The sequence below is a fragment of the Pinus tabuliformis genome, chromosome 7, assembly GCF_031772625.1.
Source record: "Pinus tabuliformis cultivar Carrire ecotype Pingquan chromosome 7, CPIR1, whole genome shotgun sequence".
NCBI classification, from domain to species: domain Eukaryota; kingdom Viridiplantae; phylum Streptophyta; class Pinopsida; order Pinales; family Pinaceae; genus Pinus; species Pinus tabuliformis.
In genome coordinates this window covers 1607275275-1607347363 of record NC_142293.1, presented here as the reverse complement: position 1 = coordinate 1607347363, position 72089 = coordinate 1607275275, and the positions used below count along the sequence as shown (strand labels likewise).

Genomic DNA, 72089 nt, shown 5'->3' with positions numbered 1-72089 from the left:
GGTCACCCCAAAAGTGGCCTTAGGAAACTCCCCATACTTCCTTGTTTACGAACAGGAAGCCATCTTGCCTCCCAACGTTACCCTTCCCTCTCTACAACTCTCCCAAGCCTCAAGAGGGACCCCTTCAGCCTTACTTCAACAAAGGATCAACCAACTGATGAGGTTGGAGGAATTGAGAGATAAAGCCAGAAATAAATTCATAAATTACCTAATGATTGTGAAGAGATGGTTTGATCTCCATCTGGTAGGAGATAAATATTACCAAGTAGGAGAGCTAGTCTTGAAATGGGACAAGTTGAATGAGCCAAAAGGGAGACACACAAAATTCCAACACTTATAGTTGGGCCCATTCCAAGTTGTGGAAAAAATTGGTCAGGGAACTTATAGTTTGAAAACTTTACAGGGAGAAACTGAAAAACTCCCTGTTAATGGCCAACATCTAAAGAGATACTTCCAGTAGCCACCACATGGTGGTTATCTCCTAAATAGGTTAGATTTCATTTCATCTTTTTTGTTAGTTTAGTTATATTACCATCTTTTCTGTTCTTGTTTTTCTGCAAAGCTTATTTTCCTTCTATTTTGAATTTCAACCCTTTTGAGCCAATTGATTCCAGTTCTCCAATCTCATTTTTACCTTTTTCAGATTGCGCTGATCCACCACCTTTAGCTTTTGCACCCCTCATTAACCTGCTATTGAGTCTACTGATTCTAAATCCATCGTTACCTTGCAAATCAAACAAATTTTCAATCAGCCTTGAGAACTTGAAAATCAGCTGTGGAATTCAAACCAAAGCCACTCATTGGCATCTGTTGGGAACTAGGTAAGATCTGTTGATAACTTGGATATTTGGAGCATGTAGGGGCATCTTTATAAAACAAAAAATGTGTAATTACAACTGAATTGGCATGGAGGAACGCTGCATTTTTAAACAAATCCCACTCAGACCTAGCCTATACTTGCTTGTAAGGTTTGTAGTTATTCTCCATTGGTCCCATCCACCACACTAAATCCTCCAATACCTGTGAGCTACAAGTAAACCTCCTTTCATGGGCTAAGCTCACTGTCATATGCCCTGTGGCAAATCCAATTGTGCTCTACTCCTTATACCTGAATCTAGGAGTTATTTAAAAGAAAATGAAATGTGAAGTCCTTGTGCCAATCTGGAAGGACATGTTGTTTGGGAAGCAGTTTAGAGTATGGACTGTTGCTGGGCTTAGAGTACCAGTTGACACGGCAAGCCCAACCTCGCTTAAGCGGTTTAAAAATATGGCATGATCCATGACTGCACCCCATCCAATCATATGAAAATATAACACTGAAATTCTCATATAAAGTGCAGATGAACATATGTACATCAAGTTTGATGAGCAATAAAGAGCTGAGGTACACACCTAAACAGGTATTGACAGACCAGTGATGGCCCCTAAAGGATTTTGAAAGAAGAAAACAGGTAAAGGAAGGTCAATAAATCCCATAATATGACCATTGGAGAATGCCTGTCAAAACCTTATCAGTAAGAAGAAGCTATTTGTCTTTATCCCACCTGAAGCAAAAAAATGTTGAAGTGGAGCCCATGGTTGTTCATCTGTAAAGTTTGCATTTCAATTTTATCTTAACACCATGATGTTTTATTGATCCAAGGTTTATTTGGAAACAGAGATAACTAGTTCGCCCAGTTGTTCGCCATTTGTTGTGGCCATAACCACCACCCTATTAAAACATGATCTGGTAGCAAATTGATCTGATAATCACCCTATGAGTGACCTTAGTTAAGAATTATTAATTGGAGGTATTACAGACTCATGTGTTGGTGTGTCTAAGTTATTTAAGCAACGGATCGATCAGATTGCAAATACATAGACACTTAAAAATGGAAAACAACAGAGAAATACAGTAATCAAATACATGAACACAATAAATTAATAAGGAGTTCACCCTATCCTCCAGGGCTACATCTCTGGTCCAACTTCAGTGATGAACTTCTTTTTATTGTGTCTTGAAGTAAAGAATTACAATGAAGGAGCTCAATATGAGTCTCCTAAAACAAATTGGCTTGGCAGGGTGGTTTTTGGATTCCCCAAACCACTAGAGTACATAGATTCTTTTCTTTGCCATCTCTTTGACCTCTCTGGTCTGACAGATCCTCTTAGGGATGGCTTGAGTCTCTCAGGCTCTCTGGTGCTCGACGCTTCCTTTGGTTAGCTTGGCCCTCTGTCTTCTTTTTGCTTTTTTCCTTACTGGTTCTTCTCTTCTCTGTCTTCTGTCTTCGGTGTTCCATATTTCGGTTCTCGACTCCTACTCTTTGTCTGGTCTGTACATGGCTTTAAAGCCATTTGAGCTCATGGCGGTTCGGTTCCTCTTCCCCTCCGTCGATTCACCTGCTACAGCTTTGATTGGAGTTCCCTATTTTGGCATCATCATCGGGCTCTCAGGGATGGCCACTTGTCCTCCTATGAACTGCGCCCGCCCGCTTCGTTGGTTCAATTCTTTGGTTACATCGTGGAATGAGTCTTTCGCCACCTTGGCAGTCAAAGTGGACCTCAAGTTCTTCCAAAATCGTGGCTTAACCCTCCGTCAATTCTGTCTTCTCCATCGAGCATGATCTCAACCGTTAGATCTGGAGCTCCCAAATCTGATGCCATTCGCTCATCCCGCATGGTTAATTAGCTTTACCATTAGCGCACGATGAGCGACACTTTTCTCTCTCCTCCGCTGGCCATGCATCAGGCGCTGAGTGGAATCGCTCCTTTTCCATCAAAATTGCTTACCGCCCATGGGTGTCCCCGACCAATACCACTAGTTTCAGAGAAGGTCCCACCTTTAGCGCTTTAGCCTTTTGTCCCACAGTTTTCTGGCTCCCACATGATCGAGTGCTTAGGGCTTCTCCATTTTGAGGTTTTTCACCCAATGATGCACAATCAGTGCGCGCATCAGAAACTCCCTATATTTCCTGATTCGAGCCTCCCAGGGGCTAATTTTGCCTCCCGCACAATCTCCATGGGCCTCTGTTAGCGGGCTTTGACCGAGGTCCTCGTCATTCACGCTGGCTGCCACTGCCACTAGTTTAGAGGTGTTTTTGATCATTCTTTTAAATTTTTTGAAGTCTGTCCCGACCTGGTACAACTATGGTTCTGCTAATCATTCTTTATGGATCTAATTTGAGTCACAACCTTCCCACTTAAAAGCTTTTGGTCCACCAAAAGTTGGTTTTCTTTAAAGCATCGACTAAGTGAGGGTACTGCTGTCTCACTTGCCCAATCTCAATCCACTTTGCACTGCTTGAATTCGAACCTTTGATTCCAATTCTGAGGTACTCAACATCTCCTTTGTGCGTTGTCCTCACCTTCCTGTCCAAGACTGTGCCTTCCTGCAATTAATTCAGATATTCAGGTAGCAGGTCATCAATAGAAGGCAATTGACGTTTCTCTTTAGGATCCTCAATCATTGAAGGTTCAAACAATCTCAAGCAATGTACATTTACAACTGAGTAGATGTGCATGTAAGCTGGTAGGTCAAGGCAAAAATCATTTTCACCAATCTTCTCAAGTATCCTAAAAGGCTCATACCTGATAGGATTTAGCTTTTTACCTTCACTTTGCATCCTGTCCTTGCTGATATATAGCTAGACCCAGTCTCCAACTTGAAAACTATGCTCCATCCAATGCTTGTCATTCCTAGCCTTGTATTTAGCTTGGCTCTTTTCCAGCTGTTCCTGTACTGCTTGGTGGATCTCCTGGATCTGTTCAATGAGCATAGTTGCTTTGTCCACATCATTGTGTCCATCAACTGTGGGATCTTTACCAAAGACAAAATCCAAGGAAGACCTTGGTGTGAAACCAAAACAGGTTTCAAAAGGAGATCTCTATGTTGAAAAATGTTTTGCTCTGTTGTAAGCATGTTGCACATAACACAAATGTTCATCCCAAAGTTTAGGTTGTTTGTTGCAATATCCTTCGAGTAACTGGATCACTGTCCTATTAACCACTTCTATCTGGCCATCGGTTTATGGATGAAAAGTTGTGCTTTTCTTCAGTTGGGTGTCCATCATCTCCCACAGACTTGACCAAAACTTCCCCACAAATCGGGTGTCTCGATCAGATACAATAGAAGTAGGTAATCCAAAATGAACGCATACATGTTCAAAGAATAGTTTTGCAGTTTGTTCAATTGTAATATGTTTATTACAAGGTATCAAAATACACATTTTGCTGAACCTATCCACAACCACATACAGATAATCATGACCTTTTCTAGACTTAGGTAGTCCTCCAACAAAATCCATGGAAACACTTTCCCAAGGGTGAGAAGGAACTAGTAATGGAGTGTACAAGCCTAGTTTTCTATTGTTGGGCTTTCTTTTAGCACACATAGTACACCCCCTTACATATATAGAAACTATCTCATTCATTTTCGGCCAATAACAGAATCTTTATAGTTGTGCAATTGTTTTACTTACCCCAAAGTGACCTGATATCAGAGAAGTGTGTGCCTCTCTAATTATCTTTATTTTCTCTGTTTGTGGAATGCAGAGTTTCCCACAATGATACAAGAGTCGGTCCTTCACATGATAATCCAATTCTTCTACCTTTTTGCCTTGACTAAAAGTTTCATATACATCTTTAAAGTCTATATCTTGAGCATATTGTTCAGTGTAGCTTTCATGTAGTACAAAATTATGCTTAAGTATAGTAGATGCATTTATAATAGGTTTAGATAACATGTCTGTAACTTTGTTATGTATGCCCTTTTTATATCTGATGACTAAATGAAACTGTTGTAGAAAGCCCATCCACCTGTAATGTCTTGATTGCTGCAACTTAGTTTAGGAGTGTAGATATTGAAGTGGTTGATGATCAGTATGTATCACTGTCTCTTTGCCCATTAAATAATGTTTCCACTTTTTCACACTCTAAACTAATGCATACAATTCTTTATCATATGTAGGATAGTTAACTACTGCAGGATTAAAAGTCTCAGAATGATAACATATGGGTTTACCATACTATGTCCACATTGCTCCCAAGGCATAGTCACTCGCATCTGTTTGGATCTCGAATGGTCTTTGTATATGAGGCAGTGCTAGTACAGGTCTTGTACTAATCTTTTCTTTCAAGGTGTCGAAGGCTTTCTGATGTTTCCCTCCCCACTGAAACACCTTGTTCAATCTTGTCAAGGCATGTAAGGGAGCTGCAATTGAGGAAAAGTTAGAGATGAACTTCCTCCAATATTGTGCTGCTCCTAAGAAGCTTTTCAATTTTGTAGCAGAATTGGGTTTTAGCCAGTTTACAATGACTGCCACTTTAGAGGGATCTATTTTCAATTCACCACCCCCTACTATATGACCCAAATAATTTAGAGAGGTTTTGCCAAATTCACATTTGGAGAGTTTAACATAAATTTTTTCTCTTTTCAACATCTAATTTCTGCTTAACATTATTTAAGTGTTCCTCCACATTTTACTAAAAATAAGAATGTCATCCAGATACACAATAACGAAATCATCAAGAAAAGGTCTGAGTACATCATTCATTAATCTCATGAAAGTAGCAGGGGCATTGGTCAAGCCAAAAGGTATAACTAGCCATTCATACAATCCCTACTTTGTTTTGAAAGCAGTCTTCCATGCATCTTGCTCTGCAACTCTAACCTGATGGTATCCACTGTGCAATTCCAACTTGGTGAAATAAACAACTTCTTTCAATTGATCTAAAAGATCATCTATGCGAGGAAGGGGATAGCGATTTTTTATTGTTATCTTATTCAGTGCTCAGTAGTCAATGCACATTCTCCATGAGCCATCTTTCTTTCTCACCAAAATGATTGGTGACCCACATGGTTATGTGCTAGGCCTGATGAACCCCTTCTCCAGCAACTCCTACACTTGCTTCCTGATTTCAACATTCTCTAAAGTAGACAACCTGTACATTCCAATGTTAGGCAATGGAACATCTTGCTTCAAAATAATATCATGTACTATTTCCTTTTTGGGTGGCAGACCTTTAGGTTGTTGAAACAAAACATCATACTCTGAAACAATATTTTCTATATTAGCTTGCTTCTTAGCATTACAGCCATCAAATACATTGGTTTTATCAGGTTTCTTTTCCTTTACAGCCATTAGTAAGAATTGTTCGCATGAATTTATCATTCTTTTCAATTGCCCTGAGTTTATGAGAGTATAATTATTCTTGAGCTTGTGATCTCTTATAAAGTATTTGATTCCATCTTTAACAAGTGGATACTTGTTCTCAGCTCTATAGAAAATAGCTTTTCTATCATATAAGTAAGGACTCCCTAAAACAATTCCACATATATCCAAAGGAATTGTGTGTAACTCAACCTCATCTACAAATGCTAACCCAAAAGAAAACTTGAGTTTACACTATCTAGTCACTTGTAGTTGTGCTTTATCATTCAACCATCCTAATCGGTAGGGTTTCTTGTGAGTTGTAGTTGCTAATCCCAATTTCTTTACAATTTTTTTAGAAATCAAATTTACTTGTGAGCCACTATCAGACAAAGTATCAATCTTTTGATGTTTGATAACAACTCGAATATGGAAAATCTCATGTCTTTTTCTCTCATGTTCATCAATAACAGATTGAGCAGAATTACTAGTATATGCTTCAGAATTCTTACCTTTTATACCTGTGGCTACAATGATTGTTTCATCTCCTGAGTCTGACCCCAAATCTTTCTGAATAGCTACAACAGTCTTCTTCTTCTTGCCCTCGGACTTCTTAGGTCTCAGCTCTAGATGCAGAACCCAACAGTGCTCATCATCATGGCCATCCTTTTTATAGTGAGTGCATGAAGCTTTGCCTTTCTGTGCAGTGTTAGCCTTCCTTACTTTCCATTTCTGCTTTCTTTTCTCCTTGCTCTTGCTTGCAATGGGTTGGGATGGTCCCCCAACTTTTGGATTTCCATTCTTTCCTCTAGCTTCTAGATGAGTAGCTTGTACAGATACCTCATCTATACCAGTGGGATTGAACATGAGGATGGTATGCCTCATCTAGCTATGTAGACCACCAATGTACTTCAAAAGAGTCTCTGGTGAGTCTAATGAGATCCCTAGAATCAATGCTCTCTTTCCAAATTGTTGAGTGTACCCTTGCACACTTTGCCCTTTCAACTGCTGAAGAGTTTGCCAACTCATCATGGCTTGTTGCATGTAGGCCAATGGATAGAACTGCTTCTTTATTGCAGAAACAAAGTCAATCCAGACAGAGATAGTCTTACCATGTCTTTTCATGTCAGCTTGGGTTCTGCCTTCCCACCAAACCAAGGCAGTGCCTCCTAGGCATAGGCTTGCCAACTGAATTTTTCTCTTGTCTGAATCGATGTTCTGCACTCTGTAATACACATCAATTTGTCTAATCCAATTGTCCAACTTTTCAGTATTTAGCTCTCCATCATATATAGGCAAATCTAATTTAACATCTAGCTTGATCAAATATGCTTTCTTATTATGCACAGGGCTATTAGGAGGTGTGAGAAAGTTTTCCTCTTTCCCTTTTCCTTTTGAGTGGTCATGGGAATGAGACTCGTCTTCTTCTTTGTCTTGTTTAGAACCTGATGAATCTTCATCCTTATGCTTTCTAAAGTCCCTATACATCTCTTCTACCATAGACTTTATACCTAGGAAACTCTCTATGAATTGAGGGTCTGGCCCCACAAAACCTTCCTCTAACATTGTCTTCCGAGGATAGACTCTCCCAATTTCAGGATTAGTTTTGACCAAGTCTCCTTCTCCTAATTTGAGCTTTGATCTAATGAGCGTTCAATAGCTAAACCAACACAAGCTTGTCTAACCTCACAGCCTAAAGCTCTGATACCACTTGATCTAATAATCACCCTATGAGTGACCTCAGTTAAGAATTATTAATTGGAGGTATTACAGACTCATGTACTGGTGTGTCTAAGTTATCTAAGCAACAGATCGATCAGACTGCAAATACATAGACACTTAAAAATGGAAAACAACAGAAAAATACAGTAAGCAAATACAAGAACACAGAAATTAATAAGGATTTCACCCTATCCTCCAGGGATACATCTTTGGTCCAGCTTCAGTGGTGGCCTTCTTTTTATTGTGTCTTGAAGCAGAGAATTACAATGAAGGACCTCAATATGAGTCTCCTAAAACAGATTGTCTTAGCAGGGTGGTTTTTGGATTCCGCAAACCACTAGAGTATATAGACTCTTTTCTTTGCTAGCTCTTTGACCTCTCTGGTCTAACAGATCCTCTCAGGGATGGATTAAGTCTCTCAAGCTCTCTGGTGCTCGACGCTGCCTTTGGTCAGCTCAGCCCTCTGTCTTCTTTCTGCTTTTTTCCTTACTGGTTCTTCTCTTCTCTATCTTCTGTCTTTGGTGTTTTGTATTTTGGTTCCCGACTCATACTCTTTGTCTAGTCTGTACATGGCTTTAAACACTTTCAAGCTCATGGCGGTTTGGTTCCTCTTCCCCTCCATTGATTCGCCTGCTATATTTTTGCTTGGAGTTCCATGTTCGGGTGTCATCATCAGGCTCTCAGGGATGGCCACTTGTCCTCCTGCAAACTGTGCCAGCCTGCTTCGTCGGTTCAATTCTGCAGTTATGTCGTGGAATGATTCTTCCGCCACCTTGGCGGTCAAATCAGACTTCAAGTTCTTCTAAAACGTGGCTTAACCCTCTGTCAATTCCATCTTCTCCATCGGGCGCGATCTCGGCTGTTAGATCTAGAGCCCCCAAATTCGACGGCATTCGCTCGTCCCACGCGGTTTACTAGCTCGACCGTTAGCATGCGATGAGTGGTGGTTTTCTCTCTCCTCTACTGGCCACGCGTCGGGCACTAAGAGGAATTGCTCCTTTTCCATCAAAACTGCTTACCGCCCATGGGTGCCCCCAATCAATACCGTCAGTTTTGGAGCGGGTCTCACCTTTAGCTCTTTAGCCTTTTGTCCCACGATTTTCCGACTCCCACATGACCGTGTGCTCAGGGCTTCTCCATTTTGAGTTTTTTTGCCCAGCAATGCACGATTATCACATCAAAAACTCCCTCTGTTTCCCAATCAGGGCCTCCTAGGGGCTAATTTCGCCTCCCGCGTAGTATCCATGGGCCTTGGTTTGCGCACTTTAATCGAGGTCCTCATCGTTCCATGTTGGCTGCTAGTGCCACTAGTTTAGAGGTGCTTTTTATCGCTTTTTTAAATTCTTTGAAGTTTATCCTGACCTAGTACAACCATGGTTCTGTTAATCATTCTTTATGGATCCAATTCAGATCACAAATTTTGAATGGGTCCCATAGAAGTTTGATATTTCATCTTTCTGAATGATCTGTTTTATCCCAGGAATTTTAACTCTTCGTTGAGTAAAATTTTCAATCCCTAATGGCTAAGCCCCTTGAATAAATCTCTACAGCATGGTTCATTCATGACCCGGCCTAGCCCTTCATTCATTCCCTTCATCAAGACTTTTCAATCTTCATAAGCATTCACGGTACATTTATGCCCGCACATATAATCACCCCACCCTTAAATAATCGTTTGTGTGCTTAAACCACAAAATCTTCCATCGCATCTTTATTCCCATTGTAACTCCTTATAATGGGGATACTTCGCAAAATACACATAACATTCCTTTTCGCTTATCGCATTCAACATTGACGTGCAACGTGTACCATGAGGCACCGGACCCAATGACATTATAAACCATAGTTTATATATTGCAGGTTCGGAGTCCGTCGCATATCACAATCGGCCATGTCCATTGAATAAACATAAAGCGTAGTCCAATATGGCGGACCAGTCGATCCTATTAAACATTATATATATATATATTATTGGGTTCGTCCCCGCCCCATCATAAATCGCTATCGGCGAATTGTAGCGCTTATGCATAAGGTGTGACACCATATAGGGACCGATGATGGTTATAGATCCGATGCATAACTTTTGAAGTCCGCCTTAGGGTCCAACCGTGGTTTTCCCATGTTTTCCTATGTATTCGATGAAATGTTGTGGTCTGGGTTTTCAAAGGAAATCTGATAGGGGTGATGTTGCATATGATTTCCCGTTGAGATGTACGGTTGCGACTCAGTCGCAACACAACTTTGGTTGAGCCAGGGGCCGATTATTTCGCACTCGCTCCTTTTGATTTCATTATGCCTTATGCTTTTTAAAGTTTCAATGATGGTAAGAGTTGTTCTTGGGAGTTTCTATCATATGTTCATAATCATAAAGCTAATGTTAATCGTTTCTGTAGGTGAGGAGTAAAAGACGATTGAGCAGATCCGAAGATTTCAGGTATGTGGGTATGTTCTATTTTAAGAACCGGGCTTGGGCATTCTCGATTGGGATTCCACGCATAGCCTTTGTTTTCTAAAGGCAAAGATGTCCCAGGTTTCATCATGGGGGGATGACACACAGTCACCCCCTTTAATTAACATTTATCCATTTCCCAAGGAAATGAAGTGCCCCAGCAGATATACCTTTTACGTGTCAACGGTTACACTGACAGTTCTATCTCTGTATATTTTGATTTGTATACTGAAAAAACCAGGGGGAAGGGGGAAAGTGAAAGAGAAGACCGAAGGTCATCTCCAGAGGCATAAATATTACCTCCGTAGATGAGGGAGGGGCTTTTTGTTTGGAGAGAACAACTTTGATTTATTATGAATAAAGAAGACTGTTTGGTTCAAGAAGGAGCCTTTTGTTTCTGATTTATTTTCCTTTGCTTTTATGTGTTTTGAAACAGGGTGTTGTTGCTGGCATAAATACAAATGTGTTTTGCTTTTGTGCATATTGATAACAATACAGCTTGTGATTAACCTTAGTTGTTTGAATGTAATTCTTCATCATAGTTAACTCATGAGTAGTCCTTTATTTGAAACTATGTTAGACATCAGTTGCAAGCTTTATTTGTATGAAAAGGAATGTGTATTCTTGTATGAGTAATTGGATTGCAATTCAGATTTAATGTAGCCTTGTTCTTATGTGAACTAGTAATTGATTCATTTAGACTTGGAATTTATAGATGATGTTTAATCTCTTTTTGCTATGCTCCTACAGGATAGGTTAGGATAGTTAGGACTAGCTTAAGTAGTTTATATAGGATTTGATACATATAGGTTAGTTGTTTCTTTTTGTTGATTTAATTGAAGTCTTCCTCCCAGAAGCCATCCTTCAACACCTTTAATAGTTTACGAGATTCATTAAAACCCGTTGGAACTAGCCATTCCAAACAAAAGCATATCTAATTGCGGCCTATAATCGAGTTAGTTCCCCTTATTGGTATAGCGAATATTCGCCATGTCAATAGGCTGTTGAAGCCCATTGCCAAGAAGTGATCCATCCAAGATGAATCATTGTTCTTGCAAGATGTTTGTTTTTGAAGCATCTGTTTGAAGAATGACTGGTTTTATGACAGTGCTTACATGGATGAAGATCAAAACGATGATCTTTCGTATGGCCAACTTGGTCACAATGTTGGCATTTCACAATCTGTTGTTATTGTTGTGGAAGAGGGGCAGAAGCTAAAGGTGAACTGTCATTAACGAATCCAGCATTATTGAAACTAAATGGACATTGAGTAATCTGGAATATGGAATGACACGTCCTTCTCATATCCAAGACCTGTTCTGTGCTTGTTATGGACAAGCTCTTCCCAAGGACTGATGATTGGCTTGCGAAGTGTTCGCTAAATTTCTGATTCTGCACGCAATCCTGCTACTTCATTGGGCACTGGATCTAAGTTAGCTTGCTACTTATGGGAGTATATTTCAATGTTCTGAACAAAAATAGGTTCAGAACGATGAATCCATTGTTTTAATTCCTTTTGTTGAAGTTGAGATTCAAGCTCCAAAAATTCTATCTTCCCTTGTGCATTTTGCAAACAGGTTCTAATGTCAACGAGAGAAGCCTTGTTGATTCTTACTGTGTCATGATCAAAGGAATGTATCAAAGTTTTTAAGAACTCTAATACCTCACTAGTTTTGGTTATTTTATCCATGGTCAAAATTACACTTAAAACTTATCATAATTATGAACCTATAGAAAAGAACTAACACTCATTCGCATACAATGTCACTACAAAACATTTTGTAAATGTGCAACAAATAACCAGTGTGAAATAGCCCTTTAAAGCGGTCAATAATCCAAAAAGAATTGTTTTACACCAACAACAACTCTATCCATCCTACCCATTTTCTTCAATCTTAATACCTTAGGCTAGAAATTGCACAAAATTTGTTGGATTATCATTGCAGCTAACAACACTTTAAGTACTGACACACAAACTGTGCAATGAGTATGCCACTAAATTCAACACAGCCACTAAATTCAACACATCAACTAACCAGTGCATATGCCAGAATTTTAAATAATTGAGGGACATGCCAATGCATATAATAACTTCAATGAAAGATCAAAATTCTCCATGGGAATATAATATCGATGTGCAAATCCTACTCTCAAACTCCAAAATGCCGTCAGAATTTTGGGTCACAAAGCCTTGACTTAGCAACTCCTTCACCCTCATTTTGGTCGCAGTCCGCTACTTCTACTTAGGAATTGACTAGAAAATACTTGGCCTAGATACACACCAAGAAAATACATCGTGTAGATGTTTTTATTGCAGATTATTGTTTATGATGAGATGGCAGGATATGTTGGCAACTGCATCACTATGTCACACACTAGTAATCGCCCACCTTGCCCAAAATCTCTTCTCCATCGGCTTGTAATATCTTCATTACCACGCTTCTGCTCACACCTTGTCCAAACAGAGCCCCTTACACTAGATAAATCTGTTAACATTCTCAAGATTGAATCCGACCTACAAAATCTTATTCAAATCTTCAAGCAAGCATCAGAGCAGCCAAAGTTCCACCACCCGAGATCTCCATATGAAGGTACTGTGAAAAAATTAGCATTCGCCAAGAAGTTTGACGCCATTGAAGAAATAATGGAGCACTCATTGTAGGGAATCGAATCTCATTATTATGCTCTATGGTGTAGCGGGAATGCCTCAACATGCCATTAAAAGCTTCAATCGAATGAAAAGTCTTAATATTTCTCCGAATGTCAGGTCTTTTAATGCCCTACTAAATGCTGTCGTTGAATCCAAAAGCCCTAAATTGGCTTATGATGTCTATAAAGATATAGATAGCTTTGGTATATTAGCAGGTATGCTTACTTACAATATTGTAGTGAATGCTATTTGTGAAATGAATGAGCACAAGTCAGCATTTTCATGGTTGGCACGGACACGTCGGCTGTAGGAATAGAGTGGGTAATGTACGAATTGTTGAGGAACCTATCGGTGATCCAGAAGCTTAAGGATGAGCTGCAACGTGTTGTTGGAATGGGGTGCATGGTGCGTGAATCTGATCTTCGTCGCTTCCCTTATTTACAAGCTGTGGTGAGAGAAACGCTTAGACTCCATCCACCACTGCCGCTTGCCATTCCCCACTTCATACTACAAAGGAAAAGTGTATTGTATCCAAGGCAATTAGCATAAATTTGAGGGACACAAATTACAAGCGTGCCCATGGCAGAGGGGAAAGAGGACCTGTGTCTTCATCTAATATGCATAATCTACACCCTATAATGAATGATGTTGCTGAATGTGAAATCTGATTGGAATATCTGCAAATAGGTGAACACATTGGACTAGGTTCTTATGGAGACGTTTATCATGCAGACTACAATGGCACGGAAGTTGCAGTTAAGAAGTTTCTTGAGCAAGATTTTTCAGGAGATGCGTTAGAGCAACTTTGCAGTGAAGTGCGAAGATTGCATAACCCAAATATTGTTCTTTTTATGGGAACTCTCACTCGGCCTCTAAATCTCTCTATTTTGGCTGAGTTTCTTCCAAGAGGAAGCTTGTATAAGCTAATGCACCGCCCTAATATTCAGATAGATGAGAAGCAACGTTTACTAATGAATTATTTGCACAGTAGCAATCTTGTAATAGTTCATCAAGAAGTAATTCTCCTTTCAATGCAGAGGAAGCAATTAACACTCCTTTCAATGCACACCATAGGAGTTACACTTAGCAGCGCAAAGAAGTAGTAGAACAGCGAACCTAATATGAATCTAGCTGAGAGGTCAGTGGGACAGCATGCAGCAAGAATAATAATGGCAGTTCTGACACACAGGAAGCGGCAAGAAAGCAGAACTGACATTTAAATAGTCCAAAAACAAGTGGCTCAAATTAGAGCAGGCCAGAATTCTTCTGCGGCTCTTATACCATGATAAACACATACATGGCGGAGGCAATATGAAAGATAAACATTAGATTACTTTTCTTATTCACAATGATACATATTTATAATACATAGGAGTGACCCTTGGTTTCATATTCCAAGTGGTCCCTTGGACTCCTTTTGGTTGTTCAACTTCAACACCAACCCTTAGAGGATTAGGTGTCCAACATTTTATTTTTTTATAAAATTAAATGTATTTAAAATTAAAATCAATATTAAAATAACCCAAGAAGTAGTATATGCACCTTTATGCCTCAGGATTATGCCAAGGAACAAACTATTAGATTTCAAAAAATATGTAACTTTTAAAGGTGTCAAAAAAAAGTTACGACATCGACTCCAACTAGGACTGCTTCTCCTTGTGGGACGTAGAGAACCTAGTAGACCATCTGCCTTGAATCTATTGGGCATGGATTCAGTTCATAAACTTGTAATTTGCAAATATGAAACCATACTACCTGCACTAATCCAGAGACTATTTCACACTGAAAAATGAAAAATGAAAATTATTGAAGTGAAATCACTGGCACTGCAAGTGGAAATAAGCACAACAATGCCTAATTCATTGGGTTGTGGAGTCAATCAGTCAATCAATAATAAATTCACTACTTTCAAACTCCTGCAATTCATTACACTCAGCCAAACCAAACTTCATACTGCAAAGTTGAAACACAAATTGAAATAATTGTTCATCTACTACATTAATCCATAAACTGCAAACTCACTGATCTACTGCACACACTTCTACTTTATTGAACTAAAACTTTACACTGTTAAGTGTAGACAAACTTCCAGTGTAACCATTTGAGAAGTGGATTAACTGACAGATCACCTTGTATGAAGTTGAAAACTTGAAAAATATTTACAATATGAAACATAAATTCCATAGTCAACTGTTGACAGCATATTCATAATGGTACAATTCTCCTCCATTAAGGAAACAATTAAGGCATGAAGAAATTACTCCATTTTTGTCTTTTTGATCGCAGCATATCTCCCATGCACGAGTACTGCTAGAACGCAGTGTGCTTAATGAGCTTAAACCTAGAAAAGTGCTAATTTCCACTTTTTCATCCCTTCCTCGAGTAAAGTGAATAACCTTAATGTCTTCAATATAGATTCTTGTAATAAAACCATGATAGAGCTATAACCATTGGTTTCCATGTCTAGCAAAATTAGTCTCTATGCTATCGTGTCGGACCCATGAGCGGATTTGTGGTCCGGGACCCATGAGCGGATTTGCGGTGTGGGGCGGGGCGGTGTGGTGTGGGGCGGGGCGGTGTTGTAAGTGGTTTTTTACTAGGGGGTACCGCAATTCACAGATGTATGCCACGTATAACATGGTGATTTTGGAAAAAATACTATTGCAGGGATTGCGCAATTGAATCGCGATAGTTGATTTTCAAGAGCCAATACCATCTCTTAAAAACCGATAGCGTTTTAATTATTTTGAAACCCTGGTTTATATCTACTAAAGGTGCTATGTACTAGAGGATCTTTCACTTCAAGGGAGTATTTCCCATCGAATGGTTGAGCCACAAGTTTTTTCATGCTTCATAATATTAAAAACCATAACTTCTTCAACTTCCTTTTTGCAATAGCGCCCAAGCGTTTTCTTCACATAAATTAGATAATAGAATTGAAATATTTAAATCGATTCCTTTCCACTTTAAGTAAAAAACATGCTTCCACCGAAATTATAAGGAACCTGGAAGTAAGCAATACAATTGGTGATTATGATTACTTTCACTATCCACCTCTCTATATTTGAAAATTTATTCGACCTTTGTGCACCCCTTTGATTTATCCACATTATATATTGTTTCAACATTTGAAGCACATCATATCATCAGTGAACTTCTCCTTTAGCACATTTGAAATTCGCTTAATAATGGCATTTGCGGGTGACTCTGTGTTCTTTAATTAGTGCGGATGTAAAGTGTTTTTAAATACTTAACTGTATATACTTAGGCGCTTTTATATTTTACTTTCCATTATGGGAAATCATCCTACATTTGTCACGTAAAGACCTGCATTCATATTTATATATTGGCAATTACACAAGCATGACTAACACGTTTTACACCATTATACACTCCTCATGGCCCTTTGCATGATTTGGCACTTTTGTAGAATGCTAAGATTGTCTTGCAACTTGACTGTCTACAAATTGAGAGGGCGTATAATGAACGGGCCAAGTTTCGGTGGTAGGCAGGTAACATGGACTCCTTCATTGGCATTATTGCATGATTTGTGGTAGTCATAGTTTCACTTCTCACCAGGGTTTCTGTCATTCATAATATTTTCAAACCCGACTTGACGATACTGCAGTGGAGAATGTGAAACGGGGAGAAGACGAAAGAGAATCCCTTGCAGGATCTAAGCTAGACAATACCTATTTTTTTAATGAAATTCTACTGGATTTTATAATTTGGTAAAAAGTCGGGAAAATGATACACTATAACAGAACTCTTACGAAGAGGGATTCATAATAGAATGGATGGATTGGAAATTACATCAAGCGCTTGATGACCACTAAATGGGACCCATTTGTATTCATTAATTTGCCTACAATAAAATATCCCACATCAATTTAGCAAAGGGTTCACTGGTGTTTATATGCACCAAGCCCTCCATTCTATTTTGCGGGGTAGTGCACATATATTCTTCCATGCTCCCATACATGAGCACTTGATAGGTTGATCTTTGACTTGGATTTTGTAGACTTCGAAGGCATATGTAACGTGAGTTTGACTTAGAGATGGGTTATGAACCCAATAATTTTACACAAATTAATCTTTTAAATAATAATAAAAATATATATATATATATATATATATATATATATATATATTAAATTCAATATTATAATAAAAATAATATATATATATATATATATATATATATATATATTTATATTAAACTCAATATGAGAATAAGTCAAGAAGTAGTATCGGGACCTTTAATCCTTAGAATTGAATTAAATTTTTTTATAACTTTTAAAAGTGTTAGAAAAAGTTACAACACAATAAAATATAAAGTTTTTTAGTTTCCTTATTATTATTATCATTATTATATATATATATATATATATATATATATATATATATATATTAAGATGGTTATTAAAATATTTTATTTATAGTCCACATTGATTTTTTAATTAATATGTTTTATTAGTAGATTTCAACTTTATGTTGAAAAAAAAAACTACACATCTTCTTCGCATTAAGTTATTGTAATATTTTATCATTAAAATATTTCTAATTATATATATATATAGAAATATTTTAATGATAAAATATTACAATAACTTAATACGAACTATATATATATATATATATATATATATATATATATATATATATCATGTTTTGTTTAACTTATTTTGACAAAAAAAAATCATTTTCAACGCTCACATAGCCCAACAAAAGAAATTGGTTTTGACATTAAGAACACCTCTGCACTATAAGAAAATAGATACACGAGTAATGAGTTACAACTAAAATGTAAGTATAAACAATAACATATTTCACTTTGTAAAGGTTTAAGGGTAGATACCATTCCGAACTCCCCAAATCAATACCAATGCTCCCCAAACCATCTTGCATGTATCTTTATTGAACATTGTTTTTACACATGCATCATCCATCTTTCTTACAGAAGTCAGATTTCTAACCAATGTAGGAATATGCAGAACACCCTGAGGTGTTCTAATCCTTCCACCTTGCAAATTTAGCTTGAATTTTACACATTCGACGATTCTAACCTTCCTATCATCCCCTAAGAAGACATCACCACCATCATATTTATCATACTCCCTGAACCACTTTCTATGGGTAGGGAAGTGAAAGGATACACCTCAGTCAATCAACCATGCCTGATGATCTACATGTGTACTTGAAGAAGAAGAAGCCAAGTACACACCTCCAGATTCATGTGAGGTGGTTTCCGCCTCCAGAGAATGAGCATAATCAGATCCCTTTCCTTTCTCAGGAGATTTATATCTACAATCATTTTTGAAGTGTTATTCCTTTCTGCATTTCCAGTATACCTTTACATGTTTTCCTGGAGATTTAGATCTCCCACTCGAGGACTTATTTTTATTTTTGTTATGGGACCATCCTTGTAAAGCCAAGGATCCTTATTATAACTCTCCATATTTGTCCATCTCATATCATCCGACAGCAAGGATGAGACTATTTCATCAAACTTCAAAGTAGTTGTATTGCTACATATTGCAACAACAAGACTATCCCATGAATCTCGTAGAGAACATAGAAAACTGATGCACTTATCTTCATCTGGAATTTTAATACCAAAAGATAACAACTGGCTTACCACAGTATTAAGGGAATTCAAATTCTTTCTCATCGAGGGTCCATCTTTCATCCTGAGGTTATACAACTTTTTCTGTAGGAATAGTTTGTTCACCTAAGACTTGTATTGGTACAAAGTTCTTGACTTGTCCCACAAAGCCTTTGCCCTAGCTTCCCCTGATACATTCAACAATACTAAATCTAAGATATAGAACCGTATTTTTCTCTTTACTTTCTGGTCCAAATTCTCCCAGTCTTTAGCTAACATTATCGTTGGTTTAATACACGGATTTACAACAATCCATTGATCTTTATCCATTAGTAGATCCTCCATCTAGATTTTCCACAACTCAAAACTCTGACCATTAAATTTATTGATCTATATCTTTCCACTGCTTTCCATCTTCTTTCACCGCAAGAATCGATCTCGCAGATCGCCCACTGAATAGGGTTTACCACAGGCTTGAAAGAACCCTTAGAAACAAAGATGTCTCCTTGAAGTAAAAACAACTCTGGTACCAAATGTAGGTTTTAACCTTGTACATTAATTACTTACAAATGAATTCTTAAAAACAAAACATATACAATGGTGAGAAACACCAAACAAATACACAGAGATTTTTCCCCTGGATCCCAAAATCAAGACTACCAGATTGATTTTTCATTATGTTCCTCTCAATGTTACTATATATACATACATATATATATATATATATATATATATATATATATATATATACACACATGACGAAGCATTTATAAACCTCAATCCATTAACCCTAGCTTAGAACATAATTGTAGTTCCCTTGACCAGATCTACACAATACCATTGGTAGAAAACCATCATGCCCAAAACCATGTGCAAAACTCATGCACAAAACCATAGGTAGGTTTTCCCACCTAATATAGGGTCCAAAAAAAAATTCCTGGGGTGTTGCCTCAGACCTTGTGAAACCGCCCGATGGGGAGGGTTGTGCCAAACACAATGAACACGGGTGACTTTCACCCCCCTGTGATCCCCCCGCGTGTGTGACTAATCGTGGAAAGAATATAATGCACACCCAAAAAAACTAATTTTTGGAAATATGTTGTCATTAATGTCAACACATGACAAGGGTATCAAAGAGGGACTCAATTGATTAAATTCCAAGAACAAGAAGAAGATTCAACGAGCAGCAAGGATTAGGATGATGAAAAGACTTTGGTGCCAGTTTTGGAGAAGTATTTCATCTCAAATACAGATGAAACCCAACTTGATCAAAAGAGCTTAGAAAAATATTTCCATTGATATGCAGAAGTCTCAAAATGGCCTCCTAGTTTGAAAGATAGAGCCAGTCAAAATTGCAGTACTCCCAAAGTCAAATAGGAGAGTTAGAAGAGGTTGGGAACCATTTTTGGCATCACATCCAAACTCGGCAAAAATGGTGGATTGGAAAAAAGATGGACAAGTCTGACTTACTGTGACAACAAAGCAGCAAGAAGGTTTCCTATTGGCCATAAGCAAGGACCACACTACAACCTGGCTCGACGAACATACCCCCATGAATTTGATATTACGCTCAAATAAATGAGCGGGTTGATGACACTATATTATACTATATCAGAAGTATAAGCCCATAGTATTTTTATTGTGCATGCGGAGGAAGTGTTGGGAAACATCCATTGGTTACAACATTCCAACTTGGTTACAATATTTTCTTGGTGCCTAAGCTATATGAAGGCCATATACATCCTAGGGTTCTTAATCTCTACTATGAAATATATGCAATCTCTCCCTTTGTTTCTACATTGAATTTTTGGTTAAAGACATCAATTAAATTTGCTCATTAAACTAAAAATTCATTAATTAACACTTTAACAATGTCACATCTCTAAAACTTACATTTTGGTTGTCTCTTTGGTTTTATTGTAGAAAACTTTTGGCACACCATTAGTTAGTCTCATTCTCATAATTATTCATTTATTGCTCGATTAGTAATAGTAATTGGATGTTGGTTTAAAATTAAAATTATATATGTTTTAATGATGGGTCAAATTGATATAGAGGGGATCACTAAAATTCTTTATTGATGTTGCAAAAAATTATTATATTTTTTTGTTGATTGATAATGATAAGAAATTGGAACAATTCCTCTTGGTAAAATTGAAAAGGCTATTATCATTAATTATCATAACATTATAATAAAATGAAATAATTTATATACATATGTAAAAAGATGCCATATATATATATATATATATATATATGAACATCTTAGATATTACATTGAGTAAATTATATTAAGCATTTCTTAATTGTTTAAAAAATCTTTTTGTGAGAAACATGAATATTTAGATTCCATAATTCATAGCAAACACATCCCATCACAATTTCATGACCATTATGACTTAAAATATATGTACATCATAGTTAACATGCATCATTACTTATACCATTGAATAATGAGAATTGAAATGCTTGAATCTTTTGGCACAAAATAGTCTCAACTTAATAGTTCTCGTTCTCAAATGAGAGGGAGAAGAATCAAGTCCATTGGACATTGATTCAAGTAATTATACACCAAAAAAATAATTATATACAAAAAAAAATTATAATCTTAAAGTCTATTCTAAACTTAAGTGATTGAATTTATAATTTTGAAAAGGATCCATACTAGTGAAGTAAGTCAATTATAATTCCGTCACTTATGAAATACAAATCAATTGAGAGAAGCCAAGAAATAGTAGAACACTTCAATTTGTTTGCAACATAAATATCCGACATGATTATTATCAAACGGAACAAATTAAGAATGGAATCACCCAGTAGAATTGTATAATATTAACGATGTTGAAACATTTACATTGAATATGTTACTGGTTAACAACTCATTACTCTTGGGTTATTGGTTAACAACTCATTAATCTTGGGTTACTGGAAAATGTTTCCACTATATGTTACTATTTATATCACTAATGGAGAGAAAACAATTGTTTGGTTGTTTTGATTTTGTATTTTCTTAATATTTAGATTTTATCTCTTAAGAGTTTGTTTTCCAATTTTAATTTGATATCAAAACCCATATGGATCTGGGACTTGGCCCTACTTGGCCCTAACCCAGTTAAGGAAATTGAAAGCATATGTATTTGTTTTTTTATTTCAATTTATTATCAAAATCTGTATGAGCCTGGGCAGGGTAAGAATTTCAAATCTAAATCTCCAGTTAAATTTGAGAGTTTAGGCAATTCTAACACCTCTTCTAGTCATTTTAACAAAAAAAATGTTAATAATTATGAAAAAATTTGACTGTATTTGACAGACAAATCACCTCATACTAAGCAATTTACCCATCAAATTCTATCCCTACCCTGGCCTTCGTCCTTACGGGGCCAAAAAAATAAAAAGCATATGTCTCTGTTTTGAGATGTAATCGTAATGTGTTTTTATTTAAGTTTGTTGTCCATAACATAAACCTACATTGTAGACAACTCGAACTACGGGGCCAAGGAAATAGAAAGCATATGTATCTGTTTTGAGATGTATCCCTAATGTGTTTTTATTTGAGTTTGTTTTCCATAAAATAAACCTGCAGTGTGGACAACTCGAGCTACTAATGCTCATGAGGAGAGCCAATATGGCTTTAGTTGTTGCTTTCCATGGTGAAGTTATCACGCAGGTACTGAATCTGTTGTATTTTTAACCGTTGTTGGGAGAAGCACATAAGGGCACCAGTCTTTCTAGAGAAGTCTACATGCAAAGGAGGTTGTGGTGTGTGGAATGTAAAATATAGCTACTAACAGCCCAAAGATCATCAATACCAAATATTTCACATTCAGAACTTAATATGTTGTTTAAGATGACATACCTTGACTAACAGCGGAAGATGTAATGGCTGCCATCTTCTGTCTTCTGTCTTCTGTCTTCTTCTCAGAATTCGGTTTCTCTCCTCTTGCCCTCACTTCCTTTATGTGTTTCTTGATGGAGAAGAATACAACTCTTGTGTGGGAGAGAGAGGACCCAATCCTTTATATATTATTTAACTCTAATCTGGTACGTCCATCATATACCAATTCAATGCTTAAGATCTAATGCTTTAGATTAGAAACTGCTTTAAGATAAGATCTAAATGCTTTAAGATTAGATCAGGTCACATTAATATTAGAAACTGCTTTAACGTTAAAAGCATTTGCTGTTTCCAATAGCAGATTTCTAACATTCTCCCACTTGACCCGACTATTCATAATATTAAGTGTTGAACATCATACTATGATAAATTGCTGAGAGTTATGGCGGTTGTGCACTATTAATTCAATGCATTCCCTTCCATATACTACAATACCAGCAATCCATCAATTCATACTCATAATTTATATAAAACAGCATAATGGTCCACATAATGTCTTATATCATAATGATTAAACATAATATCTTTATAAGACTCTTTCTTGTTTTTTTTTTTTTTTTGACATAAAATACGTACTACTACATTAAAACAAGAGACACATAATTGTATATCAGAAACACATAAAAGAGCTCAGAATGTCACACATCAATTATTATTAATACAACCAAGACCCATTCTTTGAACATGTTCCTTAAATTGTTTTGGTTGTAACCCTTTCGTCAAAGGGTCTGCAATCATAAGTTATGTCCTGATGTGCATGATTGACACTCTTTGTTTCTGAACCTCATCTTTCACAACAAGATACTTCAGTTCTATATGTTTGGCACCTTTAGAGTACTTGTCGTTCTTTGAGAAAAATACTGCTGCAGAGTTATCACAATAAATTTTCAGCGGCTTGCTAATGGTGTCGACAACCGCAAGTCCTGAAATAAAGTTCCGCAACCATAATGCATGAATTGTGGCTTCAAAACATGCCACAAATTCTGCCTCCATAGTGGATGAAGCAACGATAGTCTGTTTCGCACTTTTCCATGATATGGCGCCTTGAGCAAACATAAACAGGTAACCAAAAGTCGATTTTCTAGTATCGATGCATCCAGCAAAATCTGAATCGCTATATCCAATCACCTCTGATTCATTGGATCTTCTATACATGAGCATGTAATCTTTCATGCCTTGTAAGTACCTCAAAACTTTCTTTGCAGCTTGTCAATGTTCTCTTCCTGGATTACTTTGATACCTCCCTAACATACCGACCGCAAAGCTGATATCCGATCTAGTACATGTTTGAGCATACATTAGGCTACCAACAACGGATGCATATGGAATTGATTCCATTTCCTTTCGTTCAACATCATTCTTAGGACATTGCATGAGATTGAATTTATCACCTTTCTGTACAGGAACTATTCCAGGTGAACACTTACTCATTCCAAATCTCTCTAGAATCCTTTCGACATATCCTTTCTGAGACAATCCCAATATTCCTTGTGATCGATCATGGAATATTTCTATTCCAATCACATAGGATGCCTCTCCCATATCTTTCATTTCAAAGTTCGTTGAGAGAAATTCCTTAGTCTCATGCAATATACTTAAATTATTTGCAGCAAGCAAGATGTCATCAACATAAAGGACCAGAAAAATAAACTTGCTCCCACTGATCTTTTGGTATATACAGTGATCAACCGTATTTTCCTTAAAACCAAAAGATGTAATAATGGTATTGAACTTAATATACCATTGCCGGGATGCTTGTTTAAGCCCATATATTGACTTCTTAAGTTTACACACCAATTGTTCTTTACCTTCTACAGAAAAACCCTCAGGTTGATCCATATAAACATCCTCGTCAAGATCTCCATTCAGAAAGGTTGTTTTCACATCCATTTTATGCAACTCCAAATCATAATGAGCTACTAATGCCATTATTATTCTTAGTGAGTCCTTTTTCGAAACAGGAGAAAATGTCTCCTTGTAATCAACACCATCTTTCTGAGTGTAACCCTTAGCAACAAGTCTAGCTTTATACCGTTCGATATTACCATTAGAGTCATGTTTGGTTTTAAAAACCCATTTGCATCCGACTCTTTTACAGCCATGTGGTAACTCAACGAGATCCCAAACTTCATTATGTTGCATGGATTTCATTTCTTCTTTCATGGCATTAATCCATTCCTTTGACTCTTTACTTTCTACAGCATGTGAAAACGAAACTGGATCCTTATTGATTCCAATATCATAATCTGATTCTTGCATATAAACCACATAATCATCAGAAATAGCTGACCTACGATTTCTTTGAGGTCTTCTTAATGCTACTTGTTGTGGTTCATGCATATCAGTATTATGTAAGTCATTTCCTTCAGGAAGTACTTCTTCATTTATATGTTGTTCATTATCATCATGCTGTTCTACAACAGCTGGAACAACATTTGGAGTAATAGTAGATGGAGGAACTATTCTAGGCAATGTAACATTTACCCTTGTTTCCTTTATTTCTACTATTTCTCTTCTGGTACTCCCACTGACTTCACCATTCTCAATGAATCTTGCATTACCAGTTTCTACAATTCTTGGACTATGATTAGGACAGTAAAACACATACCCTTTAGATTTCTCAGGGTAACCTAAAAAATACCCACTGATCGTTCGAGAATCTAATTTCTTTTCATGTGGATTATAAATTCTCGCTTCCGCTGGACAACCCCAAACATGCAGGTGTCTTAAGCTAGGTTTCCTGTTAGTCCATAACTCAAAAGGAGTCTTTTGAACAGCTTTACTAGGAACCCTATTCAACAAATAATTAGCGGTTTTGAGAGCATACGACCACAAATTCTTAGGTAGTGTAGAATCTGACATCATACTCCTAATCATATCAATTAACGTCCTATTGCGCCTTTCTGCTACACCATTTTGCTGTGGTGTACCTGGCATTGTGTATTGCGCACATATGCCATGACTTTCGAGGAATTTTGCAAATGGACCTGGACACTGGCCTGACTCATTATATTTGCCATAATATTCACCACCTCTATCAGACCTTATGATTTTCACCTTTTTATCTAATTGCCTCTCAACTTCCTTTACAAACGTCTCAAGGACATTCACAGATTGAGATTTTTCATGAAGCAAATAGACATAACCATAACGGGAAAAATCGTCAATGAAAGTGATGAAATACTTTTCTCCATTAAAGGCTGGAGTGTCCATAGGTCCGCAAATATCAGTGTGTATTATTTCAAGAAGCTGGCTGCTTCTAGTGGCTCCTTTCTTATTATGTTTGGTTTGTTTACCTTTAATACAATCCACACATAATTCTAGATCACTAAAGTCCAAATTTGACAAAATTTCATTACTTACTAATCTCATCATTCTTTCTTTGGATATATGACCTAGTCGTTTATGCCACAAGAAAGCAGAATTTTCATTCAACCTGCTACGTTTACATCCAACATTATTTACTACATTCAACAAGGAATTCGCATAAGTGTCATTCAGTTTCAATTTATATAAACCATCAATTAGAATACCAGAACCAACATTATCAGTATTCTTATATAAATCAAAACAACCAGATCCAATCATACATCTAAAACCAGAAATATCCAATTTACTTGTGGAAATAAGGTTTCTAGATAATGAAGGTACATAAAGGGTACTGTATAAGTCTAATACATATCCACTTTCTAGAATTAGACGATAAGTCCCAATGCCTTCAATTGAAGATTTCATTCCGTTTCCCATAAAGAGAAAACGATCTTCATTTGGATTTATGGTTCGGATCGTAAGAAATCCCTGCATATTGCTGGAAACATGAGTTGTAGCACCAGTATCAAGCCACCATGTATTAATAGGAAATTCAACTAAATTTGATTCAAAACATACGAAAGATAGATAACCTACAAATCAAAAATGAAATAACTATAAGCTCATAACTAACGCGATTCAGATGTAGACATAATAGTATAATATAGCACTCCTTTGGGTAGATACTATCTTATACTTAACATAATTAAATACCAAAACATAAGTAGGTAATAAATAAATTCAATTAAATAGAACTGACATCTTTGGATGATCAATATTTATTTAATCAAAATATCTATCAAACCTCATCATGTCAACTAGTTATAGAACAAGACTTTCCTTTGGGTAAGTTCTCAGGTTCTATCATTAGTGACGCCAGTTTTTAATTGGTATTATTATAACTGGCAATTTCTATCAATAATCATTATGTCACTTATGCACTAAATGATTATTCTGATTTTGACCACTTTGGTGATTAACAAAATCATAAATCTCATGTGCATAAATAATTTATAACACATACCTTATGCAAAACAACATTCTGATTTTGACCACTTTGGTGATTAACAAAATCATAAATCTCATGTGCATAAATAATCTATAACACATACCTTATGCAAAACAATCAGTCATAGAGCAATTACTTTTATGCCCAAATTTCAAACGTCAATCGAAACTGTAACTTTCCTACAGGAGTTCTACTCAACTTTTGCAAGCGAGAAAATTTTAGTAATGAACAGGCCACGCCTCCCAGTCATACGACGTACACAGTTGCCCTGTGATCCCCTTTATCAAAATGTTTCTGACCATACCATATGTCAGGTCTAATCCCATATTGGAAAGCTTCTAAAAAGCGTGCAAGCGAGTGTCAATTTTGAAGCTTTACCGTATAGGCATCGTATACGATTTGGACGTTTCGTATTTGGGATTTTTGCCCTTTGTCCACGCAAAGATTCAGCGTTTCAATTTCAATTGGGCGTTACATTTTAAAATTGGAATCGACACGGTTTGTTTCAAAGCCATCACAATAATATTAATCATAAACCAAGAATAGCATCCATGACATGCGTGAAGAGTAACATGTAAAGAAACCCAAAATTATTTTATTTAGGAGGGAAGATCCTAGAAGCTTATGACATAACTTTCGAAACAAGCATATACTGATCAGTCATTGTGGCTTTCGAGCATTCACCAAACAATAATGAAGGAAATGGAGTATGGGGTTTTATGTGCATGCAGCTTTAATGGAACCGGACAGGCTATACAGCGAAGTGAACCACAGAAATGACTAGCCATCGGGATTCATAATTTTGTGGGATTTGGAGTCGTATTTTAATACGCGCCCCTATTGTTCTTATAATAATTATAGCGATGACCTTGATTTGTATAAGTGCCAGTCGTAAGTCTCTTGGTCAAAAGAAAAATTCAACACGTTACAGCCACTAAATAGCGGCCTAATATCTTCGAGAAGTGAAATGGGTTCATTCGAAAACCTAGAGGTAAGCTCTTAACCCCTTTTGTGAAGCATGCACAGGACTTGGTTAACAACGAAAGGATGCAAACAGGGGTCAATAGGCGCATAGTCAAAGGACTCAGGAATGCGTGATCATTTCATGAAACCCCCACAGTTTCCTGAAGGCTCAATCACATGAGTAAAGCACAGAACAGATCAATTGCAATCATAGGAAATATTCAGTTATTGATTGTGGCTCTGATACCAAATGTAAAATATAGCTACTAACAGCCCAAAGATCATCAATACCAAATATTTCACATTCAGAACTTAATATGTTGTTTAAGATGACATACCTTGACTAACAGCGGAAGATGTAATGGCTGCCATCTTCTGTCTTCTGTCTTCTTCTCAGAATTCGGTTTCTCTCCTCTTGCCCTCACTTCCTTTATGTGTTTCTTGATGGAGAAGAATACAACTCTTGTGTGGGAGAGAGAGGACCCAATCCTTTATATATTATTTAACTCTAATCTGGTACGTCCATCATATACCAATTCAACGCTTAAGATCTAATGCTTTAGCTTAGAAACTGCTTTAACGTTAAAAGCATTTGCTATTTCCAATAGCAGATTTCTAACATGGAAGACCCATTTTCAACTACAACCTTAGGTGGAGAGTTGTGTGCATAAGGAGGCTGAGCTTGGCATACGTCTCTGTGTAGATACTGTCAGTGGTGTCATGGATGATTATTGCTGAAGTGTTGGAAGACGTATGTGGAAGAGGCGAACCAGCATTGTTGAGTTTGTGTAGTCGTGGATCTGTGGTAAACTCTGTGTAGAAAAAAAAAAAACCTTCGACGGTATGAAGGTGAATACCTCGTTGGATATAAAAGAGAATTTACAAGGTATTACAATATTTTAATGGGAGTAATTTATTAGATGTGGTATTCTTTACAAGGTATTACGACATTTTAATGGGAGTGCTTTATTCGATGTGGTATTCTTTTGTGGTGTGGTAACTAATTAAGCATACAATCTCTTTAATGGCTATGTTAGAGAATAAGTGATTGGTAATGTCGTTGCCTACTAATGGATTTATGGTAACCATTTTGGATTATGGAAGATAATTTTATTGAGTTTAGCAAATTCAAAGTGTAGTGATTTTGTTAGGGTTGGTTAATTTAGCAAATTACACATATGTGAATATCAAAATCTAAGATAATTATTGAACAATCATGTTGAAGATGTCAAAAATAATGGTGTGGTTGATATGAATAATTTATGAGAAGCAATAACAATTAAAGGATGATGGACAACCAACTGAAAGTTTGTGAGTTTGTGCAATAGATTCGTGATTAAAGTCTATTATTTGTCACATTCATGTATTAATAAGAAATTTTATGATGTTTTGTAGTGGTCATTCAAAATTTGTAATATTATGTAGCTATAATTGTGTGTGCCTCCATGAAGTTCATGGTAATCTTAAAGCCACTTTGGAAGTGTAAGTTTGTGCTCAGCCATAAACCACTTGAGAGAGTGTATGTAAGTGTAGGTTTGTGGTAAGTCAGAAACCACTTTGTAGTGTAGGTTTGTGGTAACCCAGAAACCACAAGTGTGAGAGTGAAGTAGGCAGGGATTCTTGTAGCATGGTTTAGGGTCAATCAAGAAAACTACAGACATGGTTTAGGGTCAGCCGACAAAACCGTGGGCATGGTTTAACATAAGACGATAAAACCTAGTGCATGGTTATGGGTAATCCGAGGAAACCCAAGTTGATCATGATGGAGGAGGACTTATAAGTACATGTACAAGAATGAATATATAATGGTTGACTGAACCATGTACATGAAGGACATCCCAATAGACTGGCAATTGCAGCGATTGGTACCCATGCATTCTCATAGATGGTTGTTCTTTTATATGGACATCAAAATATTCTTTTGTTCATGTTTGTAAACACCGGGACCACACCTAGACTTCGCTTATTGAGATCGAGGCAAATAGTCATCGGGGGGGGGGACTTGGAAAATATATCTCCTACTTGTCTTGGTTGTGATGCTTTTTATGTACATGAGTTTGTTCTTAGTGTTTAGGAGTTTGTTAAGGTCTAGTTGGTGGATAGATTCTCTCCAACTACTTAGCCTCTTAAATTGGTGTGTGATTGAGATATTCGCTCAATCAAGAGATTGTATGTCCAAAATAGATTACCCTGAAACATAGCTCCTTATGCTTATAATGTATTGATGTGAATTGAATTTTTAATATCTACTATACAAATTTAATTATATCTAATCATTTAACAAAATTATGTGGTGTATGTAATATCTTCATTTTATATCCATATCTATATAACATATTATTCTATGATTAAAATTTTGTTATATAGAATAGATAATACTACACAATTTTCTTTACTTACTATTAGCAAACCTTTCTAATTGTTATGAATTGCTATATTCTTTCTAATTGTTATGAATTTTGGTGATTTCTATATTGTATTATTTGATTTTTTTTTTTTCTTATTCGACATCCTAGTATTTTAACATGACATTCTTGAACAAATGCATAGTGGATGAACATTTTGTAATGCAATCCTTAATGCATTTCCTTGAATATGACACACCACTAAGGCATAGACAAACACTTCGTTGATAGGATTATTAAATATGATCATATACTTTTAATTGGAAAATATAGTTTTATTAATTTATTAATATAAGAAAAAAAACAGTAGTGAAATATTTTTATAATTTAATTTATAATTGTTTTTTCAAATATTTATTAATAAAATATTAAAATAATAAAAACAATTTTTAATATTAAAAAAAAAATATTTGAATAAAATATATTTAATCCAAAATTATAATTTGGTTAAGAAAAAATTATGCTTATTTTACAGCTCAATGTAATGTGTAATTTTGTTCGTCATCAAAGTTGAAATTTTACTCATATTCACCCAAAAAAAATAAAAAAAAAATAAATAACTATACAAAATATTTAAATAATATCAGTTTATAAAAAAAATTACACGTGAAGAAATTGGATCCCTCTCAACTCATGTTAGATCAGTATTTAAGATGGATCTATATTGGTATTATTAGACAACCATACATCTCACCTTTCTTCCAAAATATATTAACATCTCTAACATGCTCTAACAACTGGAATGTGAAGACCAAATTGCTAGTCATGTTAAGATCATGAAATATTGAGAGAAGTTATGGCAACCTCACAATGGCACTCTCGAACTTGACTTTGTAAATTTATTAATAGGTTTTTAGTTTTAGGATTATGAGAACCCTTAATTTGTTCAATAATATTCATCTTTAATATAGCATATTTAAACCCTCTTAACTCTGTAAATTTATCAATAAGTTTTTTGTTTTAGGATTATGAAAACCATGATTTGTTCGATAGTATTCATCTTTAATATATCATATTTAAAAGGAGAAAGGCTTCATGTTAACTGGTTTGAATGACGAATGGAATCTTAATAATAGTGTTTTAGACACTACCATTTTTCTTAGTATTTCGAAATCCTAACCAAGCACTCAACAATGTAATTATAATGTGATTATTAAATATAGTTTAAAGAAATTCTTAAATATTCACAAAAATGATTTAAAATGAAAAATACCGTATAGCTATCATTATTATTTTTCAAAATCCAAAAATCATTTTGAACTTCAAACCTGCATTGCCATGCCATATGGATTGGTAACCTCAATTACCTGATATAACAATTGACTTAATGCCTAATCAAGTTTAAGTTAATTTAATGTGGATTGAATTCACGAATTTGATTAATGTTTAAATCTATTGTTAGTATTTTTAATCGGTCATTTTCAGGGAATTTAATAGATTTTCAAATATTTTAAAAATATGAAAGAGAAAAATAAATTATTCCACTTGATCTTCCGAATATTTCCAAATCTCCTTCTTTTCCTAATATTTTCAAATCTACAATAAGCTTAACATATTTGGAAATCCACAATCACCTTACGCTCAAGGTTAATATTATTCCTCAAGCCATTCGGTGATACTCACGAACCATTAATTGCGTTTCGGACCAAGACCAACAAGAAATTAGATGTCGACTGAGCTGAAAATGAAAACGAGCTTAAACGCTGGAAAATTTAAGCTGCATTGACTATACATCCACAATTTACAGATGTGCTGGAAATGTTACAGACGAAGTAAATTCAACGAGAAATGCAATGAACTACAAGCCTTTCACGTGATACTGCTATCTATCCACAGTCAATTCAATTTGTTCAGTAAAAACGGTCTGCTCGAGTACTATCATTTTGCTGGATCCTTTTGATGCATATATGGATTAGTAACTGTCTAAATTGTTATGAGAAGATCCTTTTTCCTTGACTGCTTGCTTGGCAATTTCCTTCGGTTGTCCTATTCTTCTCCTTATAATTTCATTTTCTCCATCTCCTTTTATGAAATTCCTCACCAACAACGCTAACTCTTTTTTCCTCACCGTCTTTTTCAAGTGCATTCCAATTCCCCACTCTTCACAAACGAATTTCGCATTTGTTTGTTGTTCCGCAAAGAAGGGCCAGCATATCATCGGTACCCCTGCGCTTATCCTCTCCAACGTGGAGTTCCACCACTGTGAGTTAGAAACCCCCCAACAGATTGGTGTGATAATACCTTTATCTGGAGCGCCCACTCCACCAGCAGACCTCTATCCTTTGTTTCCTCCAGGAATTCCTCTGGTAAAATGGCAGATTCACCATGAACTATATCTGGCCTGATAATCCACAAGAAGGATTGGTTGCTGGAGGCCAGTCACCATGCAAATTCCAGGAGTTGTTCATTAGACAAAACTGTCAAGCTCCCCAAACAAACATACATGACGGAGCATGGCTTCCGAGTATCCAACCGTGGGAGGCAGCTCCTTTCTTCTTTCCACATACTCAATTCATCTGAGAACCCATCCTTAGCCTTACAATGTAACCACTGAGAGAGCAGCAGAGGGCCAATGGCACAGCCAGGGAAGTGAAGTGAGGGTGCCTCCAAGACAGGGCCTTCGAGCTCATCGAAAGTGTTGAGTATTAACCTATCTGCTGCTAACGTGCCTTGGGCTTGATTTATTGCATTTTGAAAGAAGAAATCCGAAGGATCAGTAACTAGGCAGAAAGTGGGTAGCTCCTTCAACCGCAGCGGGGGCATTCCCGGGATGCAAGTTATTATCACTTCATCAAGAGATTCCTCAGTGAGGCAGCTCTCATCTGTAAAATATGAACAATATTCTGTCTTAATAAAAATGAAGCTGCATACGAATAGGTTTACAGTCTGCGTTAGTAGTAAATGTTCTGCACATCGTTCTTCCCCACCTCCATATTTAATGGGTCGAGAAATCTGAGAAAAACCTCATTGAAGTTTTGACAGTATCTCATGGAGCACCATGGAACATTAGAAAAAACAGATTAATGTAAGTTTTTTTTGGGTGGGTTTTTTCTGTTTTTAAATAATAAAAAGCAAGTGAATAGCCAATTTGGGCCCCGGTGTTTAGAATAGATTTGCAAGTACAGTGTTCAAATCTAAGTAATATAAATTTATCATTTAAAAAAAAATTGAACCCAATAGAATTCTTAAAAAAACATGGATATAAATTACTAATTTTGTTTTAAAATATCATTATTAATTAAAAAACTTAATATATGAATTACATATATATATTATTATAAAAGAGAAAATCAAAATTTTTAACTAATAAGATTTATTATGAAGATTTTGAATTTATAAATGGTCTCTATTATAATATTATAGCTTAATAATATAGTTTACTATTATTACGTATCTAAAAAATCATGACTTAGGGTTAATTTTTTTAATTAATCAACTTAATTAAAAAAAATAGAAAGAGCATAATTTATTTTTAAAATAATTTGAACATTTGAATTGTGATTGCTATTCACAATATTCTGAAATATTTAGTAGAGATTAAGTCTATACCCTAACATCTACTTAATAATTATTGATAATTGAGTTAAACTTTTAGAAATAACAATAATGATAATAAAAAATAGTTTTCTATTTATTTTTACTATTTATATCTATGTTTTTTTCTTTTATTAATAATTTTTATTTCTATTCTCATTTTTATTAAATAAAATGTTTTAATTAAATAATTTTTATTTTTCTATTTAAAAAATAAAGACATTTGGAGAATATAAGAATATGATTTTTTTTGTCAAATTCAAATGATATAGGTGTAAAAACTTAAATATTTTAAAAAATATATATTAATTAAAAAATAGAAATATATTAAAAAAAATAGAATTTTAAAGAAATTTAAGAAAAAAAATTAAATTTTTTTAAATTTTTTATTTTATATTAATTTTAATTTAAATAGATAAATTAAATGGTTGATAAACACTTATAAATAACAAAACGGTGCTATCATAATATATTTCACTTTATCTTAACTTTAAAAAATATAAAAAATTAACTAAGTTATAATATGTTTATGAAAGATTTTTCGGCGAAAATCACATGAGAAACCATTTGTCGACGCGTTTGGAACCAGGAACCAACCAATGTGGTTCATCGTCAGGACAAGTTGAAGAACAGATCCAGCTAAGCCTGTTTAAATAGCTAGAGCAGAGACACCAACGGTTACCTGGGAAAAAGGTTGACTAAAGGAGCAAGGTCAAATTTAGTTATATTAGGTAAAAAATAAATAAATAAATATATAAATGAATGATAAAATATATAAATTTATATATAAAAATATAAATTTAGTTATATTAGGTGTAAGATAAATACATAAATATATAAATATATAAAAGAAGAATTATAAAATAATAATAAATTATTTATTTACTAATAAATATATAAATGAAGAATAATAATAAACTATTTATTTCTTTATTAAATAAATAAATAAATGAAAAATATAAATTAATAAAAATAAATTATCTATTTAAATTTATATAAATGAAAATTAAAAATAAAAGGTATCATTAGTAAGGTAAATACATATAAATTTTAGTTATATTAGGTGTAAGATAAATAAACAATTGAAGAATTATAAAACTAATAATAAATTATTTATTTATTCAAAAACTAAAAATATAAATGAAGAATTAAAAATAATAATAAATTATCTATTTATTTATTAAATAAAGGAATAAATATAAATGAAAAATGAAAAAATATAATAGTAAACAAATTATTTATTTAATTTTTATAAATGAAAAAATAGTAAGGTAAAATTAAAGAAGTTACGCACCGGGTTAATTAGTTAGAATTAAATAATCCAAAAAATAAATAAGAAGAGGAAATAAAATAAATTAATTATAGCTAGTTATAGGTATTAAAACCAAAAGGGGAAGTGGAAAAATAAAATACATAAAATTAAAATATTAAAAGCAATAATGGACCTTTCCTTATACTAAACAAATAAAAGGGTTAACTAATTTTAATTTTCTCCTGTTGTTAAAATAATAAACATAATAATAAACATAATAATAAAATAATAAACATAATAAACATAATAATAATAGAATACATAATAATAATAATAATAATAATAATTATAAAAGAACTAAATAATAGTATATAAATAAATAAATAATAATAAGTTAATAATAGTATCCATATTAATAGAAAAAAGTTATTAAAATAAATAATAAAATAAATGATTACCAGTTTATTGTAAGTATAATAAACACAGTAATTGATTAATAGTTTCTTATTTGTATATTTAATAGTAATTGTCTAATAAATAATAGTAAATAAAAGTACTAATAAAAATAAAAGAGACAGAAAAAACAACTAAGAAGAAAGCGCTGGGACCCAACACCTGCTGATTTTACAGCCATCATCTCTATTGAGGTTGTTGGGTCTCTTTTCAATCTCAATAGCTTCGCTAAATTTCTGATGATGGAAATGCGAAACTTTAGCGATAACACTAGCTTCCTCAATGCAAACATGATGATTGGTTTTTTCTACATGCTCAGCCAAAGCGGAAGATTTAGCTCTCCTATGCTTAAGGTCAGCAACGTGCTCACAAATCCTCTGATTAATGGAGCGACCGGTTTCACCAATATAAGGGGTCCCACAGGAGCAGGGGATCATATAAACCCCTTTCATATCTTTGGGGTCAATAGGATCCTTAACTGATCTGAGGGACGAGCGAATGGTGTTAAGGGGCCTAAAGGTCACAGGGACACTGTGCATCCTGAGAATCCTTGCAACCTTATCAGTGGTCCCTTGAACGTAAGGAAGATGAACACCTGGAATCCGTTCCTTCGGTTCCCTTTTTGTCAGAGAATTCATGGTGGCTTTACGGAAAGCTTTCTGACCCAAGTATCTACTATAGCCATTCTCAACAAAGACATCAAGGAGATGGGATTTTTCTTTCTCAAAACTCTTATTATCCGAGATCCTTAGGGCCCGAGTAGCAAGGGTATTGAGAACACCCATCTTTTGAGCTGGGAAATGGTGAGAACTGGCATGGAGATACTGTTCAGTATGAGTTTTCTTCCGAAAAACCTGGTGGGTGATGGAACCATCACCATTCCTTGAAATAAGAATATCAAGGAATGGGAGGCACCCATCAACCTCCTGCTCCTTAGTGAACTTGATGGCAGAGGATTGATTGTTGAGATGCTCAAAGAAAAGATCTAATTCTTTTTGGCCATGAGACCAAATGACATTAGTATCATCCACATACCTTTTCCAGAGCTTAGGCAAGAGACGAGAAGAATTCAGAGCCTTAGACTCAAAATCTTCCATAAAGAGATTGGCAACAACAGGGGATAGGGGGGAACCCATGGCGACACCACAGATTTGCTCGAAAAACTCCCCCTCAAAACTGAAAAAGGGGGAAGTGAGGCAGATCTCAACCAACATAGCTGTGTCAGGGTCAGTTAGGCGGTAGATCACCTCCAAGGCTTCCTTAATAGGAATGCAAGTGAACAAGGATACAACATCAAAGCTAACAAGAATGTCCCCAGGGTCAAGCTTAATGCCCTTAAGTTCATCAATAAAGGAAGCAGAGTCTTTAACGAAGGACTCCATACGACCAACTAGGGGCTTAAGCTTTAACGCAAGAAACTTTGCAAGAAGGTAGGTAGGACCTCCAATAGTGTTGACGATGGGCCTCAAAGGAGCTCCCTCCTTATGAATCTTTGGGAGACCATAGATCCTAGGAGTAATAGGGTTTCTCTCAATGAGTTTATGGTGAAGGGAACTCAACGAACTAATGGATTTAATGGCAAGAGCCACATTCCTAGAAACCTTCTTTAAAGGATTCTTGGGAAGCCTTTTGTAGCTACCACTATTAAGAAGATGATCCAACATTTTGCTGCGGTAATCAGCCCTGTTGAGGATGACAGCAGCACCACCCTTATCAGCCTTAAGAACAATGATATCTTTGTTCTGGTTTAAGGACCTGAGAGCTGCCGACTCTTCCTTGCTAAGGTTGCTCTTAGGGGGTTTAGCCTTCCTTGAGACAACCGCACAGTCTTGCCTAATAGTATCCTTGATCCTATCAGATAAACCTCTGATCCCAAATTCTATGTCACAAATGATATCATCCACAGGGATCTTCTTAGGGGCTAAGGAAAAATTTAGCCCTTTACTCAAAACCTTAAAGACGCCAGGGGGAAAGGAGAAACTGGAAAGATTGATCACCTTATTATGAGAGGAAGGAAGAAGATTAAAACTATTAATATTATGACTATTATATCCTTTTCTAGAATTATTCCTCTTGTCTTTCTTAATCTCGATCATAATATTATTATTATTAATATTTTTTTTGCCAGAATTATTACCATAAGAACTATGAATATAACTATCCTCATTAATACCACTAGAATTGTTATTATGCCTATACCTATTATTATTAAATGAATTGTTAATATCTACACTAATATTGTTATCATAATTAATATTATTATTAATACTAATAGCTCTGTCAATGTTATAATTATTAATATTATTACTCTCTTTATTAATTACATTAACAATATTAATATCGCAATTCCTATTAATATTAGTGTTATTATCCATATTAATAACCTTATCAATAATATAATTATCGTATTTATTATTATGCTGATTAATAACCTTACCAAAATGAAAGTCCAAACGGCCCTCCTTCTCACAGCAATTCTCGAAGCGCTGATTCTGGTTAACTGGCCCGGCAAGCTGATTCGATAGAGAAGGGACCGGACATTGAATACTCCCATCAACTGAGTTCGCTCCAACCACACCGCTAGCCACATCGATTTCTGAGGAAACCGCAGGATGCATTGGAAACGAGCCAAGAGTAACTAAACTCCCTTCCGCCTGAATGCTCCCATCAACGTAGCTTGCCATATCGATTTCAGAGGAATTCATCGAACCCACCGCCGGATCAGAGGGATTAAATACCGATCTGGGCTCTGGAGCTGGCGCCATGAGCTTCTGCACTAGAAGCGAGTCAAGCTCACCCATGCTACTATCCGCTGCAACCAGAATAACAACAGGAGAAGCGTTGCATTCGACAGGGCAAGCGACAGGAGGAGACCCCCCAGAAACCCTGCTGGCACCAGAAATGGAACCGAGAAGGGCAAAGGAAACGCTGCCTTCTTCTGTGCAGAGGGGATCCAACCCAGAACCGCAGGAGGCACTGGGAACCAAGCTTTCTTCAGAGCGGTGGAGGCTGCGGTCCAAGATCCCGGCGCCTGGATCTTTCCCCTTAGAATTCCACCTAGATCTGCAAGGATCTGTTCTTCAACTTGTCCTGACGATGAACCACACTGGTTGGTTCGAAATGCGTCGACAAATGGTTTCTCATGTGATTTTCGCCGAAAAATCTTTCATAAACTTCTTATGGATCACAAAGCCTCAACTCTACAATTAAATTATAATATATTTTAAATTATTATTGTTATAACTAATTACAAAAAAGATTAATATATGAATTAAATCTATATATTGAGAAAAAATGTAACAAGATTTTTAAGCATTAAAATTTCCATTTAGATTTGTTATGGAGATTTAATTAAAGGTTGTTGTAATACCATGCACCAATACCATAGTTTACTATTACCGCATGCCCAAAAAAACGATGACTCACCTTTATATGATTATTCTTTTTTAATTAATCAATTCTATTAAAAAGGTAGAAAGAACATAAATACTTTTGTAAGTACTACTAAGAATATTCTTAAATATTTAGAGGAGGTTAAATCCATACCTTAACTTTTACTTAACCACTAATGATAGTAAAGAAAGAGAAAATACACCAATACTTGTCTATTCAATTTTAATATCTATTTTATGTTTTTACTTGTATTAATAAATTTTATTTCTATCCTCATTTTAATTAAATAAAATGTTGTACCTAACTATTTTTTTTTTTTCTATTTAAATTATAAAATTTGTTTATTTATTTTGAAAATTTTGAAATATGAAAAAAATTATCACTTCTGATGGTTTTGTGAGAAGAGTGATTATGTTCAAATATGTTATGATTACTCATATGATCAACCAGCAAGTGTAGTACATCTATACGCCATACTCATGTAAATATGAATAATCATGAAATATTTGAAAATAAAATTTATCCCATTCAAATCGTATAACTTACCTAACTTAAATTTACAATTCTAAAGGGTTATTATAAAATTTTGGAAAAAAATAATTAGAAAAAGAGATAATATATCCATAAAAAAATAAAATAGAGGCAAAAAAAAAAAAAAAAAAAGTTATATTTGAATAAGTCTTTATAAAAACATAACAAAATTATTAAAAACAAATTATTCTCCTCACTAAATAGATTTCCTCATATTTTCTATTATTTTTATCTACACCTTCATAATCAATTATATAAATAAATTACTAAAATTAAGTATTTTTTTTCCTTACTTTACTTTTACATCAGTAAGTTTCATCTATATCTATAATTTAAGTTGAAAAAAAATTATACTAAAAGAAAAATACATCCATTATCAAATAAGTTCTTCTAAATTTGTTCTAAAATCTTCATCTTCTCAAGTGTCAAATATTCATGTTCTCATTTGTCAAGTTATATTAAATATGATTAAGAATTTTTATCTTTTTTACTGTAATATGATGAAATCTATTTGTCTTAAGTATATAATTTTTAGTTAAATTATGATTTTTAGTTATTTCAAAATTTATTTTAAATATCCTCAATCGGGGTGTGAGCCACCTAAGGATTCGTCTACGGATTGTTGACATGTTTAATCACATTTATGAAAGGTCTAGTGAGTGTCATCACCCATGCCTTGACACAATTTGTCACCTTAAGGGAAGGGATGGTCGCAGCCTTCAGCAGAACAACGAACTGAGGTCTAGCAATGATTTAACATACAAGGTGGTGAGAGTTGGGGTATTCATGAACCCATTTGTCTGGTATTTAGTCTAGCTTGAAAGTCGCTATCTCAATGGTATTTAGTGTTCTAGTATTCAGTTGCATAAGATAATTGTGGTCGGGTTCGAGGAGTCTGGACTGCGGGGAGGAACCTTAGTTGTGGCTGGTCTTTGTAAGCAGAAGAGGATGGTGAACTCAGCCTGGTATGTCCTTATCCTTATCCTTTTACCTAGGTTGGGGACTGCCATTTTCTATGTGACTTGCGTAAGGAGGGGAAAAGGCTTACTGGTGGATTGGAAAGCTTTTGTGACTGTCTATAATGGCACTTTCATTCACATTATGCTGATTTCAATTTCTTACGACACTCTATTATCTCATATGGGATTGTTTCGTATGTTCTGGGTTTTATGTAATATGTGTTCTTCATGCGGGTTATATGTGTTTGGGGGTAATATAACATTGCCAACCCTACGAAAGGGAAGAGCAAGGGCAGCTTTGCCGAGCTGTGTCTGTGAATATTGTGATACCATCCGAATGAATGCAAGAAGGGGGGAAGTTATTAATTCTCTGTGGAGATCTTTCACTCTTGGAAATTTAATTATTTCCTATGTATATGGGTTCGGGCTATCGTTGCTTGGTGTGGTGCAACGCAGGAAGGCATCATTCCAGTTTTACGGTCCTCGTCTTAGGCTTAAGCTTAATGTGAATTGCATGTTTCTTTCATGTCATATTGTTGCACCAGGTTTGCATAAACAATTTCTCTCTCTGTCCTCTGCATTACTGGTTGGGTCAAGGGCGGGTGCAGGGTCAAGGAACTGGAAGAAGGGTTGTTTGTCCTCTTTCACTATGGTCAAGTCTTATCTAGTTGCTAGGGCCTCTATATGTGGAGGAATTCTTAGACTAGTAAAGGAAATAGTAGAGGATCAACTTCAAGAAATCCTCCAAGACAACGAGGAATAAAATTTGATGCCCAAATTTTACAGGGAACAATCCAGGCCTATCATCGTGGGACTTCGACCCAGGTGAAGCAATTCATTTCATCTTGGGAGGAAGAATTGAACTAAAAGGCGGAAATTGAGGTCCCGACAGAGGATTGGAGTGGGCTGATTCCAGATCCTGGTCACAACCGCGACCATCTTACTTTGTACAAGCAATTAGTTCATCTCTTATGTCTTATGAAGAGCATCATCTCCAAATCCATTATGTCCTCTCTAGCTATTTCTGCAAATTCCAACCCTAGTCTTTAGGTTATTCAAAAAGAACTTCATTTGATCCAACTTCAAATCTAGCAACAAAATGCTCGCCTTGGTCAAATTGAGCATCACATTCCTTGCCAGCCTCAGTCTAAAGTGCCAGGCTCAAGCACAAAAGACCTCGCTCTGATGGAGTCATCTAATGAATAGATCGCTAAATGAGAATGTTTGATATCAATTTTGATTTTGTTTTATGATGTATATGTCGATTCAAATTTTCATTTATAGCTACATGGTATGTAGATGGTTTCTAGGTGTTAAGGCTTGTAAGGCTATGATAGATAAACTCAGAGTGTTTAAGTTTTGAATGGCATACAATGCCATTTGGTGGCCAAATTTCCCAACCAATTTTTTTATAATTGTAACCTATTTAATGATTTGAAATGCACAATAAATAAAAAAATACAACCAAACTTACAAAAAAAATTAAATATATTAATAAATTCAATATTTCAAAAAATCGCGAAACATTTAAATTATACAAACTACACAATTCAAACTTATAACTATAACAAATCCTCTACAAATTCAGATAAAATTAATTAATATATATATATATATATATATATATATATATATATATATATATATATATATATATATATATATATATATATATATATATATATATATATATATATATATATAGTCCATGTTGATTTATCTCTTAGCAAACCCACACCATCTTGATTTATCTTTTAAACCCACATCACAGATCAGACTTCAAACACCCGCAAAACTTAAAGTTAGGCAACTTATTGGCCAACTGGTTGTAGGATGAAAAAGGGTTATGTTTTACCGATGAGAACGATCAAATATTCTCACTTGCCTTTTATTTTTTACTCTAAGTTTATCTGGATTGCAGATTTTGTGTTAGTTTATGTTAATTGTAAATTTCGTGTTAACTTAACTGGCAATATGAACAAATCGTTACCTTTACTCCATACTGGGTGCTTTTTCTCTAGATCACTTTGATGATGAAAATTTACTATAGGTATAACTAGCAATTGTCCTAAAAGTACAAAGAGAGGCCAATAAGATTATTAAATTTGAATTGTTGAATTTTTCTAGAAGAGTTAATTGGTTTGTGGAAAACCTTGTTTTCTTGCACTGGATTATTGTGCAATTACTTTTTTTTAGATGTTTTGTTTATATCCATATTACAAGGAACACATTGACTTTCTTATTTCATTTTAAAGTTAATTACCCAAAATCAAAAGGTTAAGTTAATTACCCACTACGCAAACCAATCATTACCATCTGAAAAATCAAGAAAATAAAGATGATGACCAGTGAAGGAGATGACAGTGACCCTTTTTCTGGCCTTCTTCGGCCGCCTTTCGCCCGGGGGACTTCATGCTCGTACACATAAAGAAGAATGTCGACTTCAAAAGCTGCAACGTTGTCCTGCGGCGGAACAAAATTAGACAACCCAGTTTTGGAAATAGGATCTACTTAAGATATTTCCCAGTGGCAATCTGATCAGAGTTTTTGCATGATAGAACCAGAGACTTTATTCGCCCTCTACTTTATAATAAAAGGTTGTGTCTCGCAATGGCGAGAAGGTCTTGTCACATGCCCAATAAAAATGGCAAGGAAGATATTCAGACATATCCGTTGATTAAAAGCAGATATGCAATCAAGAAATGGTTCACCAAATGCATAAAAGTTTCAGTTTGAGCTCAAATTCTATGATTTCTATTTTCAATTTTGTAAAAAATCATTTCGAGTCCTTACCTGTTACTGCCAGAGCATTGACCAACGGATTGGTCATCTTTATTATGGCAACTCCATCGGCTCTAACCTCCATGGTCACTTCCACCTTCACCATGATTCCCGACACACACCTCGACTGTAAAACAGTTTAATTCCAAGAGCCCAATTAAGCCTTCCAAGCACATAAACGAAGAGAATACAGTCAGCCCCTTCCCCAATCTCAGAAGATAGTGGAGAAGATTTCAATGGAATAATAAATAATATAATTAAAAATACTATATTTGGCAAAGCTATTCTAGTTTTCATAAAATGTAATCCAATACCATGCATTATTAAGTTCAGAGGAAAGAGAAAATACATTTTTGGAAGAAAATGAAGATAAAATACCGAGAAAACATTATTCAAATATAACATAACAATCTTCAATTTATACAGGCACAACCACTTAAACTCAGAGAAAATGACACAGAATACCTAAAAACATGTTTCAAATATAACATTACAATCTCCAATTTATACCGGCACAGTCACTTAGATATTTATAACATATTGTAGAATGAAGTGCGGTGGTCTTCCTGTTTTTATTACATAAAATAAAAAACACGAAACTATACTCGCCCTTTCTTTCATTTAAATAGAGCGCATGATATAATATTATAAAGACACATACCCCTGCCACAAATTAACAAGGAATATTAAATATAAGGCCAACTGTAACACAGAGTTTGACAAATCCTACAGAAGAAACACTATGCAAATATAATACCAGAACCAGTCAACAAAAAAATTGCTCTATCCTAGATAACGAACAGTATGCAATTCAAAGCCGAACCAAGATAGGAGATCCAACGTTGATGTAGTGCTATGCAATTCCAAATCGAACCAAACCGGCAACACCCCCAATGATGAATAACGTTTCATATCTGGAAAATTGAATAAAACATGTTAAAAACACAACAGTGAAGTTAAATTTTACCTTGATTCTACAAATATTTTGAAAATCTCTCAAAATATAGCGGTATGAAAATCTGCATGGGCATTAGGTATACCCAATAATACATAGCTCCATGCTGCAGGTCTTCCATGGTGAACCCCCATTCATTCAGTAAAATCGGCTGGCCAGTGGAGTGAAACAAAACTGCATTTTCCCCGAACATACCTTTGACGTTTATCGGTCCCACGGGGACTTGAACTGGAACGTTATTTATGGCTACAGTTATTGAACAATCATACATCAACTTCTCGCCAGTCCCTACAGAGAAATATTACCAGACATATATATTACATCCATAAGAACGTTAATGGTGCATATATCAAGCAACTTTTAAGTGTTTGTTCGGGTATCGAGAAACAAATATATAGTGACAGAAGCAATCATGGCACCAATCTTAAAAATTGAAAGGCCTTTTAGGTGCTTCTATATATATATGTGGGACTTCAAAGTTTGTTCAAAAACTGACGCGAAGGGCATGTTCAAATCTACATATGAAAATAGTGTTTTGGTGTTGTCAGTACATGTACCTTCATTAAATATTCCTCCTCTTGCTATTGTAGCTGCTACTGCATCAGTGTAACTGCATTGATCATTACTTATTAAAAATTTTAGTTTCAGCTCAGATTCTATGATTTCTATTTTCAATTTTGTAAAAAATCATTTCGAGCCATTACTTGTTACTGCCAGAGCTTTGACCGACGGATTGGTCATCTTGATTATGGCAACTCCATCGGCTCCAACCTCCATGGTCATGTTGAAACGTTACTTTCAACTACAGCGTCAAAACCGTCAGTTCCCCGCACCATTTTTTACCGAATGGTTGTAATTCTCTGGGGCAGCGAGCACACTCATCAGCCGACACGTACCTTAGCGGTTTTGCAAATACAACCTTTCCCCGACACGTAAAGTGCGGTAAAAGAGACCGTGCGATTTTTCCGACAACCATCCGATTAATTAATGAAATTTATTACGGTTGTTGAATGATAAATGGGTTGTGTGCAATTTTTTTTAGAAGAGTACAGCGGGGAAGAAGAATTCCATAGGGAGCTGTTAAACAAAAAAATTCGGGCTCTCCATCTGTGTCGTAGCCTTTTGGAATGCCCTTGCAACACCACTGCAGTGAGTGATCAGGAAACAACATCCTCTCAAGGTGCTTCTGTAAACTGAAAGAAACCCATCCAGTGGATGTTTCAATTTCTACTTCTTCTTGATTTCTTCGGATAAAATTCAGGGATAAGGCATGCATTGAATGTTCTTCAAGAAATTCTCTACTGAGCATGTCAGCAAAGCTATTTTTATCTCCTTTAACAAACTCGATATCAAAAGAATATGGCTGAGTTGCATTACCCAGCATACCATGGCTGCGTCTTCAAACTCACACTTCTGAATAGCAAACTTCAGGGCTTGACAGTCTGTTCTTACTGTAAGGTGTGTGTAAATGACAAAGTCTTTAAACTTGGAAATGCCAAGGCATACTGCTCGCAGCTCCTTTTTAAGGCTAGACCAGTTCAACTGGTTCTTAGCCCAAAGACCAGAGGAGTATTGACAAACTTCTAGTGCCTTTTTATCTGTGGGGTTTTCCTGGCATAAAACTACACCCCAGCCGGCATGGCTTGCATCTGTCATTATGATCTTTTTCCATTCTTCTCTTATAGGTGAAAGGGGTTGTATATTTCTCACTCTTTCTTTAATTCTTCGGACTGCTTCAGTGCAATCTTTATTCCAGGGAATAGGATCTTTCTGTAGACGTTTATTTCGTAACTTTCTTTCCTGAGCACAATGTTTCAGGAACTTTGAGATATAATTTAAACTGCCTAGGAATCTCTGTAACTGATTTTTATCAGTTATCTCATCAGGAAAATGATCAAAAAAATTGAGACTCCTTTGTATCACACTGTAGGAACCATACTGAATATTGTATCCAAGAAAATCTATCATGGTTTTGAAAAGCTTCATCTTGGATGCAGAGAGGACTATTCCCATTTCTTTCACTCTTTTATAGAAGATCTTTAGATGCTTGATATGTTCAGGAACGTTATCAGAATGAATCAGAAGATCATCTATATACTTCTTTAAAAATTCATCCATACCTTCAAATGTTTCATCCATAATTCTTTGGAAGGCGGATGGAGCATTGATCAGTCCGAATGGCATAATGTTCCATTCAAAATGTCCTTCAGGAACAAAGAAAGTTGTCTTCCATTTGTCTTCTTCTTTGATCCCAACCTGCCAGAATCCAGACTTCAAATCGAATTTAGAAAAGATTTTTGATTTGGAAATCTGTGCTAGAATGCTTGATGGTTTGGGTAATGGATAAGCATCATAATCCAAAATAGAATTCAAGGGCTTATAATTAACAACTAGTCTTGGTTTACCCCAGGCCTGTTCAGCATGATTATTTACATAAAATGCAAAGCAGGCTATAGGGCTCTTGCTTTTCCTGATTAACCCGTTTTTTAAGAGATCTTTGATTTCTGCTTTGCATGTCTTTAGTTGTTCTTCATTCATAGCAACAGCTTTGGATCTTCTGAGCTTGCCATTAAAATCTTTCTTGAGTGGCAGCTCTACTTCTTGCTTCTTTATATGCCAGAATGCATTCGGATCATCAGAGCAACATTCTCTGAATTTGGCTTTTATATCTGCAATTTCTTTGGCATATTTTCCATTGTTAAGAAGTTCTTCTTCTTTTAGAACTTCTTTCTTCACCTCCATTTTGGCTAGGAGATGTTCCATCCTTTCAATCCTAGATATTCTATTTGGAGAATTAGGATTAATAAAAGGAAAGAAAATTTCTTTTTCATCCAAGCTAACAAAATAGCCATACCTTCCTGATGCTCGATCTAGCTTGGCTCCATGCTTCTCAAATTTTTTGAAGAAGGGAGTCCCAAGGTACATGGCACAGTCTATTCCCGGGACTATTGGACAGACAAGATGAACTCCAGTGGCTTCTGTCAAAAAGATATTTACATATGCTTCATGCTTTGTAGGAATAGTTCCACTGGCAGTTATCACTTTTGGACACTCAGTAGGCCTCCTTCGATGTGCTGGAACAACTGTATCACTGACAATGTTTAGGCGAGATCCAGTGTCCATCAAAACTTTCCAAAACTCTGTGTGATTTCCAATTTGTACCTTCAGTTTGACACAGTACATTACATCTTGGTTTACATAGTGACAACTTAAAGTCGATCTTTCTGCTTCAGATTCATCATCTGAATCTTTCATTTCAGGACCTGGTTTAGAATATGAAGTAGAGGCTGTATTTGCATGAAGTAATTTGACAGAAAGATCTCTATGATTTTATATGAATAGTCTTTTATTTTCTTTTACTGTTTTCCTCAGTTCTTTAATAGCCATTTGCATAGCAAGCAATGTCTATGGTAGATCTTCGCCAAATTCTTCATTCTTGAATTGTCTCTTTAGTGCTTCTACTGAAAACAATGATGCAGGGGGAACATACCCTCGATTTGAAGATGACTTTGAGGTTTTATTTGAAAGATGATCAGTTAGCATAGACCTGTACATTTCTTTTAGCTGCTGATCACTAGCTGCCATCATCTGAGTGAAAAGATTTCTGCTAATCTCATCATCTTCACTTTTCATCATACTTATCATATTGCACTTGCAAACATCAGGGTCACTACTATTACAATCATTGCAATTTGTGCAATAGGGGTCTCTGCAGTATTCTTCTTCTTCTGAGGAAGAGTCATCTGCAAAGTTCAATTCATTCTCTGATTCTGAATCAGAGGCGATTAGCTCATCACAACTGCTGGGAAGGTCAAAGTAATTTACTTTACCCTTATTGTTCTTATAAGCAATCTTCTTTTTAGAGAACTCTTTCTTCTTCTCAGGACATTTATTAGTAGTGTGTCCTTTCTTCTGACAGTTGTAACAAATTACTTCTTTGGAAAACATTTCTGTTTTTCTGTATGGCTTTGGTTTTCTGTGCTGAAGCGGGGAATTCTTCTTGGGGAATCTCTTTTTCTTTCTTCTCACCCCTTCAGAATTGCCAGCTTTGCCCAAATGTCATTGTTTACATAGTTGCTGATATCCATGCGGCTTCTTAGGATTAGTGGTGGTGCGTGCAATATTCATCTGGGAGCAAAGTTCAACAATGACTGCCTTAACTGCTTGACGAATAATGCCAAATTTGTAGTCTCCAATTTTGCCCGGGAGTTTAGCTACAATTGCTGAAGAAACCTAGTTAGGTAGAGAGGCAACAAAAACCTCTTTCCATTTTGGTTCAAGAATTAAATCAGGAGAAAGAGTATGGAAACGATGCAGATATTCATTGAAATATTCATCAAAGTGCTGCATGTTGTGTAGTTCCATTGCAAGCAGAGTGATGACAGTTATATCATTGGTGATCTGAGGAAATCCAATGAAATTAACTGTGATGCCATAAATCAAGCAGCCTATCATATTATTTACAGGGAGAGTAGTGACGGTGTCCATGTATGTAGTGCCATCTGCATTTAGAATGACTGATTGTTCCCATTGTGAAAGCAAGGTAGGTAACTTTAAAGTCTCAACTTTAAGCCAAGAGTCTAATGTACCTTCGAAGCCAGCTATTATTCTTCTTGTAGCATTTATTGGACCAATTTCATCTGCAAGATAAGTGCAATAACATACAAGCATAGAATGCAGGACAGACATTACTTCGGCTTCGGTACAGTTGTCAATGTTCCATGAATAAGTGGAACTTGCTGACCAATCCTTATGATATTCTGATTTCATTAAATCACGACGGTCAGGAGCAGGGTTCCAAGTAGAAGTCCAAGTAGATCTAGAGGTAGTAGCATGGACTTGCTGGTCAGTGTCAGAAGTCTCCTTTTCTTCAGAAAGATCCAAATTTGAAATACCAAATTTTTCTTTATCCTGCTGAGAAAAATTATTTATGCAGCTTTCTAGTTCTTCAAGTTTAGGTGTATCATCTATCTTGTTGATACTGGTAATTGCTGCATCTGATTTTTCTTATTCATCATCATGACTAGATGAAGCAAAGAATTCTGAAAAACTTCCTTTGAATTCTTTAGATTCTGCTTCTTCTTTCTTTGAACCAAGAGTGTCTTTAGGGACCGGCTTTGGAAGTGGTGTAAAGAAACTTGGATTAGCAAATAGAGAGTATGGATGAGAAGAAGTGGGAGGAGGAAAGTTTATAATGCTTGGAGTTTTGATTAAACTTTCTACAGAAGGAGAAATAGAATAAGGAATAGTAGTAACTGGATTGGAAAACAAAGTTGCAGATTTATAGCTTTCAGTATTTGGCTTCTTCTTTAAAGTAGCTAAATCTGAAGAAACAGTTTTCACATATCCTTTTATCAAATCCAGATTGTTATTGACTCTAACAATCTCTTGTCCATGAGTAATTGATACATCATGGATCTACTTTTCTGTCTTTAAAGACAGCTTATCAAGACTCTGTGCTATAGTCTGATCATTTTCAGCCAAGGTCTTTACATGCTCATTTAAGTACATAGTATTGTAATCTTGCTTTTGCAAAACTCTATCCAGAAGTGCTTTCATTTCACTATTTGCTTTTTCTAAATTATCAAATTTAGCTTTAGCAAATCTTTACAAGCTAGATAGAGCAAGATTAATCCAATTAGTAGCAACTATCATATGCTTCAGCACAAAAAACCAAAGCCATACAGAAAAATAGAAATGTTTTCCAAAGAAGTAATTTGTTACAACTGTCAGAAGAAAGGACACACTGCTAATAAATGTCCTGAGAAGAAGAAAAGTTATCTAAAAAGAAGATTGCTTATAAGAACAAAAAGGGTAAAGTAAATTACTTTGACCTTCCCAGCAGTTGTGATGAGCTAATCTCCTCTGATTTAGAATCAGAGAATGAATTGAACTTTGCAGATGACTCTTCCTCAGAAGAAGAAGAATATTGCAGAGACCCCTATTGCACAAATTGCAATGATTGTAATTGTAGTGACCCTGATGTTTGCAAGTGCAATATGATAAGTATGATGAAAAGTGAAGATGATGAGATTAGCAGAAATCTTTTCACTCAGATGATGGCAGCTAGTGATCATCAGCTAAAAGAAATGTACAGATATATGCTAATTGATCATCTTTCAAAAAAAACCTCAAAGTCATCTTCAAATCGAGGTTATGTTCCCCCTGCATCATTGTTTTCAGTAGAAGCACTAACGAGACAATTCAAGAATGAAGAATTTGGCGAAGATCTACCACAGACATTGCCTGCTATGCATATGGCTATTAAAGAACTGAGGAAAACAGTAAAAGAAAATAAAAGACTATGCATAGAAAATCATAGAGATCTTTCTGTCAAATTACTTCATGCAAATACAGCCTCTACTTCATATTCTAAACCAAGTCCTGAAATGAAAGATTCAGATGATGAATCTGAAGCAGAAAGATCGGGTTTAAGTTGTCACTATGTAAACCAAGATGTAATGTACTGTGTCAAACTGAAGGTACAAATTGGAAATCACACAGAGTTTTGGAAAGTTTTGATGGACACTGGATCTCGCCTAAACATTGTCAGTGATACAGTTGTTCCAGCACATCTAAGGAGGCCTACTGAGTGTCCAAAAGTGATAACTGCCAGTGGAACTATTCCTACAAAGCATGAAGCAGATGTAAATATCTTTTTGACAGAAGCCACTGGAGTTCATCTTGTCTGTCCAATAGTCCCGGGAATAGACTGTGCCATGTACCTTGGGACTCCCTTCTTCAAAAATTTTGAGAAGCATGGAGCCAAGCTAGATCGAGCATCAGGAAGGTATGGTTATTTTGTTAGCTTGGATGAAAAAGAAATTTTCTTTCCTTTTATTAATCCTAATTCTCCAAATAGAATATCTAGGATTGAAAGGATGGAACATCTCTTAGCCAAAATGGAGGTGAAGAAAGAAGTTCTAAAAGAAAAAGAACTTCTTAACAATGGAAAATATGCCAAAGAAATTGCAGATATAAAAGCCAAATTCAGAGAATGTTTCTCTGATGATCCGAATGCATTCTGGCATATAAAGAAGCAAGAAGTAGAGCTGCCACTCAAGAAAGATTTTAATGGCAAGCTCAGAAGATCCAAAGCTATTGCTATGAATGAAGAACAACTAAAGACATGCAAAGAGGAAATCAAAGATCTCTTAAAAAGGGGTTAATCAGGAAAAGCAAGAGCCCTATAGCCTGCTTTAGATTTTATGTAAATAATCATGTTGAACAGGCCCGAGGTAAACCAAGACTAGTTGTTAATTATAAGCCCCTGAATTCTATTTTGGATTATGATGCTTATCCATTACCCAAACCATCAAACATTCTAGCACAAATTTCCAAATCAAAAATCTTTTCTAAATTCGATTTGAAGTCTGGATTCTAGCAGGTTGGGATAAAAGAAGAAGACAAATGGAAGACAACTTTCTTTGTTCCTGAAGGACATTTTGAATGGAACATTATGCCATTCGGACTGATCAATGCTCCATCCGCCTTCCAAAGAATTATGGATGAAACATTTGAAGGTATGGATGAATTTTTAAAGAAGTATATAGATGATCTTCTGATTCATTCTGATAACATTCCTGAACATATCAAGCATCTAAAGATATTCTATAAAAGAGTGAAAGAAATGGGAATAGTCCTCTCTGCATCCAAGATGAAGCTTTTCAAAACCATGATAGATTTTCTTGGATACAATATTCAGTATGGTTCCTACAGTGTGATACAAAGGAGTCTCAATTTTGTTGATCATTTTCCTGATGAGATAACTGATAAAAATCAGTTACAGAGATTCCTAGGCAGTTTAAATTATATCTCAAAGTTCCTGAAACATTGTGCTCAGGAAAGAAAGTTGCTAAATAAACGTCTACAGAAAGATCCTATTCCCTGGAATAAAGATTGCACTGAAGCAGTCCGAAGAATTAAAGAAAGAGTGAGAAATATACAACCCCTTTCACCTATAAGAGAAGAATGGGAAAATATCATAATGACAGATGCAAGCCATGCCGGCTGGGGTGCAGTTTTATGTCAGGAAAACCCCACAGATAAAAAGGCACTAGAAGTTTGTCAATACTCCTCCGGTCTTTGGGCTAAGAACCAGTTGAACTGGTCTAGCCTTAAAAAGGAGCTGTGAGCAGTATGCCTTGGCATTTCCAAGTTTAAAGACTTTGTCATTTACACACACTTTACAGTAAGAACAGACTGTCAAGCCCTGAAGTTTGCTATTCAGAAGTGTGAGTTTGAAGACGCAACCATGGTACGCTGGGTAATGCAACTCAGCCAATATTCTTTTGATATCGTGTTTGTTAAAGGAAATAAAAATAGCTTTCCTGACATGCTCAGTAGAGAATTTCTTGAAGAACATTCAATGCATGCCTTATCCCTGAATTTTATCCGAAGAAATCAAGAAGAAGTAGAAATTGAAACATCCACTGGATGGGTTTCTTTCAGTTTACATAAGAGTCTATTTGACCATGACGATAATTGGATTCCAATCAAAGAAGTCAGATAGAGAATTGGTATACCATACAAATGGACAGATCCACTTCAAGATGAAATGAATGAAGAGGCTTTAGAGGCTCTTGATTATCTCAAACATATTGGAAGCATAGCCTATAGGCTAGAAAGAGATGAAGAAGATAGTACACGGATCACTAGCTGCCACATTACTCTAAGAAGATTCTGCAACTTTCTGGATCGAGACAACTTTGATGAGGAACAACAAGAACAGGCATTCTACACAGGTATGGGATTACAAAATTTTGTAACTAATTTGTTTTACTCGGCGCAGTTCTCCTTTTGGTATGAGCACATGCCAGTCGAAGATATGGATGAAGAAGACCCACTTCCAGAATGGTTCTTAGATTGGTGGAAGATTTATGGATTATCTCCATTAATCTTAAAACCATATTCCTTCACCTTATTAAAGATTCCCAACTTCACTCCGCAGACACGATGCCTGACAGATGTCCTAAGGAAAACAATCAATGATCTTGAAAATCTGAGTGATCTTGATTTTCTACAAGGAGTACGAAGATGTGGCCATATACGCTGGTTCGTAATGAATCACTACAAAGAAAGAATACTTTACACTAGCAATAATTCCAATTATGAAGATTTTCATTAGCAGATAAATCCAGAACACAATCCTTATCTTAATATCAACTTCTTGGAATTACCAGATCCCCATGACACGAATATTTGGGAAACAGAGAAAGAGATATGGGTCCAGTACTATTCCAATTACTTGATTGAATGGTGGAATCTCCAACACTACAACTGGCCTCAAGTAGATTACTACACCATGATGTAAAGTCTTTCCAACCGACAATGGAGTTGGACGGGTCTTGCGTAGATTCCCCAGTCAAGAATATCTACTGTGTAAATAATGAGATATGCAAATATCATCTTTTCAGTCTTTCGAGGGTTCTCTTGTACGAATATCCTCTGTGTAAATATAAAATAAATCTGGTCCCCATATGCCTCTGACTTTCCGTATCGGAATGGGGATGAGATAACATGAGTAGTCCGCTCATGCCCGGATTTGGTCCTTTTAAAGCATCTTACTTTTGTTAGTCTGTACATCCTACTGTCAGCAGAAGCATCTTGTTATTTGTCAATCTTGTTGATGACTCATGGGATGCTTGAGTCCTATAAATAGAGGAGACCTGAGGATGAAGGGCATTCGAGTCTGACGAGTTTAGGGTTTTGTGAGTCTGGAGTCGAGTGATTTTTCCTACTTTGCATCTGCGGACCATAGTGTCTGATCTGCTTGCATCACGAAAGGTTCACTCTGGTCTTATAGTATTGGTTTCGAAGTCTGCGCATCAGTGTGCTCGGCACTGGTGAGAACCTAAAGTGGCTGAACTAATCTGAAGCGTCTGCAAAGGGTCACGATATGGTCTGCTTCTCAATACCGGTGGAGGGATATCATCCTCACGAGTCTCAATGTGGCGGCAACTCCAATTACCCTGACTCATTGGATGTAGGGTTGATTGAAAAGCGTTGGATGGACATGAAGCAAAATCAATGTGAAGTAATTAATGAAAATTTACTGCGGTTGTTGAATGTAGGTGGAGAATTTAATTTTATTATTTTTAATTCACGGGAGTAGTTTTTTTTCTATAAAATTAAAAATGTAATGTTATTTTATTATGCAATGTAATGCACAGCAGTGAAAAGGTAAGAAGTGAAAAAAAATTACACACAGCAGTGTTAATTTTCAGGAGAGACGGAGTGAAGTTTCTTGAAACTGCCTCTGAAGCAGTCTTGGTGTAATCCCTCTATTAGAGGAAGACGTTTTTTGTAATAGTTAGTTTTGTTAATGAATACAAGTTTCTTTTGTGTGTAAAAAAAATAAAATAAAAGAACTCTGTCTTCTGTGTTTAAAAATAAAAATAAAAACAGAGCATTATTCTCTGTTCGTTTTTGTTCTGGAATTATCAGAAATTCCCAACATGGTATCAGAGCTTGTCCAGGCTTTTTGAAGGTGTCAAAGAAGCTGAAGGAAGGATTTCTTGTTGTAGCAGCTTCTCCAGCAGAGTGAAGACTCAGTCAAGAAAGAATCTAAGATATTTCTCAAGTTAGTTTTTTGTGTTACTATTGAGGACAGTCAGTATTTTAAATACACGGTCAAGTATTTTGAAGCATAGTTAAGAGTGCAAGAATGGCTGGAGCCAGCACTAGCATAGGTATCTGTAATACCCAGCTCCCACAATTTAATGGAAAAAACTATGACTATTGGGCAATAACGATGAGAGCTTTGATTGCTTCCCAACTTATGGGAATTTGTTGAGGATGGTTTTGAAGAATCAACAGATGAAAATGAGTTTAATAATTTAACTCAGGCAGAGAAAGATCTGTTGAAGAGAAATAAGAAGAAGGTTTCTAAAGCCCTCTACTTTTTGTATCAAGCAGTGCATGAGAGTGTGTTTCCAAGGATAGCAGAATCCAAGAGATCCAAAGAAGCATGCAAAACTCTCAAGATAGCCTATCAAGGCATGGAGAAAGTGAAGACAGCAAAACTACAGTTGCTGAGGAGAGATTTTGAGACTCTCTGCATGAAGGAGTCAGATAATATTAACTCATTCTTCACACATGTGATTGGTCTGGTCACATAGATAAGGTCTCATGGAGAGAATCTTGAAGAAAGGAGGATTGTGGAGAAACTATTAAGGATCCTACCCTCAAGGTTTGATGTGATTGTCACCACCATAGAAGAGACAAAGGATCTCACAAACTTCTCAGTTGATGAACTATATGCATCACTGATGACACATGAGCAGAGATTGAGTAGAAATGAAAACTCATTTCTAGAGCATGCCTTTAAGACCCAGATGTTCTTTGGAAGAGAAAGAGGTCAAGGCAGAGGAAACAAGAGAGGAAGAGGCAGAAGCCAAAACAAAGGTGGAAGAAACAGTCTAGCAAATTCTCAAGGAAGAGGCAACAATCCAAATCAGAACCAAAGCTAAAGCAGCAGCCAACAAAGTAGACAACATCATGCTCAAGGAAAAAGGTATGATAAAGCCAATGTCCAATGTCATTATCGTAAAAAATATGGGCATTATGCAAATGAATGTAGGAAGAAGCAGCATGATATGAGTAATAGAACTAGTGCAAATTTCACTAGAGAAAATATCAGCCAAGATAATTTGTTTTTAGCCTATAATATGACTGAAGCAAAGAGTGAAGATGTATGGCTTCTAGACTCTATTTGCAGTAACCATATGACAGTAAACATAGCCCTGTTTTCTATGTTAGATTAGAGTGTGAAGTTACAAGTCACACTAGGACTGATAGTAAAGTTTCTGTTATGGGAAAAGGAGAAGTAAATGTCTTAACAAGGAAAGGTGAAAAGAAAACCATAGAAGATGTTTATTATGTTCCTGGAATGAAATGTAACCTCATAAGTATTGGACAACTTATTCAAAAGGGGTACAATGTTTTCTTTGTGGATGATATGCACCATCATGGAAAAAACATCCAACAAACAATGTATTGCTGAAGTGAAGATGACAAGGAACAGGATGTTCCCTCTCAGAATGAAAGTAGATTTAAAAAATGGATAAGAAATAGCAGCAGTGACACAAGAGGCTTTCCAGAGCGAACCAAAAGATGAAAATTGGTTGTGGCACTTGAGATTTGGACATCTCAACTTTGGAGCTCTTAACTTGTTGAATAGAAAAAGAATGGTAAGAGGATTACCATTGATAGAAAAACCAGACATCCTTTGTGAAGGTTGTATCATGGGGAAACAACACAGAGAAAGTTTTCCATATGATAAAAGCATAAGGGCAAAAGCACCCTTAGAAATTGTCCACTCAGATTTATGTGGACCAATGCAAACTCCATCACTTGCAAGCAGCCACTATATGCTAACATTTGTTGATTATTTTACTAGAAAAACTTGGGTTTATTTCCTGAAGAACAAAAGTGAAGTGCTTGAAAGATTTTGCAATTTCAAGGCAGTTGTAGAAAACCAAAGTGGGTTGCATATCAAAGTTTTAAGAACTGATAGAGGAGGTGAGTATATCTCCAAATAATTTCTACGTTTTTGTAGAGAAAATGGAATTCATAATCAATTTACCACTAGGTACACTCCGCAGCAAAATGGAGTTGCCGAAAGGAAGAATAGGACAATCATGGATATGGCGAGGAGTATGTTAAAGGCAAAGCATTTTCCAAATGATTATTGGGCTGAAGTTGTACGTTGTACAGCGTAGATTTTGAATAGATGCCCTATAAAAGTAGTCATGAACAGAGTGTCGGAAGAAGCATGGAGTGGGACAAAGCAAGGAGTCACCCACATGAAAGTTTTTGGATGTGTGGCTTATGCACACATTCCAGATCAACTAAGGAAGAAGTTGTATAGCAAAGGAGATAAATGTATTTTCATTGGATACAGTGAGGAATCCAAAGCTTATGGGTTGTATAACCCATCCACCAAGAAGCTTATTATGAGTAGAGATGTTCAGTTCATTGAGGAGGAAGATTGGGATGGAAGCATAGAGAAAACAACGAATGTTAAAAACTCTTTGTCACATGACGAAGATGATGAGGAGATGGGTGAAATACATCCCCAAACAACAGCACCAACACAGGGGCATTAAGAGACACCCTCGAGGAGAAATGAAAGTGCTTCTTGAAGCACACCACAAAGAGGAAATTCAAGTGCTTCTTCAAGCACTTGTACACCAAATGAAAGAGGTAAGAAGTTTAGAAATTTAAGTGACATTTATGAACAAGAGGCAACAAATGAAGGTATGAACTCTTTGTTTGCTTTATATTGTCATGTTGATGACCCTGTTCATTTCGAAGAAGCAATTAAGGATAGGAAATGGATAGAAGCTATGGATGAGGAGATCAATGCCATAGAAAGAAACAAGACATGGGATTTAGTTGAACTACCAAAAGGAAAAGAAGTCATTGGAGTTAAATGGGTCTATAAGACCAAGAGTAATGCTGAAGGCAAAATACAAAGACACAAGGCAAGACTTGTTGTCAAAGGATATAAGCAGCAGCATGGGAGAGACTATGAGGAAACTTTCGCACCGGTTACTAGAATGGAAACCATGAGGGTAGTGTTGTCCATAGCAGCAAAAAACAAGTGGAAAGTATACCAAATGGACGTGAAGTCAGCATTCCTAAATGGAGTGTTAATGGAAGAGGTTTACATTGAATAACCTCTAGGCTATGAAAAGAAAGGCCAAGAGCACAAAGTGTGCAGATTGAAGAAAGCTCTTTATGGGCTGAAGCAAGCACCAAGAGCATGGTACAGTAGGATAGATTCCTATCTAGTGGAAAATGGATTTGAAAAGTGTGAGGGAGAACACACCCTCTACATCAAAGAAAATGATGGTAAAATACTAATTGTTGTGTTATATGTTGATGATGTTATTTTCACAGGTAATGATGATTACCTTATTGAAAATTTCAAAACGGTCATGAAAGAAGAATTTTAAATGACTGACATGGGTTTGCTGAGATACTTCTTAGGAATAGAAGTAGAAAAAAATGGAAATGGGATTTTTTATCTCACAAGCGAAATATGTTAATGAAGTGTTGGAAAGATTTAATATGCAAGAGAGCAAAGAAGCAATCACTCCCATAGTGATGGGATTAAAACTCAGCAAAGAGGACAACAACAAGGATTTTCATCCTAGTTTGTACAAGAGCATAGTTGGCAGCCTCATGTATTTGACTGCAACTAGGTTGGATATAATGCATGCTTTTAGTTTGATTTCCAGATTCATGGAGAGGCCAAAAGAAGCACATTGGCAGGCAACAAAAAGGATTCTGAGGTATGTTAAAGGTACTAAAAGGTTTGGCATTTTATATACTGCTTCAGAATGTTCAGATTTAATTGGATACACTGATAGTGATTGGGCTGGAAGTGTAAATGATCAGAGCACATCCGGTTATATTTTTCACATGGGTTTAGGAGCGATTTCATGGGCTTCTAAAAAACAGCCTATTGTAGCGTTTTCTATAGCAGAGGCAGAAAATGTGGTAGCTACAGCAGCATCGTTTCAAGAAATTTGGATGAGAAGGATGTTAAGGAGTTTATGCCAAGAGAAAGCAAAAGGAACTGTGATTTTTTCTAACAATAGCTCAGCTATTGCATTATCCAAGAATTCTGTGTTTCATAAGAGAATGAAACACATTGACACAAAGTTTCATTACATCAGGGAATTGGTAAACAATGGAGAAATTGTTTTAGAACACTGCAGAACTCAGGACAAGGTTGCAAATATTCTGACCAAACCATTGGGGCAGAAAAGTTTTGAGTTTTTGAGAAAATGTTTGGGTATGAGTGATAACCCAGCAGTTGAAATTAAAGGGAAGTGTTGAAATGTTACTTTCAACTGCAGTGTCAAAACCTAAAGTTCCCCGCACTGTTTTTTACCGAATGGTGGTAATTATCTGGAGGCAGTGAGCACACTCAGCAGTCAACACGTACCCTGAGGGGTTTCGAAAATACAACCTTTCCCCTGCGCGTAAAGTGCGGTAAAAGAGGCCGTGTGATTTTGCCGTCAACGGTCCGATTAATTAATGAAATTTATTACGATTGTTGAATGATAAATGGGTTGTGTGCAAAATTTTTGAGAAGAGTACAGCGGGGAAGAAGAATTCCATAGGGAGCTGTTAAACAAAAAAGTCGGGCTCTCCATCTGTGTCGTCGCCTTTTGGAATGCCCTTGCAACACCACTGCAGTGAATGATTAGGAAACATCATCCTCTGAAGGTGAATCTGAAGCGTCTGCAAAGGCTCACGATATGGCCTGCTTCTCAATACTGGTGGAGGGATATCATCCTCATGAGTCTCAATGTGGCGGCAACTCCAATTACCCTGACTGATCGGATGCAGGGCTGATTGAAAAGCGTTGGATGGACGTGGAGCAAAATCCATGTGAAGTAATTAATGAAAATTTACTGCGGTTGTTGAATGTAGGCGGAGAATTTATTTTTATTGTTTTTAATTCACGGGAGTAGTTTTTTTCTATACAAGTAAAAATGTAATGTTATTTTATTATGCAATGTAATGCACAGCAGTGAAAAAGTAAGAAGTGAAAAAAAAAATTACACACAGCAGTGTTAATTTTCAGGAGAGACAGAGTGAAGTTTTTTGAAACTGCCTATGAAGTAGTCTTGGTGTAATCCCTCTGTTAGAGGAAGACCTTTTTTGTAATAGTTAGTTTTGTTAATGAATAGAAGTTTCTTTTGTGTGTAAAAAAAAAAAAAAAAAACAACTTTGTCCTGTATGTTAAAAAAAAAACAGAGCATTATTCTCTGTTCATTTTTGTTCTGGAATTATCATAAATTCCCAACGGATCACTTCCACCTTCACCATGATTCCCAACACACACCTCGACTGTAAAACAGTTTAATTCCAGGAGCCCAATTAAGCCTTCCAAGCACATAAACGAAGAGAATACAGTCAGCCCCTTCCTCGATCTTAGAAGATAGCGGAGAATATGTAGTGGAGAAGATTTTTCGTTTTGCTTAATGAACAAAGAGCGCAGGAGGATTCGGATTGAGGCTTGCTGGCAGTGTTTCAATTCATAGTAGAACTCGGAGGTGACAGAGCTGCAAAAGGACATTTATGTGTTTTAGAATGCTTGAGGGATGGTTACGTCGGCACCGCATCAGAAAGAGCTACTACTTCAAGATGAACCAGATCACGGCTTTGGGGATTTGGGGATTAAGTCTGCCGAGATACAATTCAAGATGCACCAAATCATGGCTTTGGGGGTTGGGGATTAAGTCTGCTGAGATACAGCTAAAGAGTTGGCAACAGGTAGTTCTAATGGGGGTATGGGGTATATAATTTAATACTAATCAGTGCTTGCGAAAAGGCAGGGAAGAAGAATAGTGCTTGCCAAAAGCCAGGGAAGAAGAACAGCAACAACAACTGGCATACCAAAGAAATGATTAACTGTGATGCCAAGAGTGACATAAAAGAATGGGAAAAAGTAGTAAAAATATCTTAAGAGTGACATAAAAGAATGGGAAAAAGCAGTAAAAATATCTTGAAAAGAAGGGAACTCAACTGATATTTGGAAAACGCAGTCACACTTCAAATCAACGGTTGGCCTAAAAATAACACTTCAACAGAAGATCCTTCCTATGTGAGGACATGAATATATATCCTTCAGGAATAATATATATGAGCACATGTATATAGACATGAAATAAAGCATGAAGCTACCTTTGAGGGGAAGATATCCTTCTTCTATGAGTTGAGGCATGAAGAAATAAAGCATGAACCGGCAGGCACTGGTCGTCTAGAAGTCTATTCTTGGAACACCATAATCCTTGGCAATGAGACTTTGATAAAACCCCATCCGACACTATAAAGCTGACCGGAGGAATGTCAGGATGATTCTGGAGCTCCTTCATTAACTCGCGCAAGTGAATATGAGCTTTATGTTCCATGGATTTGTCCATGTTGGTAATATCATGAGTACGGTCGTGTTGGGCAGGCAGGTCGTCGGGCACTGTTTCGAATCTTATATTCATCGAAGAATCGTCGGCCATAGGTCCACCAGACTCTGCCAGGCGCTCCTGAACAAATTCGGTATTCACAAAAGTGATATAAAAACCGCGTGAGGACAAAACTTTGGCCAAAGTTCATGAAAGGCTTTAACAGGGCATGGCGGGGGTGCTGCTCATCAATTGAAACTGATTGCCCTAATTCCATATTCTATTAACAAAGGGAAAGCTACCGAGAAGGGCTGAATTGTGGATATATTATAGGGATGCGCAGGTATTTATAGAGATTTTCGATGTAGATATTAATTTTAGTCAATTCGTTAAAGTTGCGTGCAGATACATAGATAGGAAGAACTCTTCACATAATGAATAATCCATCCTAACACCATGGTTGAGAGTTGAATGATTCATGTGTATCTTTAAATATTAAACTCTAGTATGATAATTAATGTAGTTGATATATTCAATAAATTTTAATTTATCTTAACATTTATGTACTTGTTTTATTTATTTTATTTTTAAATACTTATCTTACTTACATATTTAATTGTAAAGATAGAAACAGTCACTCTTACATGACACCTCCCTATGTGTCACGCCCCCAATTCTTTTTTCGTTTAACTGGCCGGGTGCAGCACTGCCTAAGTAATTAACATGTTTAATTGTTAGCTTACTTTACAAACTATGCCTTAACATTCATCTTCTTTCATGAATAAACATAACATTAATGTGCAGAATCCATTAACATTATAAACATCAACAATATAAAACAACAGGAGAACATATCACATGTAGAAACAATCTTTTATTATATGTGAGAAGATTTTTACAAGTGACCGGGAGTAGAACTCGACCTGCGTTACAACCAAGTCGGGCGCCCACCCGTGCACGACCGCACGGTGGTCTCACCCTCTAACCCAACAATATATACCATACATGAGTTTCTCTTGTCAAGGCAGGCGGGCGCACCCATGCACGACCCACACCTGAGCTTCAAGCCCAAACTCATTCACTTTCTTCGGCGGGAAGGCACCCTCGCACACCCACCACCCGTGCCTTCAACCTTCGTGCCAAAACTCATAACCATGCCCGGCGATTAGGCGCATAACCTGCACCTCTACTGTGGTTATCTCCTTTACTCACACCTTCGTTGATGAGCGAAGACCTAAAGTTTGATGGTGAATTGCGAAGTCCATCGCATATACTTATACGTTGCCTTCGTGTGGAGTTACCCCCTTTGGCCGACCCTCCAACTAAACCTCCAACCTCATGCCTTTGCAAACGTTCAATGCCTTCGTGTGGTCGGCCCGCCCATGGCGCGGGACCGCCCACCAACATCGCTCCAAGTTTTCCATCATTCCTCTGTCGGCTTGTCACGATGAGCTCCCCCAACTCGCCATATAAGTGTGGAACGCTAACCTTGCCCACGCACATAACTTAACGCCTCATTCCTTGGTCGCTCCATGCCTCGTTTCATGACTTTAGCTACTTAACATGGTGAGAGGGTGCATCTGGTTGGTGAGCCAACCGCAAGGCATTACATCCTCCCCCACTCGAATTCGTTGTTTCCCTCTACAATCCTGATCTCCTCAGTAGCTTCCTGTCATACTTCTCAATCTTCTTCTTCCATCTCCAAAGTGAGTCCTCCGATTCCCAACTTTCCTCTTCTGGTGCATTCTTCCATCTGACAAGAAATTTCTGTTTCATGTGGCAACCAATCCCTATAGTTCTGAAGCTCAAGATCTTCTCCAACTCCGAATCTGGTTTGTCCACAATCCTGGCTGGTCCTCTCAGCGGTTCAGCTCTCTCTAGATGATCAATATCAAGTCTGCATCTCTTCAATTGACACATGTGAAAAACCGGATGCTTTATGTGCATATGATGTGGAAGCTCCAGCTCGTAAGCAACTTCCCCCACTCTCTTCTTCACTCGGAATGGTTCCTCATACTTTCGTGTCAGCTTGATCGTAGTCCCCTTAGGTACTTGAAACTGCTCTCCGGTTATCTTGAGAAACACCATATCTCCCACATTGAAGTGTACATCCTGTCTTCCTTTATCTGTGCATTTCTTCATTCTCCTTGCAGCTTCATGCAAGTGCAACCATGTCAGCTCCAAGGTTTCATCCCAAGCCTTCATGAACTTCTTTGCATTAGGACTCCTCAAGAAACCTCTTGTCACTACGGTCTACAGCGTGACTGGCATATGTCCATTCACCAACTCAAATGGACTATACCCTGTCGCGGAACTCTTTTGAATGTTGTAGCTGAACCGAGCAACATCTAAGAGTTCAGGCCAATTCTTCTAATCAGCCATCACATAATGTCTCAAGTAGTCCTCCAGTAATGCATTGATCCTCTCAGTCAGCACATCTGTCTGCGGATGGTAACTCAAACTCATCAACAACTCTGTCTCGACTAACTTGAACAATGTAGTCCAAAATTTAACTGTAAAACGCGGAGCTCGGTCTGACACGATACTTAATGGCATCCCCCAATAATGGCATCCCCCAATACTTCACTATGTTCTAGAAGAACAACTCCGTAGTCCGTTTGGCTCCACATGGTATGTTTGTTGGAACAAAGACATGATACTTGGAAAAATGATCTACCATGACCATAATCCCATTATACCCCTAAACCTATGGCAACTGAGTGATTAAGTCCATCGAGACACTCATCCATGGTCTCTCAGGAATCGGTAAAGGTTGCAACAGACCTCCTTGCCTCTAAGTATCCAATTGTCCTATTGAAAAATAATGCACGTATGTACATATTCCTCTACATCCTCCCGCATCTTCTCCAAAAGGAATCCTCTCTCCAACAATGCCAAAGAATGACACATCCCTGGGTGGCCAGCCCATGGTGAGTCGTGGCACTCCTTCAAAAGGTGCCTCCTGAGCCCAGATGACTTTGGAACATAGAGCCAGTTTCCAAAGAACAAGAATCCATCTCAGAGAAATAACTTTCGTGTCTTCCCCTCCTTCACCTGCTTCACTATAATATGCGCCTGAGTATCGGTCTCAACACTTTCCTTGAGCTTATTCTGCATCTCTTCTGACATTTGAACTCGACTCCTACTCCTAGCTGCTCGGTCTTCTCCTTCCTCCAATGCTGCAAGTTGTCCCTTCCTACTAAGGGCATCTACTACCGCATTGTGTCTTCCTGGTCTATACTCGATAGTCATGTCGAACTCTGCCAAGAATTCCTACCAATGAGCTTGCTTTGTAGAAAGCTTCAGTTGTGATGCAAATTAACTTGCTGCAACGTCGTCCGTATTGACAACAAACAGCTTCCCAATCAGGTAATGCCTCCACACATGAAGATAGTGAATGATCACAGTCATCTCCTTCTCATGAGCCGAATACCTCCATTCTCTATCCTGCAACTTCCGACTCTCGTACGCCACTGGTTGCCCATCTTGCATAAGAACCCCTCTTATGGCAAAATCTGAAGCATCTGTGTGTACCTCAAACGGTCGCTCGAAGTCTAGCAACTTTATTATCGGTGTTGTAACCATCCTCTTCTTCAAATCATCAAATGCCACCTGACATTTATCCGTCCACTTACATTTCTTGTCTTTCTCAATAGGTCTATCAGTGATGATGTTACCTTGGAGTACCCCTCTACAAACTTCCTTTGGTAGTTGGTCATGCCTAAAAACACCCTCATCTCATGGACATTATTTGGTTCAACCCAGTCCTTGATCACCTTCACTCTGCTCGGCTCCATCCGTATGTACCCTTGACCCACTATATGTCCAAGGAAAAGAATCTCGGTCTAAGCGAACATATACTTAGACTTCTTCAAGAACAATTGATTTTCCTTCAGTGCCTCGAACACCATCGCCTAGTGCTTCTTATGATCCTCCACGTTGTCACTATACACCACTATATCGTCCAAGTACACTACTACGAACGAATCCAAGTATGGTCGTAGAACATCATTCATCAAAGTGAAAAACGTAGCAGGAGCATTACACAACCCGAATGGCATAACAAGGAATTCAAAACTACCATACCTTGTTACTATCGCGGTCTTCTTCTCGTCTCCTTCAGCTATCCGCACCTGATAATATCCATGCCTCAAGTCCAGCTTGGAAAACACTCAGCTTTCGCAAGCTTGTCAAAGCAATCATCAGCCAATGGCAAAGGATACCCATTCCTTACCATCTACTTGTTCAATGGACGGTAATCACAACACATCCGTAGCTCATTTGAATCCTTATTCTGCTATAACAATTCCGAAGCTCCATAAGGGGACCTTGAAGGTTTGACGAAACCTGCATCAGTTAACTCCTTTAACTGTCATTTCAACTCCTCCAACTTGGGTCCTGACAACCGATAAGGTGCTTTAGTCGAAGGTTTCTTTCCTGGCTCAAGCTCAATGCTATGGTCCACTGCACGCCTTGGTGGAAGCTTCTTTGGTAGCTCATTAGGCATCAAATCCGCATATTTGGCCAGTACCTCAGACATCTCAGCTGGAACAGGCGTCCCCACTCCATCACCTTCGACATCCTTGAACATCACCGCATATGTCTCCATATTTGACTCCTTCATAGCCTTCTCCAAACTCAGTGCCGAAACATGTTGCACCTTGACTTCCCTCCTTTGTCCATGAGTGGGCAAAGTCCAAGTTTGTGACTGTCCAACCAGCACCACCTCATCACAGAAGGGGACAACAATTGCCTTGTTTCCCTTCAAGAAATCTTGCCCCATTATCATATCGAATTCATTCATTTCCATCACTATGAAGTCCAACTGACCCTTCCATTCTTTTATCTGCATAAGCACTTCGTGTGCCAATCTCGCCACTTTAGCTCTAGAGTTCCCACCTTGACTTCGACATTTGATGGGAAGATCATCAGTCCAACCTCTTTTGCTAACCATGTCATCATGAAGTTATCAGTGGCCCCCATGTCCACTAGAGCTTGAATGGTCTTGCCATGAACCATCAAGTCCACGAAACCCAGACTAGTAATCTACGATTTCTCCATAACTTTTCCCTGCATACATGTTTGTTCTCTGCGTTTGTCATCATACACCGGCTTCACTACTGGTGAACCTGCTCTGATACCACCTGTCACGCCCCCAATTCTTTTTTCATTTAATTGGTCGGGTGCGGCACCGCCTAACTAATTAACATGTTTCATTGTTAGCTTACTTTACGAACTACGCCTTAACATTCATCTTCTTTCATGAATAAACATAACATTAATGTGCAGAATCCATTAACATTATAAACATCAACAATATAGAACAGCATTATAAACATCAACAATATAGAACAGCAGGAGAACACATCACATGTAGAAACAATATTTTATTATATATGAGAAGATTTTTACAAGTGACCGGGAGTAGAACTCGACCGGCGTTACAACCGAGTCCGACGGCCACCCATGCATGACCGCATGGTGGTCTCACCCTCCAACCCAACAATATATACCATACATGAGTTTCTCTTGTCAAATCAGGCGGGCGCGCCTATGCACGACCCACACCTGAGATACAAGCCCAAACTTGTTCAACTTCTTCGGCGGGCAGACGCCCTCGCACACCCACTACCCATGCCTTCAACCTTCGTGCCAAGACTTATAACCGTGCTCGGCGACCAGGTGCATAACCTGCGCCTCTGTTGCAGTTATCTCCTTTACTCGCACCTCCGTTGATGAGTGAAGACCGAAAGTTCAATGGTGAAATGCCAAGTCCATCGCATATACTTATACGATGCCTTCATGTGGAGTTACACCCTTTGGCCGACCCTCCAACTAAACCTCCAACCGCGTTCCTTTGCAAATGTTCAACGCCTTCGTGTGGTCGGCCCGCCCATGGCGCAGAACTGCCCGCCAACATCGCTCCAAGTTTGCCATCGTTCCTCGGTCGGCTTGTCACGACGAGCTCCCCCAAATCACCATATAAGTGTGGAACGCCAACCTGCCCATGCACATAACTTAACGCCTCATTCCTTGGTCGCTCCATGCTTCGTTTCATGACTTCGGCTACTTTGCATGGTAAGAGGGCGTGCCTAGTGTGTGAGCCAACTGCAAGGCGTTACACTGTGGGAGGTGGATGTGAGGAGTGGAAGAGTGAATGCATACCTCCATCCCCAAGTTGAAAATGTATATTAAGTATTAGAATGTGAAATTATATCACAATTATAATGTTAAACTCGTATCTTATCATGTTGAAAGTCTTTATGTAAATGTGTAAATGAAAACCCTAATTCTACACTTGATTTAAAGAGTTAGAAATGAAATTATACCTTCCAAGTAAGCACTAGTTTCATTGTTCTTCTTCTATATACTAGAAATAATATAAATTCATTTCCAATAAAATAAATAGTAAGTAAAATATTTATATTAAAAAAAGTTTTCCATACGTCTTAGAACTGCCTATCATTTATAAATCAATCAAATTATAAAATAATTTATTTAAAATTCTACTGAGCAAGACTAAAAAAATATAAAATCACTCACTCAAAATTAATTAATTAACTATATAATTATAATTATAATTGGAATGATTCTTTCTTTTCATTTTCTATGAACATGTAACATCAAACTGTCATAAATCTCTACACTGTCATTTTAATATTTGACCCAACAACATTAGAATAAATAATTCTATGTTAGTGCCTATGATCAGAGTAATATTTGATCAGGGACTTCTCTGAAAGTATCTATATACTTTAGTTTAACATTATCTGTATGCCTGCTGAATTTCAAGTGAAGCTCTAAAAAAAGATAAATAAAATAATTTGATGTTCGCCGCAGTGATCACCTGCTCACTCATGTCATCCTTGAAGCGTTTGGCGGACCATACATACCTGTGTCGTGGCCCTCCGTGTGAAATTAAACGCAGAGGAAGATGTTAACGGGTGTGTTTAATAATTTTTAAATTAAATTTGTTATTTTTTAGTTTGAAACTAAAAATTTATATAATTATTTTCATATTATCAGTAGGATGATGTATTAAAAGAAGAATATGTTCTTGAATCAAATACTATTAATTTATTTTTGTAAAATTCAAAAAAAAATTAACCCTAATTCTAATACAGATTACGTCAAGGCATAACTATATAATAGGTAAATAATTACCTTACTACTTTTAGATATTATCTATTCAATACTTACCTTACTACTTTTACATATTATCTATTCTTTAGAATGATGCTTGAAATCAAATATTGTTCCATCATTTACGCTCAATTCCAATATAAACTAGGCTAAGGCATAACTATCTAGTATGTCAATACTAACTTTTACATGTTACCTATTCAGTACTAGACAAGATGTAATATTAATTAAGTAAAGAATAGACCAGACTAAAGATTAATTAAGTAAAAATACACAAAACGTAATATTCTTGAGAATAGACAAGAGGTAAAGTAAAGTGGACCACAATTTAGTGCTTAATACTTGTTTCCAAAATCTGATCTCATCTTGTATTGCAAATTGAAATCAACTTGCAGATTTTATTTTTTGTTTTCATTTTTTTTAAGATCTTCAAACAGATATGAATGTTTGAAAGTTTGCAGCACGAGCCTGTCGCAATGCCCTAGAATGACGTTCGAAGATTAGTGATCCATATGCGTCAATCTTTGACGTGCAAATTGAAAGGCCCAATAATCTTAAATTATTTCAAGGCGATGCCTGCGTTTGTGATTTAGGTTATTGTATGGGAAAGGTGTTGTCAATTTGGGAAAACCAACAAAAACTTCAATGTGTCATGTGACATTCTCTGGTCGGTACTATTCATAAAACCTACGTAGGACAAAATAAAAAGCATTTCTTAATAAGAGTCGTTCACATGTTAGATAAAATATCTAACAAAATACAACCCCAAATTTATTCAGTCAAAGTTGGAATTTTTGTAGAAAGCCAACAAAATACAAAAATAGAAAATATTTTTTAATAATATTCATTAACATCTTACATACAATATCTACAAAATACAAAAGAGTAATACATCTTCAAAATTTATTTAATCAAGTACGAAATTGTAAATATAATATCTACAAAATACAAAAGAGTAACACATGTTTAAAAGTTATTTAATTATTAAATATGAAATAGCTAAGTGGGAAACGTAGATTCCCAAAACTATCACTCTTACTTTTTTAATTTTTAGCTTAGGTTGAGTGGAAAGGGTAGATTTTTACCATTATCATTCTTATTCGTATAATTTTTAGTTTAGGTTAAGTAGGTTAAACTATTTGTATGGTAGTTTTTTTTTCTATTGATATTTTATGAAAATAAGTATGTCTTTAACAAAAATTGCAGGCCTCAATTTGCCCACAAGAAACTAGGGTTGTTGGCTACTTGTTTGTATTGAACGCTGTCCAGAATTTAAAAAGGGTTTTTCTTACCATCCAAGCTACATTGACAGCTTTATATACTATATAATTCTTATTAAAATAGTAAACACTAACCGTCATATGGACAAAATTCTATTGAAAGGGTTGCTTCAATCATCTAATGAGTCCACCGAGGCTGGGGCTTTCGCGCTTCAACCTGGGATTTTACTTCTCTTCATATATTAAAGGCTTTGTTCAATCTTGTTCACGTGAGATTGTTGTAATACAACTGCAATTGGATAGATTGGATCTCCCTTTGCAGATCCTTCACGCTTGGTTCAGTTGATATGTCTTCCTCTCGTTCTCCTCTTTCCATATAGGTCGTCATTGTGTGGGCCAGGATGTTTTTCATGACCCATTACTGTTGAATTGTTTGCTAGAACAACATTTGGCATCCTCTGGTATTCCTGAGGTCTTTAACCATTGTTTCCTAATCCTCTGCCCCAATCTCTTGATTTGCTAACTTATTGTTTAGCTCTCTTTCCCATTCGGATATTACTGCTTTCACCTTTGGTGGTGTTCCTACGACGTATGCATTAATCAAGTTCTGCATACTCTCCTTCCAAATTTTCCTGCCTCTTTTACTCGGTCTTCTGCTAGAATTCGGTTCCAATCCTTTCATCTTCTTTCAGGCCTTTCCCATTCCTCTATTTACTTTATTTCCCGATTGGTTACCTTCCTTTGCCATATTAACCTCCTTCTTGCTTTCTTCCTCCTTTTCTGAGCGGCGCACCTGTTCCTGGGTTAGAGCATGGATTGAGTTCTGAGACTCTGAAATTTTGTGCACTCTACTTGTTATATTACCAAAACAGAAACCAGGAAAATAACCTTGTAAGTCAACATCATTTTAAACATAGTAACTTGAGGCTTCCCCCCTTCCGAGTGCGGCTTCTCTGGAGAGAACTTTTTAAGTCGCTCCCTCCCCGGAGAACTATGATAACCCCCATTAACAACCAAATTCCCCCCTTCCTCCTCAGAGAATTGGAGACTAATTACCTCCTCATATTTTCAGTGATTTCCCATTGGATTTTGAAGAGCCCAGTTACCCAGTGCCCACGAGGCTTCTCTGCTTCTCCACCCGACTTTAATTGCAGCCCTACCCTATGTATCGCCACCCCAGCGGCCAATGGAATGCTTCTCAGGATGGATGAATGTAATTGCAACCCTACCCTAGGTCTTGACGAAGGAGTTGAACAAGAATTTTCTTAGAGCTATATCCTTACCCTGATTGCAACCCCAATTACTACCTCTATTCCCGTGGCCCTTATCCAGGTCTAGGCTCAGCTCGGGATGGAGGATTATCAGCCTTGTCACCAAATCAAAGAACGCTTCTAACCGACCGCACTTAACTAGGACACCTTCCTTCCCGTGCCACATGCTCAACCAAAACAGCTTGATAGGTTTGTTCCTACCTTCACTGTGGAAACCCCAAAGGATGTCCCAAGAGGCTGGAATATCTCGGGACCTATCTACCCTGAGACCAAGACCAAGGTTGCCAAACCCCCTTCCCCAAATGATAATCCTGACAAATTCTCTCCACGACAACAAACAAGAACCCCAAGAGAAGCAGAAGGTCTCGACAATGGTCACATCCGAGGGTATGATTTTCATTAACCAACATTCATATTCTAAAAACATGTTTTCCAGGCAATCATGAGTGAGAGCCAAGAGGACATATCGGTTCTTGCAGACAAAAACCAGTCACACTCGACGTCCTCCAAGCCTCCACTTCCACCACCTTCAGTTGCACGTCCTAACTTATCTCTTTGCATGCAAATGCCTCTTAGCCTAACTATCTTTCCTTTTTGCTTTCCTAGCCACCTGCCCTGCCTACCACCCGGAGGACTCACCACGTGCCTTCGTCCTTCATCTGCCGCCCTTTCTCCCGCATGATTTTCTCGGGATGGGGTTTCCCTGACATCTCCATTATTTCCCTTCATTAATCCTCTCCTACCGCCGGCTGCTTCTGCCGCGAGTTTACTCCATCTACATCGCCACTTGCCAACTGCCATTGCCTTCCTCCCTCTACCACACTTGACCCCTAGCCTTATTCTCTCCCCTCTTCCCTCATCCCCATCTGTCTCTGCCTTGTACTGTCTACTGCCCCACCACCCTTTACCTGCTCTCGTGGTCTCATGCTGACCTCTTCTCCCTCTGCCCTCCGAGCCAGTTGGGCGACTGATCCCCTCAGCCCACCATGTCCTAAGGCCTACCTCTCCTTCATTTACTTCATCATGTGTTTCACACCCCGATCGGGGGTAAACCAATAGTAATTTAAAAATAAGCCCATTCATCATTGGGATAAATATACTCATTTATTAATTCTTCCCCACATATATATATATATAATATATATTTTAATAATAATTTTAATAGTATAAAAATAATTTGGTTTTAATAATAAATTTAATAGTATAAAAATAATTTTCACAAATTTCATCGCTAATTTAGATATATTCATTTATTAATTCTTCTCTTACATACATATAATTTTAATAATAAATTTAATAATATAAAACTAATTTTCACAAATTTCATTAAAGAAATTTAGTAGACTTATTTGAAATATATTATATATAATTTAATGTGAGATTTGTTATATATATGAAAAAAATAGAGTTAGTTTGAAATATTATATATATTTTTTTTGAATTACAATTTTTTTTTTTAATTATTTTCTTGAAATTAATTAAAATTATATTAATTTTGTATTATATATAAAATATTCAATTTCATATTGAATATAAAATA

At 36.6% G+C, this 72089-nt stretch overlaps 1 pseudogene across 1 annotated transcript; it reads right to left on the bottom strand.

Annotated features, from left to right (window-relative positions):
- Positions 1-31650: 31650 nt before the first annotated feature.
- Positions 31651-60754, bottom strand: LOC149254305 (7-deoxyloganetin glucosyltransferase-like; annotated as a pseudogene). Its single transcript, XR_016267146.1, has 2 exons — positions 60701-60754; positions 31651-32957 (listed from the first exon to the last, which is right to left on the bottom strand). The product of XR_016267146.1 is annotated as a 7-deoxyloganetin glucosyltransferase-like (transcript).
- Positions 60755-72089: the final 11335 nt, after the last annotated feature.